At 52.9% G+C, this 70,161-nt stretch overlaps 1 long non-coding RNA gene across 3 annotated transcripts; it reads right to left on the reverse strand.

The window, feature by feature from the left end:
- Positions 1-22,492: 22,492 nt before the first annotated feature.
- On the reverse strand, positions 22,493-38,514 carry LOC135185492 (uncharacterized). 3 transcript variants are annotated; one of them, XR_010306505.1, is made up of 3 exons: positions 38,481-38,514; positions 24,653-24,764; positions 22,493-23,215 (listed from the first exon to the last, which is right to left on the reverse strand). It is a non-coding gene; the product is annotated as an uncharacterized LOC135185492 (long non-coding RNA). The 3 variants fall into 3 exon arrangements; XR_010306503.1 differs by lacking the exon at positions 38,481-38,514 and adding an exon at positions 25,376-25,520; XR_010306504.1 differs by lacking the exon at positions 38,481-38,514 and adding an exon at positions 25,376-25,520 and having other exon boundaries at positions 22,493-23,218.
- Between the last annotated feature and the right edge of the window lie 31,647 nt (positions 38,515-70,161).

Genomic DNA, 70,161 nt, shown 5'->3' on the forward strand with positions numbered 1-70,161 from the left:
AGGGCACATTGCTGTGCCATGGATGTTATCCACCAGGACCCCCAGGTCCCTCTCCACAGGGCTGCTCTCCAGCAGATCACCTCCCAGCCTGTCCTGGTGCAGTTTGTTATCCCTCCCCAGGTGCAGGACTCTGCACTTGTCCCTGTTGAACCTCATCTGGTTCCTCTGTGCCCAGCTCTGCCTGCCCAGGTCTCTCTGGATGCCAGCACAGCCTGCAGCTGTCTCAGCCAAGCCTCCCAGCTTGGTGTCAGCAGCAAACTTGCTGAGCAGACTCTGTCTGTGCCCTCACCAATGGCATTGATGAAGATGTTGAACAGGACTGGCCCCAGCACTGATCCCTGGGGGACACCACTGGTCACAGCTCTCCAGCTGGGCCTGGCACCATTGATCACCACCCTCTGAACTCTACCTCGCAACCAGTTCCTAACCCACCTCACAGCCTGCTCTTCCATCCCACACTGCCTCAGCTTGCTCACTAAATTGCCATGGAAGATGGTGCCAAAGGCCTTGCTGAGGTCAAGGTAGACTACATCCACTGCTCTCCCTGAATCTGTGCTCACAGCAGAGCTGCTGCAGCCTCTCAGCATCCTCCTGGCCCTGCTCTGGACTCTCTCCAGCATCTCCACAGCCCTCTTGGCCCAGGGGCTCCAGAGCTGGATGCAGGACTCCAGGTGGGGTCTCAGCAGAGCAGAGCAGAGGGGCAGAATCCCCTCCCTGGCCCTGCTGGCCACACTGCTGCTGCTGCAGCCCAGGCTCTGCTTGGCTCTCTGGGCTGCAAGTGCACACTGCTGGCTCCTGCTGAGCTTCTCCTCCAGCAGCACCCCCAAGTGCCTCTGCTCAGGGCTGCTCTCCAGCCTGGCACTGCCCAGCCTGGATTGGTGCTTGGCATTGCCTCCACCCAGCTGCAGAACCTTGCCCTTGCTCTTGTTGAACCTCCTGAGCTTGGCCTGTGCCCACCTCTGCAGCCTGCCCAGCTCCCTCTGGATGGATCCTGCCCTCCAGCCTGGCTGAGCACCACACAGCTTGGTGTGGGCAGCAAACTTGCTGAGGCTGCACTCAGTGCCTCTGCCCATGGCACCCACAGAGATGCTGACCAAGACTGGTCCCAGGACTGATCCCTGAGCTGGAAGATAGCCCCTTAGAAGCAGAGAGGAGCTCTATCATGGAGCTCAGCATCATGCACATACCCAGGGAGACAACCTGCTCAGCTTCTGCCCTCTGAGTGCAGATGTGCAGTGCAGCTGTGTCAGAACCCTCTTGCCCTCAGGCCAGGCCACATTGGTTACCTGGCAGGAGCTTGCCTGCTTTCCCTTTCCCACGTGCAAACAACTCTGCCAAGCCCAGAGGAGCAAAGAAGGATTCCACTTTTCTGGAAGGATGCTTTGGAGTAGCTGCTGTGAATCAGTGCCAAGCATGAAGACATTTGAAGTGGCTCTGGATGGCTGCTAGATTAGTGAGATGAATCACAGTCACCGTGACCTCTACGTGTGTCTGGCAAGTTGGTCTCTTGTTACCTAGTGAGCAATCTGTTTTTCATGAGCCCAAAATAACAATGGTTAGGAATAGTTCTGTGGGGTTTGGGTGTTTTTTTTCCTCTCCTGAAGCTTTCTCTGAGTCACAGAAGGAGCAGAAGGAGGAATCCTCTATATAGAGCTGCACGCAGGCACCTCTGAACCCGGAGCTGTCCAGCTTCTAGGTCAAGATTGGCATCCCAATGACTTCCCCTCCCTTCTCCTGATGTGACCAGCTTGGCAGGAGGTAAAAGTGGTAAGCCTGGAGTCCCTGCTGCCAACCCTATGTGGTGTTGCACCCTCTTCAGCCCCAGATTATCTCCTGTGCTTCCTCCTCTCAGCTCATTTGCCTCCCTGAGAAGAGCCTGGCTGGGATCCCACGGCAAACAAGCTGGCTGCTGCCAGCCCCCTGCCAAAGCTTCCCTCTCAAACCTGAAACAAGAGCAGGTTGTAGGCTTGACATTTTTCAAGCAGCTAAGCCAAGCTATAGGGGAAAGGATATTTTTACCTTTTTCCTCTGTGCCCCTTTCCTCTCCTCCTGCCTGTTGGCTCCTGCCTTTGTCTCACCACCCCCAAAAATCAAACTCCAGCGTCACCAGGTCAATAACTGCCCTGTCAATGTGTGCTGCTTCGAGCAACAGGGCTGCAGGCTCAAAGCCTTGCCCTCAGAGACCCTTTCAAGGAAAAGGAGGAAGCTGCAGTGAAGGTTTTAAGGCTGGATGTTGTTCTTCTCCTAGGCACTTCCTTGGCATTTACTGACAGCTCAGCTCTTCCCTGGCTGTTGGTTTGCAGGGGCTCTCTGCCAGCTGCAGCTTCCACATCGTTCAATACTCCATGCAAAAACCAGGATGGCTTCCCTGTTGTGGCCACCACACCACAGCCAGGGGCAGGGAGAAGGTCTTGATGAGATCCAGCTCTCCCAAGCTCCTGCAGAAGCTCCTCGGGCAGGATAGAGGGAGGAGACCACATTTCTGGGAAGGTTTACATCTTCATCTATCTATCTGTCTCTCTCTAGCTCTCTATTCATCTCTCTCTCACTCTATCTCTATCTATCTATCTATCCATCCATTCACCCATCTATCCATCCATTCACCCATCTATCCATCCATCCATCCACCCATCACAGGCTCACAGGATGCCAGGGGTTGGAAGGGACCCAAGGACATCATCAAGTCCAACTCCCCCTGCCAGAGCAGGACCACACAATCCAGCTCAGGTCACACAGGAACACATCCAGACAGGCCTGGGAAGGCTCCACACAAGGAGACTCCACAACCTCTCTGGGCAGCCTGTGCCAGGGCTCTGGGACCCTTCCAGTAAAGAAGTTCCCCCTTGTGCTGAGCTGGACCCTCCTGCACTGCAGCTTCCATCCACTGCTGCTTGTCCTGTCCCAGGGAGCAGTGAGCAGAGCCTGTCCCCCCCTCCTCACTCCCAGCCCTCAGAGAGTGATAGACATTGATTCAATCCCCTCTCAGTCTTCTCTTCTCCAGACTAAACAGCCCCAGATCCCCCAGCCTCTCCTCACAAGGCTCACTCATCCACCCATCCATTCACCCATCCATTCATCCATTTATCATCCATCCATCCATCCATCCATCCATCCATCCATCCATCCATCCATTCACTCATCCATTCATCCATCTATCCATCCATCCATTCACCCATTCATCCACCCATTCACCCATCCATTCATCCATCTATCCATCCAACCATGCATCCATCCATCCATTCTCCCATCCATCCACCCATTCACCCATCCATTTATCCATCTATCCATTCAACCATTCATCCACCTATTCACCCATCCATTCATTCATCCATCCATCCATTCTCCCATCCATCCACCCATTCACCCATCCATTCATCCATCCATCCATCCAACCATCCATCCACCCATTCACCCATCCATTCATCCCTCCACTCATTCATCCATCCATCCATCCATCCATCTATCCATCCATCCAATCATTCATCCACCCATTCACCCATCCATCCACCCATTCACCCATCCATTCATTCATCCATGCATCAATCCATCCATCCACCCACCCATTCACCTATCCATCCACCCATTCCCCCATCCATTCATCCATTCATCCATTCATCCATCCATCCATCCATCCTCCCATTCACCCATTCACCCATTCATCCATCCATCCACCCACCCATCCATCCACTCTTTCACCCATCCATCCATCCATCCATCCATCCATCCATCCATCCATCCACCCACCCATCCATCCATCCATCCACCCTTTCACCCATCCATCCACCCATTCCCCCATCCATTCATCCATTCACTCATTCATCCATTCATCCATCCACCCATTCACCCATCCATCCATCCACCTATCCACCCATTCACCCACCCATCCATCCACCCATTCACCCATTCATCCATCCATCCATCCACCCACCCATCCATCCACCCTTTCACCCATCCATCCACCCATTCACCCACCCATTCATCCACCCTTTCACCCATCCATCCATCCATCCACCCACCCATCCACTCATCATCTGTCTATCTATCTATCTATCTATCTATCTATCTATCTATCTATCTATCTATCTATCTATGTTTTCACTGCAAGAACCAAACCCAAGCTGCTGTTGCCAGAAACCTGAATCTCTCCATTTAAACCCCAGCTCTCCAGCACAGTGTGGTTGGAAGGAGCCCCTGGAGACCATCCAGTCCAACCCCCCTGCTAAAGCAGGGCACCCACAGCAGCTTGCTCAGCAGCACGATGCCCAGGAGGGGTTGGAAGCTCTCCAGAGAAGGAGGCTCCACAACCTCTCTGGGCAGCCTGCTCCAGCATCCTCATACCAAACAAGTTTCTCCTCCTGTTAAGACTCAACCTTCTGGGTGCCGGTTTGTGTCCCTTGTGCTGTCCCTGGGCACCTCTGACAAGAGTCTGGCCCCATCTTCTTGCCTCCCACCCTTTAGCTGTCAATAAGCATTGATTAAAGAAGGATTTGATGACAGCAGGTTTGCAAGAAGAGGGACCCAGAGCAAAGGAACCACATGAGGACCAGAACTACCCTGGGGCTCTCTGAATCCACATGGATGCTTGGATCTTTGGTGGTGCTTTGGGTCCCAGCCACTACCTCTGAAGGGCTCAAGCCAGCAACCCAGAGCCCAAAGGTGCTGCTCAGGGACTACAACCCCAGCCCAGTCCCATTGCACTGCTGAAGTACTCTGCACATACAGGCAGTGCACAGCACCCTGATAAACCCCCAAACTCCTACAGATCATAGAATCAAGCAGGTTGGAAGAGACCTCCAAGATCATCCAGTGGTCCTCTGTGCATTCCCAAGCAGAGCAGTCCTGGGCTATCAACCTTAAACCTTTTTGCCCACCCTCATGAGGCACAGGGCCAGATCCTGACCTACCACCAGGGCTGAGCTGTGCCTCTGCTCCCCATGGCAGGCAAAGGGGTGTTTTCATCAGGGCACCTCTGACAGGCACAGAGCCAGGGATGAGGCACCAAAGGAGCCCAACAGCATCACCTGAGGAGCCCTGTGCCAGTGGCAGAGCTGATGCTGTGAGAGGCAGACACAGAGAGCAATCATAGAATTAGGCAGGGCTGGAAGGGAGCACAAGGAGCAGCCAGTTCCAACCCCCTGCCATGCCCAGGGACACCCTACCCTAGAGCAGGCTGCACACAGCCTCAGCCAGCCTGGCCTCAAACACCTCCAGCCATGGGGCCTCAACCACCTCCCAGGGCAATCCATTCCAGCCTCTCACCACTCTCCTGCTCAACAACTCTCCAGCATCTCCACAGCCCTCTTGGCCCAGGGGCTCCAGAGCTGGATGCAGGACTCCAGGTGGGGTCTCAGCAGAGCAGAGCAGAGCAGAGCAGAGGGGCAGAATCCCCTCCCTGGCCCTGCTGGCCACACTGCTGCTGCTGCAGCCCAGGCTCTGCTTGGCTTTCTGGGCTCCAAGTGCACACTGCTGGCTCCTGCTGAGCTTCTCCTCCACCAGCACCCCCAAGTGCCTCTCCTCAGAGCTGCTCTCCAGCCTGGCACTGCCCAGCCTGGATTGGTGCTTGGCATTGCCTTGACCCAGCTGCAGGACCTTGCCCTTGGTCTTGTTGAACCTCCTGAGCTTGGCTCAGAGGTGTGCCCACCTCTGCAGCCTGCCCAGCTCCCTCTGGATGGATCCTGCCCTCCAGCCTGGCTGCTGCACCACACAGGACCAGGAATGCTCCTTATTAACACAGAAATTTATGCTGCCTATAAAACACCTTCACAGTGACATATTTAGTAACCCAATTAATACTCCCCAACAGACATCTCAGTGTAACTAATTCCAGTCTGCATGCTCCCTTTACAGGGAAATAAATGGCTTGATGCTGAGGTATTGATCTCTCTGGCCACAGGATTTCAGAGCATAACCTTCTATCCATCCCAGCCACCCCTCAGGAAGCTCCACAGGCTTCGATTCCACCTGCAAGTCATTTGTCCCTGCCTGGTGCATGGGGTGGGGGGAAAGGGAAGGTCCAGTAAATAAGAGCAAGGGAGGTGTGGGTTGTGGGTCTGGCAGATGGGGTGAGGTGGGGTGGGGTGGGATAGGATAGGATGGGATGGGGTGAGAAGAGATGGAATAGGATAAGATGGATGTGATAGGAGAAGATGGATGGGATGGGGTGTGATGGGATAATATTGGTGGGATGGGATGGGGTGGGATAGGATAGGAGGGATAGGATAAGATGGATGGGGTGGGATGGGATAAGATGGATGGGATTGGGTGGTCTAGGATAGAATAGGCGGGATGGGATGAGATGGGATAGGATCAGATGGATGGGATAGGAGAAGATGGATGGGATGGGATGGGATGGGATGGGATGGGATGGGATGGGATGGGATGGGATGGGATAAGATGGATGGGATGGGAAGGGATGGGATAAGATGGATGGGATGGGGTGGGATGGGATAGGATGGATAGGTTAAGATGGATGGGATGAGATGGAGTGGGATAGGATAGGAGGCATAGGATAGGATGGATGGAATGAGGTGAAATGGGATAAGATGGATGGGATGGGGTAGGATAGGATAGGAGGGATAGGATAGGGTGGATGGGATGAGGTGGGATGGGATAAGATGGATGGGATAGGACAGGATGGATGGGATGGGGCAGGGTAGGATAGGAGGCATAGGATAGGATGGATGGAATGAGGTGGGATGGGATAAGATGGATGGGATGGGATAGGATAGGATGGGATGGGTTGGGATGGGATAAGATGGATGGGATGGGTTGGGATAGGATAGAATGGATAGGATAAGATGGATGGGATGGGGTAAAATGGATGGGATGGGGTGGGGTGTGATAGGATGGGATGGGATGGGATGGGATGGGATAAGATGGATGGGATGGGATAACTGGCTGCAGCCCCACATCCTCTGCTCTGAAGAGCCAGCTCCATCCCACAGGTCCTCAGCCCAGACCTATGCCATGATGATAGAACTATTTGAGTTGGGAAAGCCTTCTGAGATCACTGAGGCCAAGCATCAACCCACCACCACCATGGCCACTAAGCCATGCCCCCAGGTGCCATGGCCACACATTTCCTGGGCACTTCCAGGAGCAGTGACTCCACCACCTCCCTGGGAAACCTATTCCAATGCCTGACAAAAAGCTGGGGAGAGGCAGGACCTTCCCAAATGTGTGCAGTGATGGAGAGCTTGGTGCTTGCTTCCAGCTCCATGGCAGCATTGCCATGGAAACCAATACTGCTGTTTTTAACCTTGATCTCTAAACCCAGCCCATGGCATCACTGCTCCCATTTACAGTGCCCAGGGAGAGATTTCCCCCAACAGCAGCTGATGGAGAGCAGGCAGTCTCCAGGCTCACCCTTACAACCCCTGCTCTGCCCACAGCAGAGCCTGCCTTAGCCCTGAGTGGGACCACAACCACTCTGCTCTCATGGGCTTGCAGCTTCCCAAGGCTTCCCAGCAATCCACTTCCAGTCCTCACCCTCAAAAAAGCTCCCTTGGCAAACACCACCTCCAGCAGCCTGCAAAGCAGTCCTCTTACCCCACTCAATGCCATGGCAGCTGCTCACCAGAGGAGACCAAATGTCCATGAGCACCTTTCTAGATCAGGAGCTGGTAGCAAGGGGTCTGGAGGCAGGAGAAGAATCATAGATTGGTTTAGATTGGAAGTGATCTCAAGGATCAGCCAGTTCCAACCCCCTGCCATAGGCAGGGACACCTCCCACTAGAACAGGTTGCTCAAGGACTCATCCAAGCTGGCCTGGAGCACCTCCAGGGAGGTTGTGGAGCACAGAAGCACAGAATGTGATCAAAGATCACATTCTGTGCTTCTGTGCTCCACAACCTCCCTGGGAAACCTGTGCCAATGTCTCACACCCTCGACCTGTGCCAGTCTCTCACCACCCTCACTGCAAAGAACCCTTTCCTAACATTCAGTTTCAATCTCCTCTCTGCCACTTCAAATCCATTCCTCCTCATCCTCTCATTACAAGCCCTTGTCAATAGTCCCTCTCCAGCCTTCCTGTAGCCCACTTCAGATCCTGGAAGGCCACTCCAAGGTCTCCTCCAAGCCTTCTCCTCTCCAGGCTGCACAGCCTCAACTCTCTCAGCCTGTCCTCACAGCAGAGCTGCTGCAGCCCTCTCAGCATCTTGGTGGCCTCCTCTGAACTGGCTCCAACACTTCCAGGTCCTTGTGTTGAGGGCTCCAGAACTGCACCCAGGAGTGCAGGTGGGGTCTGAGGAGAGTAGAGCCAAGGGGCAGAATCCCCTCCCTTGCCCTGCTGCTCTTGCTGCAGCCCAGCACAGGGTTGTGTCTGGGCTGCACTCACCCTGCAGGATCATAGAATCATAGAATCAACAAGGTTGGAAGAGACCTCCAAGCTCATCCTGTCCAACCTATCCAACCTATCCATTCAGTCTAACCTATTCAACCAAGCTCATCCACTCCAACCTATCCATCCAGTCCAACCTATCCAACCAAGCTCATCCACTCCAACCTATCCATCCAGTCCAACCTATCCAACCAAGCTCATCCACTCCAACCTATCCATTCAGTCCAACCTATCTAACCAAGCTCACCCAGTCCAACCTATCACCCAGCCCTATCCAACCAACTAGACCATGACACTAAGTGCCTCATCCAGGCTTTGCTTGAATGCCTCCATGTGGAGCTTTTCATCACTCCAGATCCCCAGGTCCTTTTCCTCTGGGCTGCTCTCAGTCATTCCCCCACCCAGAGAGTATCAGAGCTCATTGATGAACTCACTCTGCCCTGGTGAGACCCCATCTTGTGTTCAGGTTTGGACTCCCCAGTTGCAGAGGGACAGAGATCTGCTGGAGAGGGTCCAGGGGAGGGCTAGGAGGATGATGAGGGAACTGGAGGGCATGGCTGATGAGGAGAGGCTGAGGGACCTGGGGCTGCTTAGTCTGGAGAAGAGAAGGCTTAGAGGGGATTTGATAAATGTCTATAACTCTCTGAGGGCTGGGGGTGAGGAGGGGGGGACAGGCTCTGCTCACTGCTGCCTGGGACAGGACAAGCAGCAGTGGATGGAAGCTGCAGCACAGGAGGGTCCAGCTCAGTACAAGGGGGAACTTCTTGATTGTAAAGGCCACAGAGCCCTGGCACAGGCTGCCCAGAGAGGTTGTGGAGTCTCCTTGTGTGGAGCCTTCCCAGGCCTGTCTGGATGTGTTCCTCTGTGCTCTGTGTTAGATAGGATTGTCCTGCTCTGGCAGGGGGGTTGGACTGGATGATCTCCTTGGGTCCCTTCCAACCCCTAACATCCTGTGAGCCTTTGATCACTGGAGGGGTGGCAAGGGCCAGGCAGAGTGATATAGTTGGTGCTTGAGGGAGGGAAGGAGGGAGGGGAGGGTGGATGTGGTGCTCAGCTTCATGCAGGGAGGTGTCTGGAGGCAGCAGCGTGTGGGAAGAGGAGGTGGCAGCGCAGCGAGGTGGCTTTGCAGCAGAAGCAGTCACTCTCTCTGCCTCTCTGCTTTCTGACATCCAAAAGGCTGCATTTTCATTATTCATCCCCCTTCAGGGGAACTACCTCATCATCATAAAACCATCAGAAGGAATACACAGCTACATACATCCACCAAAAAGCAGCAGCTGCCACCGTGCTGCTGCCAGACACGCGCTGCTTTATGAGCCCCTGGGCTGCCCCTCCTTGGATGCTCCACCACGGGGTGAGATGCTGATCTCCTGCCCCCCCACACATGAGGGGCTCAGGGGACACTCATAGAACCACAGAATGGGTTGGAAGGGACATTAAAGCTCAGCTAGTTCTAACCCCCTCTGACAGCATCTAACCTCCTCCGACAGCATCTAACCTCCTCCCACCAGCCCAGGTTGCTCATCCAAGCTGGCCTTGAACACCTCCAGGGAGGTTGTGGAGCACAGAAGCACAGAATGTGATCTTTGATCTGTGCTTCTGTGCTCCACAACCTCCCTGAGCAACCTCAACCAGCCCAGGTTGCTCAAAGCCTCATCCAATCCTTGCCTTGAACACCTCCCTGGACAACCTGTGCCAGTGTCTTAACCAGCCCAGGTTGCTCAAAGCCTCATCCAAACTGGCCTTGAACACCTCCAGGGAGGTTGTGGAGCACAGAAGCACAGAATGTGATCAAAGATCACATTCTGTGCTTCTGTGCTCCACAACCTCCCTGGGCAACCTGTGCCAGTGTCTCACCACCCTCAACCTGTGCCAGGGTCTCAGCACCCTCAACCTGTGCCAGTCTCTCAGCATCCTCAACCTGTGCCAGTCTCTCAGCACCCTCACTGCAAAGCATTTCTTCCTCATCTCCTGTCTAGATCTGCTCTCCTCTATCTCCAATCCATTCCCTCTCATCCTGTCACTCCCAGCCCTTGTCACAAGTCCCTCCCCAGCCTTCCTCTAGCCCCCTTCAAGTACTGGAAGGCTGCTCTAAGGTCTCCCTGGAGCCTTCTCCAGGCTGAACAGCCCCAACTCACCCTGCCTGTCCCCATAGGGGAGGTTCTCCTGCTCTCTTCTCATCTTTGGGACCCTCAAGCCTTGAGATCTGCTTGGTGGTAACTGGTACCAGGCTACCACAGCTCCCTGCATCCATTATGCAAGCTGCTGCTGGGCTGCAGGCTCTGCTGTATGCCAACACCTCTGAGGTCCCTTTTTCCATCACCTGAGGTTGGATGAGCACAGGATAAGAAAGAAGATCCTCTAGAGAGGGACTGATGTGCAAATTAAATCTGGGCACTTCATATTCAGACCACAGTCAGTGGGAGTGGGTAGATTGGAGCATGGGTGGGAGACCAGGTGGAGCTTGAGCTGCAAAGCAGGGAGGGAAGGATGAGATTATGTAAGCTGCTTGGAGAAGTGGAGATAAAAAACATCATCTTCTCTTCCACATAGGATGGGTTGGGTTGGAAGGGTCATGCAGTCCAACCTTCCCCACAGTCAGCAGAAACATCCTCCACTAGATCAGGATGCTGAAGCATCCCTTGAATGTCTTCAGGGCTGGTGCCTGATGGTGACTGGTACCAGGCTACCTCAGCTCCCTGCATCCATTATCCAAGCTGCTGCTGGGCTGCAGGCTCTGCTGTATCCCAGCACCTCTGAAGTCCCTTTCTCCATCACCTCATGTTTCTGGTTGAAGTGTGGGCTGAGTATCCCAAACTGCCCACAGAATGGGGTGGGGTTGGAAGGGACCTCTGGAGAGCTGGAAGTGGCATTTGTGATGGGATTTAGCCTTCATGGAATCACAGAAGGGGTTGGGGTTGGAAGGGACCTCTGGAAATCTGGGGGTGGCATTTGTGATGGGATTTAGCTTTCATGGAATCACAGAATGGGTTGGAAGAGACCTCTAGAGATATGGAAGTGGCACTTGTGATGGGATTTAGCCTTCATGAAACCACAGAATGGTTTGGGGCTGGAAAGGACCTCTGGAGATATGGAAGTGGCATTTGTGATGGGATTTAGCCTTCATGGAATCACAGAATGGGTTGGGGTTGGAAGGGACCTCTGGAGAGCTGGAAGTGGCATTTGTGATGGGATTTAGCCTTCATGGAATCACAGGATCTTAGAATCAAGCAGGTTGGAAGAGACTTCCAAGCTCATCCAGTCCAACCTAGCACCCAGCCCTGTCCACTCAACCAGACCATGGCACTAAGTGCCCCATCCAGAATTTCCTTGAACACCTCCAGGGATGGCATTTGTGATGGGATTTAGCCTTCATGGAATCACAGAAGGGGTTGGGGTGGGAAGGGACCTCTGGAGATCTGGAGGTGGCATTTGTGATGGGATTTAGCCTTCATGGAATCACAGAAGGGGTTGGAAGGGATCTCTGGAGATCTGGAAGTGGCATTTGTGATGGGATTTAGCCTTCATGGAATCACAGAAGGGGTTGGGGTTGGAAGGGACCTCTGGAGAGCTGGAAGTGGCATTTGTGATGGGATTTAGCCTTCATGGAATCACAGAAGGGGTTGGGGTTGGAAGGGACCTCTGGAGAGCTGGAAGTGGCATTTATGATGGGATTTAGCTTTCATGGAATCACAGAATGGGTTGGAAGAGACCTCTGGAGATCTGGAGGTGGCATTTGTGATGGGATTTAGCCTTCATGAAACCACAGAATGGGTTGGGGTTGGAAGGGACCTCTGGAGATCTGGAAGTGGCACTTGTGATGGGATTTAGCTTTCATGGAATCACAGAAGGGGTTGGGGTTGGAAGGGACCTCTGGAGAGCTGGAAGTGGCATTTGTGGTGGGATTTAGCCTTCATGGAATCACAGAAGGGGTTGGGGTTGGAAGGGACCAACCCCCTCTGCAGACAGCAGGGATATCCTCAGCTAGATCAGGTTGCCCAGAGCTCTGTTGAGCCTCACCTTGAGTATCTCCAGAGATGATGCCTCAACCACCTCCCTGGGCAACCTGTTGCAGTGTTCCAGCAGCCTCCTGGTGCAGAACTCATCCCTTCCATCCAATCTGATTTTGGACTGGCCCGAGATGGATCCCATGGGTACCACAGCACTGCTTCTGCTTCAACCTAGAAGCTCTCAGCTCTGCTTATCAGCAGACAGTTGCAAAAGTCATCTTTTGCCAGCCTGGGAGGTGGAGGGAAGCTGCAAGACCTCTCCCTAATGCAGATTGCTTGTACTTGAGTGCATATTATGTCAAAATGAGAGGGAAGAAGTCTTTGCCAAGCAAACCCTCGAGTACAGCTGAGGTCCTTCCTGCTAAATCAACACTGGCAATGCCTTCTGCTCTCCACCTGGGATGGCAAGAGAGAGAGAGAGGGAGGGGGGAACAAACCCCAGCAGCAGCCAGCTTGATTTCCCTCTAATATTGCTTTGGATGTCACCTGCCCTTCAGAACAAATATGTCATCAGTTGAGGTTTCTGGGAGATCTTCAGTTACAGCATGAGCTAAACTCCTGCCAAAAAGGGCAGTTGCTGTTGCCTCTGCCAGGCCAACACTTATTGCTTGAGTAATAATTCACTGTCTTTTCAGGCCCTTCTAAAAGGAGCTTTGCTTTCTTCACTGCCTTCAGCTTGAGTTTCAGTGCCTCTCCACACTGAGGGCCCCTCTTGTGCCAGCTTGACCATGCATGTGCCTGCCAGGCACACACCTGCAGCTGCAAAAGAGCATTTCCTTGCTCTGAGCTGCTTTTGGCAGGCTTGGGAGAGTCCAGCACACAGCCACAAAGATGATGAAGGGAGTGAAACATCTCTGCTATGAGGAGGAACTGAGGCAGCTGAGGCTGGGAGAGGAGGAACCTGAGAGGTGACCTCAGTCATGGTGATAAAGAGGTAAAAGTGAGAGCCAGGAGGCTGGAGCCAGGCTCTGCTCAGTGATGCTCAGTGGCAGCATCAGTGGAAGCTGAGGAATAGGAAGTTCCATGGGAACATAAGGAGAAATTTTCCCCCTGTGAGGGTGCCAGAACCTTGGAACAGGCTGCCCAGGGTGGGTTGTGGAATTTCTCACTCTGGAGATACTCAAGACCTGCCTGGATGTGTTCCTGTGTGATTTGGTACAGGAGGTCCTCCTCCAGCAGGAGAGGATCTGGATGAGCTTTGAAGGTCTGGATGAGCTTTGGAGGTCTGGATGAGCTTTGAAGGTCCCTTCCAGACCCTGACATTCTATGATTCTGATTCTATGAAGATCCTTGGTAGCCTACTCAGCATCCCACTCCCAGCTCAGCACTTGTGCCTAAAGACTTGGCCAAAGAACCACTCTTGATCAAACAGAGAACCATGGAATGGTTAAGTCTGGAAGAGACCTTAAAGGTCATCCAGGTGTTGAGAGAAGGGCAGCAAGGCTGGGGAGGGGACTGGAGCACAGCTCTGTGAGGAGAGGCTGAGGGAGCTGGGGGGGTGCAGCCTGCAGCAGAGGAGGCTCAGGGCAGAGCTGATTGCTGCCTGCAGCTGCCTGCAGGGAGGCTGTAGCCAGGTGGGGTTGGGCTCTGCTGCCAGGCAGGTAGCAGCAGCAGCAGGGGCCCCAGGCTGCAGCTGTGTCAGGGCAGGTTGGGGCTGGCTGTGAGGAGGAAGCTGCTGGCAGAGAGAGTGATTGGCACTGGAATGGGCTGCCCAGGGAGGTGGTGGAGTGGCCATGGCTGGAGGGGTTGGAGCCAAGGCTGGCTGGGCACTGAGTGCCATGGGCTGGTTGGTTGGGCAGGGCCAGGTGCTAGGCTGGGCTGGGGGAGCTTGCAGCTCTCTGCCAACCTGCCTGATTCTATGAATGGGCTGCCCAGGGAGGTGATGGAGTCACCATGCCTGAAGGTGTTGCAGCCAAGCCTGGCTGGGGCACTTAGTGCCATGGTCTGATTGATTGGGCAGGGCTGGGTGCTAGGTTGGGCTGTTTGAGCTTGGAGCTCTCTTCCAACCTGCTTGATTCTATGATTCTATGTACACTGCCCATACCAAATCTGAGCCATCTGACAGCTGCTCCTTGCCTGCTCAGTGCTTTCCCAGCCAGCTGAGCTCTCAGCAGCCTGGTTGGATCCTGTGATCCCAGATGCTCCCAGCGCTGCCTGCCGACGCATCGAAGGACGTCTTTGCCCCTCCACTTCAGTCACTTGAGGTTGGCAAAAGCAAAAAGCTGCCTGGGTCTTGAAGCAATAACAATTTGGTATGCATTTGACTGTTTCTGCCCTGGATGAGCCCATATCAACTCTGTCTCATTTATCAATTAGCAGTTATAAAGTCCTTATCACCATGGAATCAAAACATGGTAAATGGATTAAGGAAGAAACCACCTCAGCAGGCTGCCCTGGAGGCTGGGGGTAGAGGGGGGAGTTGGAAACTTCATCTACTCTGAGGTCTGTGGAACGCCAGTGTGAGCTCATCAGGGCTGACAGGGGCAGGAACAGCTTCCAGACAACAGGGATGTGAGGAAGGAGTCATTGAAAGGAATTGGAGCAGTTAGTGCTGAGTGAAGTGGCTCTTTGTTCTGGGCCCCAATGGGCACAAGGGAGCTGCTCTGGAAGACCTATTTTGGATTACTTGCTCTGGAAGAGCTACTCTGGAACCAGCTGTTCTGGAGGGCCTGTTTTGGGGTAGCTGTTCTGGAAGAGCTCTTCTGGAAGCCTTAATCTGGAGTAGATGTTCTGGAATCACTGATCTGGAAAAGCTCTTCTGGAAGCCCTAATCTGGAGTAGCTGTTCTGGAATCACTGATCTGGAAAAACTCTTCTGGAAGCCCTAATCTGGAGTAGCTGTTCTGGAAGAGCTCTTCTGGAAGCCCTAATCTGGAGTATCTGTTCTGGAAGTGCTGTTCTGGAAGAGCTCTTCTGGAAGCCCTAATCTGGAGTAGCTGTTCTGGAAGAGCTCTTCTGGAAGCCCTAATCTGGAGTAGCTGTTCTGGAAGTGCTGTTCTGGAAGAGATGATCTGGAAGCCCTAATATGGAGTAGCTGTTCTGGAAGAGCTCTTCTGGAAGAGATAATCTGGAAGAGATGACCTGGAAGAGCTCCTCTGGAGTAGCTGTTTTGGAAACCCTAATCTGGAGTAGGTGTCCTGGGATTGCTGTTCTGGAAGAGATCATCTGGAAGCTCTAATCTGGAAGAGCTCTTCTGGAAGAGCTGTTCTGGGAGAGATCATCTGGAATCCATAATCTGAAGTAACTCTTCTGGAAGAGCTGTTCTGGGAGAGATCATCTGGAATCCATAATCTGAAGTAGCTCTTCTGGAAGAGCTGTTCTGGAAACCCTAATCTGGAGTAGCTGTTCTGGAATCGCTGTTCTGGAAGAGATCATCTGGAAGCCCTAATCTGGAAGAGCACTTCTGGAAGAGCTGTTCTGGAACCTCCAGAGTGGAACAGCTCTTCTGGTAGAGCTGCTGCTTCAACACCTCCAGGCACAGCAACTCCACCCCCTCCCTGGGCAGCCCATTCCAGTGCCAATCACTCTCTCTGCCAGCAGCTTCCTCCTCACAGCCAGCCCCAACCTGCCCTGCCACAGCTGCAGCCTGGGGCCCCTTCTGCTGCTGCTGCTGCCTGCCTGGCACCAGAGCCCAACCCCACCTGGCTACAGCCTCCCTGCAGGCAGCTGCAAGCAGCAATCATCTCTGCCCTCAGCCTCCTCTGCTGCAGGCTGCACCCCCCCAGCTCCCTCAGCCTCTCCTCACAGGGCTGTGCTCCAGGCCCCTCCCCAGCTTCATCACCCTGTTTTGGGAGCAATTCAGCTGCTAATCACCTGCAGCATCTGGGCTGGGGCCACCATTCTGATCAGGCATTAGATTAATGATCCAGCAGTCAGAGCAAACAGTTCAGAGAATGGTTTAGATTGAAAAGGACCTCAAAGCTCAGCCAGTTCCAACTCCCCTGCCATAGGCAGGGACACCTCCCACTAGAACAGGTCACTCAAGGCTTCATCCAAGCTGGCCTTGAACACCTCCAGGGAGGTTGTGGAGCACAGAAGCACAGAATGTGATCAAAGATCCAGCCTCAACCTGCCCTGGCACAACTTGTGACTGTCTTAACCAGCCCAGGTTGCTCAAAGCCTCATCCAAACTGGCCTTGAACACCTCCAGGGAGGTTGTGGAGCACAGAAGCACAGAATGTGATCTTTGATCTGTGCTCCACAACCTCCCTGGGCAACCTGTGCCAGTGCCTCACCACCCTCAACCTGTTTCAGTGTCTCACCACCCTCAACCTGTGCCAGGGTCTCACCACCCTCAACCTGTGCCAGGGTCTCAGCACTCTCAACCTGTGCCAGTGTCTCACCATCCTCAACCTCTGCCAGTCTACAACCACCCTCACTGCAAACAACCCTTTCCTAACATCCACTTTCAATCTCCACCTCTGCCACTTTAAACCCATCCCTCCTCATCCTCTCATTCCAAGCCCTTGTCAATAGTCCCTCCCCAGCTTTCCTATAGGCCCCCTTCAGATCCATGAGCAAGACTGTGCTGGATCCTCATCCCCCTCCTTCACACCAGAGTAATAATCCCAGATTTTAGGGGTTTGGGGTGGGTTTATGTCTTTCCTTGCTGCTCAGGGTCAAGCAGAGCTTAAGAGTTGTACAACTGACCTGTGCCCTGGAGCAGTGATCCTCCACCACTGCAGGACACAGTTTGTTGCTGGGTTTTTTTTTTCCCCCCTCCTGTGCTAATGATGCCTCAGACAATGTCACCTCAAACTGTCAACAGAAGAAGAAAGGAGAAAGCATCCTGAGGATATGCAAAGGACCTTTTGTTATTCCAGGGGGTGCCTTAAAACAGGAATATTCATGAGATAGCATTTGTGTATCCAAGCAGCCTTGAGAGCTCAGCAGTGAAGGAAACAGCCTCCTGGTAGCCACCAGTCAATATTTGCCCGAGGGCAGAAGGGCAGGAGTGGTCATTTTGGGGGGCATGGAAGGTGCCACCATGCTTTGAGTTGTCATAGAACCAGGCAGGGTTGGAAGGGAGCACAAGGAGCAGCCAGTGCCAACCCCCTGCCATGCCCAGGGACACCCTACCCTAGAGCAGGCTGCACACAGCCTCAGCCAGCCTGGCCTCAAACACCTCCAGCCATGGGGCCTCAACCACCTCCCTGGGCAACCCATTCCAGCCTCTCACCACTCTCCTGCTCAACAACTTCCTCCTCACCTCCAGCCTCACTCTCCCCACCTCCAGCTCTGCTCCATTCCTCCCACTCCTGCCACTCCCTCACAGCCTCAAAAGTCCTTCCACAGCTTTTTTGGAGCCCACTTCAGGTACTTCAGGTCACCTCAGAGCCTGCCTGCAGGGAGGATGTAGCCAGGTGGAGTTGGGCTCTGGTGCCAGGCAGGCAGCAGCAGCAGAAGGGGCCCCAGGCTGCAGCTGTGGCAGGGCAGGTTGGGGCTGGCTGTGAGGAGGAAGCTGCTGGCACAGAGAGTGATTGGCACTGGAATGGGCTGCCCAGGGAGGGGGTGGAGTGGCCGTGGCTGGAGGGGTTGGAGCCAAGGCTGGCTGGGCACTGAGTGCCATGGGCTGGTTGGTTGGGCAGGGCTGGGGGCTAGGTTGGGCTGGATGAGCTTGGAGCTCTCTGCCAACCTGCTTGATTCTATGACTGGACAGGGCTGGGTGCTAGGTTGGACTGGGTGAGCTTGGAGGTCTCTTCTAACCTGCTTGATCCTATGATTGTTTCAAGGAGCAGCTGGGGGAGTTGGGGTGGTTTAGCCTCCAGAAGAGGAGGCTGAGGAGAGACCTCATCACTCTCTACAACTTCCTTAAAGGAGGTTTGGAGGCAGGTGGGAGTTGGCCTCTTCTCACATACAAGAAGTGACAAGACAAGAGGAAATTACCTCTGATTATGTGGCAGGGGAGGTTCAGATTTGGCATTAGGAGAGATTTCTTCCCATCAAGTATTCCCAGGCACTGGCACAGGCTGCTCAGGGAGGTGGTAGAGTCTCCATCACTGCAGGGGTTTAAAAGCCCTGTGGATGTGCTGCTGAGGGACCTGATTGAGTGGCAGTGGCTTAGCAGCAGTGGAGGGGTTGTGAGCTCTGGGTGAGGGATGGGACCTGGAGAGCTCTGGGTGAGGGACTGGACCTGGAGAGCTCTGGGTGAGGGAGTGAACCTGGACAATTCTGGGTGAGGGATTGGACCTGGAGTGCTCTGGGTGAGGGGCTGGACCTGGAGAGCTCAGGGTGAGGGACTGGACCTGGAGAGCTCTGGGTGAAGGACTGGACCTAGAGAGCTCTGGGTGAGGGATTGGACCTAGAGAGCTCTGGGTGAGGGATTGGACCTAGAGAGCTCTGGGTGAGGGATTGGACCTGGAGAGCTCTGGGTGAGGGGATGGACCTGGAGAGCTCTGGGTGAGGGATTGGACCTGGAGAGCTCTGGGTGAGGGAGTGAACCTGGAGAGCTCTGGGTGAGGGACTGGACCTGGAGAGCTCTGGGTGAGGGACTGGACCTAGAGAGCCCTGGGTGAGGGGCTGGACCTGGAGAGCTCTGGGTGAGGGGCTGGACCTAGAGAGCTCTGGGTGAGGGATTGGACCTGGAGAGCTCTGGGTGAGGGACTGGACCTGGAGAGCTCTGGGTGAGGGATTGGACCTGGAGACCTCAACAGTTCTGTAGTTCAATGATTCTGTGACCAGCAGAGCTACATCAGAAGCCACAGCAATGAACCTACAGCAGAGCCAGGCTTCCTTGGAGCACTTTTTCTTGCCTGGAAAGCATCAGCAGCTCTGATCACATCCCCAGAGCTGAGGAGATGGGCACACATCACCACTGAGAGCTGCTCACGGTGGCAGGGGCAGGCAGTTAGGAGCACGGCAGCGATGAGCAGGTCTCTAGCAAACAGCTGTAAAGGGGCTGCAGCACAGCTGCTGTGCCAGGTGGTGAGAGCACAGAAGGGCACTGGGAAATAGCTGAGAGCAAGCTGTGAAGCCAGTGAGTGCTCCTGTCCAGCTGCCAGCACTGCTGCCTCTGCCCTGCATCCACACCACATCCCCCCACCCCTCGCACCCACTTCCCCTCCCCGCAGGCACCTGGGCAGGCTGCTGACAGTGCATCCTCCCTTCCCAGCTGATGAGATCACCAGGATGGCAGCATGGTGCTTCATTCCAGCTGCCTCCATCCTTTTTCCTGCTGCCTCAGGCTTGCAGTTCACCCTTTTTGGGTTTGCATTTCATGGCCAAGCAGAAATTGGCTCTCAGGGAACCTTTGTGTTAGTAACACCAGAGAAGGAGCTGCAAGTCAACCTTCTCAGGTGATAGAATGAGAGGAACTGGCCTGAAGTTGTGCCAAGAGGAGGTTTAGGGTGGAGGTTAAGGGCAATTTCTTTGCTGCAAGAGCAGTCATGGATTGGCAGGGAGGTGATGGAGTCCCCATCCGTGGAGGTGCTCAAGAAACTTGGGGCTGAGGCACTTTGGGACATGGTTTAATGGCCATGGTGGGGTTGGGTTGTTGGTTGGACTGGATGATCTTTGAGGGCTTTTCCAACCCAGGCAACTCTGTGCTTTTGAGGAGGAAACACACAGAACACCTTCCCTGCACCCCTCAATGGTTTTAGGTTGGAAGGGACCTCAAGGATCAATTCAGCTCCAACCCCCTGCCATGGAACAGTAGAACAGGTTGCTCAAAGCCTCACCCAACCCTGGGGACAGTTTGTACCTGGGTAAGAGATGAAGCAAAACAGTGGCAGAGCTTCCCTGCTGCTTGCTTTGAGCAGCTGTGTCATCTCTGCTTCAGCCTCAGGTCACCCAGCTCCTCTTTGGGGTACCTTACACCCCCCTCCCACTTCTCTTAGCCCACAGAATGGAGAGGGTAATGCTAAGATCAGGTCCTGCTGCACAGCACCTCCACCCATGCTGGGAAACATCCCTCCCCCCACCTGCCTCTTGTGTGGCAGCAGCTGCAGCACTGCCCCTTGGGTGCACAGCATTGCACCCGAGGGTGCTTGCTGGCTGCAAATGGTTGCAGGAGCCAGAGCAGTTGGGCAGGGCTGCCTGGTGAGGAGCAGCCCTGGGCTGCTTCCAGCCTTGCTGTCCTAATGCCAGCCAGAGCTGAAGGCATAGGCACAAAGGCACAGCATGAAGCACAAAGAGTCACATCTAGGAGGGGAAGGGTAGGGGATGGGGTGCAAAGCTTTGCTCCCTGCTGAGGAGGGTCTGCAAGCAGAGCCTCTGCTCCCTGATGAAGAGGGTCTGCAAGCAGAGCCTCTGCTCCCTGCTGGCAGCCACCCAGGGGGCAATTTCAAGGTGAATCCTCATAAGCTGTGTGAAGGGAGGATCAGGTTGGGCATTAGGAGAAAATCCTTGCCAGCAAAGGGTTGTTCTCAGACACTGGAACAGGTTGCCCATGGAGGTGATGGAGTTACCAGCCCTGGAGGTGTTTCAAAGAGACTTGGGTCTGGTGCTGAGGGAAGTGGTTTAGTGGCAGCAGCTGAAGAGCACTGGTGAGATTGTGAGCTCCAGGTGAGGGGTTGGACTGGATGATCTCAAAGGTCTGTTCCAATCTCATCAGTTCTGATTCCAAGTTCCCAATTAGCAGCAATGGGCTGCTGTGCCAGGCTGGAAACAGCAAAGAAAGTGCTTGTCTGAGCCCAAAAGCTGGCACAGCTCTTGCCTGGTGCTCAGCTGGATGCCTCCTGCACCATGCAAGAGGCAAGAGCAGTACATCCCTCACCTTAGCCTGGACAAAGAGCAGCAGATCCAGGCAGTTAGGAGGTTTAACCTTGACAACTGCCCTAAGAGACAGCACAGGGGCAGTGATGACACAGCAGCCTGCACCTGGCATGAACCCTGGGGGAAAGAAAACCCCCAGCAGCAGGCTGCTGCTTTCTGCTCTTCAACACTGTGACCCCCACAACCACAAATCCTCTGCAAGAAGGTGACCCAGCAGCAGCAGCCACCTGGCTGAGGTGGCTCTGTGCAGCGAGGCAGAGCTGCAGCAGGCTGATGGAGAGGCTCTGAGAAGCAGAAAGCCCAGCTGGGTCACAGGGGGAGCTGGAGATGTGTTTTCCTCCCCTCCCAGGTGTTTTTCGTGCCGTTCCCGAGCTCTCAGTATGAAATCCGTGTTCCAGCCAGCTCTCATTTGCTTCCCCTGTCCTGTCATTGGAAAGCAAGTGCTGTCAGCAGAGGTGTGTGCATGGCTGGCATGTGGAAAGAGCCTCTCTGACTCAGGCTGGCTCTTGCTCTGCAGGCTGGCTGCACGCCACAGCTGGCAGCACTGTGAGCTGGGCTCCCTGTCCTCGGCAGGCTTTTCTCTCTGGGCTGCAGGCTTCCATGCTCTCTCCTCTGCCACAGTTATCCCTGCAGGCTTGGTTCATCTCCAGTGCCTGCAGTTCTGCTTCCTCTGAGAGCAGCAGCAGGGCAGTGTGAGTGCAGCCCAGACAGCAACCCTCTGCTGGGCTGCAGCAAGAGCAGCAGGGCAAGGGAGGGGATTCTGCCCCTTGGCTCTGCTCTCCTCAGACCCTACCTGCAGTCCTGGGGGCAGTTCTGGAGCCCCCAGCACAAGCAGGACATGGAAGTGTTGGAGCCAGTCCAGAGGAGGCCACCAAGATGCTGAGAGGGCTGCAGCAGCTCTGCTATGAGGACAGGCTGAGAGAGTTGGGGCTGTGCAGCCTGGAGAGGAGAAAGCCCAGGACTGATCCCTGAGAACTCCCTGCCCAGTACAGATTAGGTTGGAGGAGATCTTGGAGTGGCCTTCCAGGATCTGAAGGAGGCTGAAGCTGTGGCAGGGCAGGTTGAGGCTGGCTGTGAGGAGGAAGCTGCTGGCAGAGAGAGTGATTGGCACTGGAATGGGATGCCCAGGGAGGGGGTGGAGTGGCTGTAGGGGTTGGAGCCAAGGCTGGCTGGGCACTGAGTGCCATGGGCTGGTTGGTTAGGCAGGGCTGGGTGCTAGGTTGGGCTGGCTGAGCCTGGAGCTCTCTGCCAGCCTGCCTGATTCTCTGATTCATAAGGTCAGCATTGGCCTCATTCCCTTTGCTGGAGTTTCACCTTGCAGCACCTCTGAGTCCCTGTCCCCTCTGCTACCTCCCTGCTTCTCTAACACTAAAGCTGAGGTGGAGAAGATCTCAGGGCCCAGTGGAAAGAGAACAACTGAATAATCTGCAGCATTCCCATCTGAGCTTTCATTCATTCTCACACTTGCAGGAGCTGTAGCACCTACAGCCAGGAGGCTTCAACTCCAAACTGTCACCTCGCCCGGCGACAACAAATCCAGGCACGCACCAAAGCAAATCAAAGGGGGATGAGGGTGGGGAGGGAGAGGAAAAATATATCAAATCAAAAGCTGTGAATTCACCCCAAAACCATCATCCACGAGGCTTTCACTCAGATTCCAGGAGCTGCAGTGGATGAGGGAGGAAGGCAGAAGCCCTGCAAGGTTTGCAGCGGGTCGATGCGGCAGCATTTTTCATTTCAATTAGGGAGAACACAGCAATTAGATTCCTCTGCCCAGCCTGGAAAGGCAACACATTCTCATGCCTCAGGGTGATGATCCTACCAGCATTCATCAGCTCTCACATCTTCAGGATCTGCTGCCAGGTTAGCCCTTTAAGCAGAGTGGTTGCCAGGGGAAAAGTTGCTGGATTTATTAATCTATTCTCCCAGCTAATCCTCCCTGCCCCAGAAGGGAGGGGAGGGAAATCAGATCTGTCTCAGCAATGCTGTTCTGCTTTTCTCAGCTTGCTGAGGTTTGGGCCAGGCCTTGAGTAAGGTCTGAGTAGAGAGGATGCAGCTGCAGGTACTTGGTGGTGCTTGCTGAATGAATGCGTGCACACATCCCTGCTCCTCAGCATCCTCCCAGGTCCAGGGGCTGTGAGGAGGTCCTGCCTGTGCTGCTGGGGGTGAAGCATGGAACAGAGTCAGAGAATGGTTTAGGTTGTGCTGCAGGGGTGAAGCATAGAACAGAGTCATAGAAGGGTTTAGGTTGTGCTGCAGGGGATGGAGCATAGAACAGAGTCAGAGAATGGTTTAGGTTGTGCTGCAGGGGATGGAGCATAGAACAGAGTCAAAGAATGGTTTAGGTTGTGCTGCAGGGGATGGAGCATAGAACAGAGTCATAGAATGGTTTAGGTTGTGCTGCAGGGGGTGAAGCATAGAACAGAGCCATAGAATGGTTTAGGTTGTGCTGCAGGGGATGAAGCATAGAACAGAGCCATAGAATGGTTTAGGTTGTGCTGCAGGGGATGAAGCATAGAACAGAGCCATAGAATGGTTTAGGTTGTGCTGCAGGGAGTGAAGCATAGAATAGAGCCATAGAATGGTTTAGGTTGTGCTGCTGGGGGTGAAGCATAGAACAGAGCCATAGAATGGTTTAGGTTGTGCTGCAGGGGGTGAAGCATAGAACAGAGCCATAGAATGGTTTAGGTTGTGCTGCAGGGGGTGAAGCATAGAACAGAGCCATAGAATGGTTTAGGTTGTGCTGCAAGGGTGAAGCATAGAATAGAGTCAGAGAATGGTTTAGGTTGTGCTGCAGGGGATGAAGCATAGAACAGAGACATAGAATGGTTCAGGTTGTGCTGCAGGGGGTGAAGCATAGAACAGAGTCATAGAATGGAAGGGACCTCAAGGATCAGCCAATTCCAACCCCCCCTGCCATAGGCAGGGACACCTCCCACTAGAACAGGTCATTCAAGGCCTCACCCAAGCTGGACTTGAACACCTCCAGGGAGGTTGTGGAGCACAGCCACAGACTGTGAATGAGCTGCCTGGGTTGGAGGCAGGGCTAAGACTTGAGTTCTCCTGGGTAGGCTCAAAGCAGCTCACTGTCAGCTTGAGGCAGAAAGAACAGGCAGGAGAGCCAGGAGGCAACCAGCAACAGAAGAAGGGGACACAGTCTCAAGCTGTGGCAGGGCAGGTTGGGGCTGGCTGTGAGGAGGAAGCTGCTGGCAGAGAGAGTGATTGGCATTGGAATGGGCTGCCCAGGGAGATGGTGGAGTGGCTGTGCCTGGAGGGGTTGGAGCCAAGGCAGGCTGGGCACTGAGTGCTATGGTCTAGGGCTGGGTGCTAGGTTGGGCTGTTTGAGCTTGGAGCTCTCTGCCAACCTGCTTGATTCTGCAAAGAACAAGAATAAAGCCACAGTACCTGAGCTTCATCCCCTAGAGGACAGGATGGAAAGTGACAGTAGTTATATGGAAAGGGCAAATCTTTAGACTGGAGCTTGCTCTTGGAATAGGATGCAGAGAAGAGAAAGGCAAAGCCTCTGCACCAGCAGTCTAAGAAATGCATCCAAGGGAAGGCAAAGCATGCAGGGAGCTGAACTTCCCACCTACCAGTGGTCCATAAGGTGAGCATCACTGCTGAGGAGCATCACTGGCTTGGGGTTGTGAGGGAAGCTCTTGGGAAAGATCAGTTTGGTGCACAGTGAAGGCAAAACTCAAACAGCTGAAAGGTTGAGAAGTTACCAGCTGAGGAACTGAGAATAGAATCATGGAATGGATTGGAAGGGACCTCCAAAGCTCATCCAGTCCAACCCTGCCCCTGCACTCAGCAGGGACATTCTCAGCTAGATGAAGCTGCCCAGAGCCCTGTTGAGCCCCACTTTGAATATCCTCAGGGCTGGGGCCTCAACCACCTCCCTGGCAACCTGTTGTAGTGTTCCACTACCCTCCTGGTGCAGAACTTGTTCCTAACATCCAATTTAAATCTACTCTGCTCTAGTTTGAAGCCATTGCCCCTTGTCCTGTCACTGTAAACAGTCCCTCTCCATCCTTCTTATGGACCCCTTCAGGTACTGGCAGGCTGCTATTAAGTCTCCCCAGAGCCTTCTCTTCTCCAGGCTGAGCAACCCCAGCTGCCTCAGCCTGTCCTCATAGCAGAAGACACAGCAGCATCACACTGCCCTGTAAGCTCTGCCTCTGCAGCTCTGGTTGCCCTCAGCCCTATGCTGGGGAACTTGGCAGTGACCCACATAGACTAGGGACTAGCCCAACTAAGGCTGTCACCCTAGGAGAGAGGGAAAGGGGGCTGTGATGAGCAGGGACATCACCTCATACCTGGAGACACCTCATACCTGGAGACACCTCACATGGCTTCAGTTCTGCAGCATCCAACTTGTCCTTCTGCCCTATGCCAGGCAAGTGTCTGCTTGGGGGAAGCAGAAGGCACACAGCATCTCAACCAGCATGGTACAGCTTGGCATTAGAAGAGGCAAGCAGCTGATGTGCTGGGTCTCCTATTTCAAGGCTGCTTGGAGGAGACAGAGGTGATGATTCAGCCAACCCTCAGCTGAGGCTTTGGCTCATTTGCTGCCCTGATCTAAACAGAATTGCTTGGACCCAGAGGTGAAGCTGCCAGAATGAGCACCTGGACTTGTTTTAGACCAGGCAATAATGTAAGGTGTAAGGTCACAGAATCTCACATGGTGTGGGTTGGAAGGGACTTCTGGAGATCATAGAATGGTTAGGGACCATAGAAATGGAATGGAAAGGACCTCCAAAAGTCATCCAGTCCAACTGTCCCTCCAGCCAGCAGAGACATCTTCCACTAGATCAGGCTGCTTAGAGCCTCCTTGAGCCTGACCTTGAATAGCCTCAAGGATGGGGCCTCAACCACCTCCCTGGGCAACCTGTTCCAGTGTTCTCCCACCCTCCACCACCATCCACTAGATGATGGTAAAAATCATCTAGCCCAACCTCCCTGTTAAAGCAGCTTTGCTTAGATCATGTTATAGAATCACAGCATCACAGAGCTGCTGAGGTTGGAAGAGACCTTTGAGGTCATCACAGAATCATAGAATCAACCAGGTTGGAAGAGACCTCCAAGATCATCCAGTCCAACCTAGCACCCAGCCCTGTCCTGTCATCTAGGCCATGCCTCATCAGTTCCAGCTGCTTGCCTAAAGCTCACCTTTCCAGTTGAAGAGGGACAGGGATCTGCTGGAGAGGGTCCAGGAGAGAGCTACGAGGATGATGAGGGGACTGCAGCACTGCCTGGTGAGGAGAGGCTGAGGGCCCTGGGGCTGCTTAGTCTGGAGAAGAGAAGCCTGAGAGGGGATTGAATCAATGTTAATAAACATCTGAGGGCTGGGGGTCAGGAGGGGGGGACAGGCTCTGCTCACTGCTCCCTGGGATAGGACAAGCAGCAGTGGATGGAAGCTGCAGCACAGGAGGTTCAGCTCAGCACAAGGGAGAACTTCTTGCCTGGAAGGGTCCCAGAGCCCTGGCACAGGCTGCCTAGAGAGGTTGTGGAATCTCCTTCTCTGGAGCCTTTCCAGGCCTGTCTGGATGTGTTCTGTGTGCCCTGAGCTGGATTGTGTGGTCCTGCTCTGACAGGGGAGGTTGGACTCAATCTCTTTGAGTCCCTTCCAACTCCTGACCTCCTTTGATCCTATCACATCCACTAAGCCACTGTTACTAAGCCATATCCCTTAGCACCAAGTCCATGCCTGCAGGGAACCACCTCCACACCTCCCACAGCAATACATCCACAAGCTCCCAAAACTGAAGTCTTGACCTTGCCAAGCTCAGAATGTCCTAAGCAAAAATACATTTTCACATGGCCAAAGCTCCTGGATTCCAACTGCTGCATCCTTGCAGGCCAGTTTTGGGGCTGTTCAGTTGGCTGAGTAGTCTCTCAGGCACCGGGACAGGGCAATTGGGTCACAAAAGACCACAGAGAAGGGAGGGAAATGAGCTGAGTCTGCTCCTCCCATAACTAGAGGGCAGACAGTGAGGACCTCACTCTGTTATCCACGAAGGCAGATAGGTTAGGAAGTCCAAAGTGAGCCATTTTGCAGTCCATTTTGATTCAATCAGGCAAGCCAACCCATTAAAACTGGTTCTTGGGCAAAAAAGAACCCATGCCAGCCATAATTCCTGCCTCAGAAGGCAACCATTGGGAACACAAAGAACACTCTGGTTTGCAAATAGCCTCTCCCCTCTCTCTCTCTCTCTCTCTCTTTCCAAGCAGCTCCAGGTCCAGATGCAGCTTCCATTTTTCCCTGTGCCTAAATAATGCTCTGGCAAGCTTCGCAGGAGCAGCTCAGCAGTGCAAGTTTAAAGCTTTCTCCATAACATCAAAGCTGGGGAAAAAAAAGGGGGGGGGAACAGTAAAACCCATCAAAATTTCCCTAATCAAAAGCAGATGTAATTGTCAAGCAACTGCAGCTAAGAGGAGCAGGGCAGCCTCTGTGAACCCCTAGCTTCACTCAGACTTAGCAATTAAGCATCAGCCGCCGCTGCCAGAGCGGCTGTGAAGCTGTGGGGTAAAAGTCACAGCTCGCCAGTACCAATTAGCTGCTAATGAACATCAGCAATTCCTTCCCCACCCCGGTTGAAAGGAGCTTGAGACAAAATTGAGACCCAAAATAACCACCCACGCCTTACGCCGCCATCGGGCCATGGGCACTGCTGGAGGATGCTCTGCCTGCCTCTCTGCCCTGCTGAGTGCTCAGGGGATAGGCAGTGACCAAAACCCAGGGGGTTAAACCCAGATGGAGGAGAAAAGGTTGGGTCTGAAGCAGTTGTTTCTCCCAGGTCACTGTGCAGTGAAAGGGGAGAAGGAGCCGGGCCAGGTTGGACAGGGCTTTAGCATAGAATCAGTCAGGGATGGAAGGGACCACAAGGATCATCCCATGGGCAGGGACACATCTTGCATCAGTTTAGCATCTCTCCCCAAAATTTGGCATCCCACCTCAATTTACATCTTATCTCCATTTGATACCTCACCCCAAAATTTAGCATCCCACCCCAACATTTAGCATCTTATCTCCATTTGATATCTTACCCCAACATTCAGCATCCCACCTCAAAATTCAGCAGCTTATCTCCATTTGATATCTCACCCCAAAATTTAGCATCCCACCCCAACATTTAGCATCTTATCTCCATTTGATATCTTACCCCAACATTCAGCATCCCACCTCAAAATTCAGCAGCTTATCTCCATTTGATATCTCACCCCAAAATTTAGCATCCTGCTTCAATTTACATCTCCACTTTATATCTCACCCCAATATTTAGCATCCTACCCCAACATTTAGCATCTTATCTCTATTTGATATCTCACCCCAATATCTAGCATCCCACCCCAACATTTAGCATCTTATCTCCATTTGATATCTCACCCCAAAATTTAGCATCCTACCCCAAAATTTAGCATCTTATCTCCATTTGATATCTCACCCCAAAATTTAACATCCCACCCCAACATTTAGCATCTTATCTCTATTTGATATCTCACCCCAAAATTTAACATCCCACCCCAACATTTAGCATCTTATCTCTATTTGATATCTCACCCCAAAATTTAGCATCCAACCCCAACATTTAGCATCTTATCTCCATTTGATATCTCACCCCAAAATTTAGCATCCTGCTTCAATTTACATCTCCATTTTATGTCTCACCCCAAAATTTAACATCTTATCTCCATTTTGTACCTTACCACCCCAACATTCAGCATCCCATCCCAAAATTCAGCATCTTATCTCCATCTGATATCTCACCCCAAAATTTAACATCCAACCCCAACATGTAGCATCTTATCTCCATTTGATATCTCACCCCAACATTTAGCATCCTACTTCAATTTACATCTCCACTTTATATCTCACCCCAATATTTAGCATCCCACCCCAACATTTAGCATCTTATCTCTATTTGATATCTCACCCCAATATTTAGCATCCCACCCCAACATTTAGCATCTTATCTCCATTTGATATCTCACCCCAAAATTTAGCATCCTAATTCAATTTACATCTCCACTTTATATCTCACCCCAATATTTAGCATCCCACCCCAACATTTAGCATCTTATCTCTATTTGATATCTCACCCCAATATTTAGCATCCCACCCCAACATTTAGCATCTTATCTCTATTTGATATCTCACCCCAAAATTTAGCATCCTAATTCAATTTACATCTCCACTTTATATCTCACCCCAATATTTAGCATCCCACCCCAACATTTAGCATCTTATCTCTATTTGATATCTCACCCCAAAATTTAACATCCCACCCCAACATTTAGCATCTTATCTCTATTTGATATCTCACCCCAAAATTTAACATCCCACCCCAACATTTAGCATCTTATCTCTATTTGATATCTCACCCCAAAATTTAACATCCCACCCCAACATTTAGCATCTTATCTCTATTTGATATCTCACCCCAAAATTTAACATCCCACCCCAACATTTAGCATCTTATCTCTATTTGATATCTCACCCCAAAATTTAGCATCCAACCCCAACATTTAGCATCTTATCTCCATTTGATATCTCACCCCAAAATTTAGCATCCTGCTTCAATTTACATCTCCATTTTATGTCTCACCCCAAAATTTAACATCTTATCTCCATTTTGTACCTTACCACCCCAACATTCAGCATCCCATCCCAAAATTCAGCATCTTATCTCCATCTGATATCTCACCCCAAAATTTAACATCCAACCCCAACATGTAGCATCTTATCTCCATTTGATATCTCACCCCAACATTTAGCATCTTATCTCCATTTGATATCTCACCCCAACATTTAGCATCCTACTTCAATTTACATCTCCACTTTATATCTCACCCCAATATTTAGCATCCTACCCCAAAATTTAGCATCTTATCTCTATTTGATACCTCACCCCAATATTTAGCATCCCACCCCAACATTTAGCCTCTTGTCTCCATTTGATATCTCACCTCAAAGTTTAACATCTTATCTCCAATTGGTATCTTACCCCAAAATTTAGCATCCCACCCCAACATTTAGCATCTTACATCCATTTGTTATCTTACCCCAACATTTAGCAACCCACCCCAAAATTCAGCATCTTATCTCCATTTGATATCTTACCCTGATTTGATGGAAAGTGGAAGTGGAACTAGATGAGGGTCACAGAATCACAGGGACATTCCAGTTGGGAAAGCCCCTCAGGATCACCAAGTCCAACCTATAACCCTGCTCTACAGGGTGCACCTCAAACCATAGCCCCAAGCAGCACAGCCAAATGACTTTTAAACACATCCAGGGTTGGGGACTCCAAAGCCTCCCTGGGCAGCTCATTCCAATGCCTGACCACTCCTGCTGGGATAAAATGTTTCCTAATATCCAGTCTAAACCCAGCCAGTGGCAGCTTGAGGCCATTTCCTCTTGTTCTATCACTGTTTACCTGTGAGCAGAGACCAGCACCAACCTCTCCACAGCCTCCTTTCAGGTGGCTGTAGGCAGCAATGAGGTCTGCCCTCAGCCTCCTCTTTTTCACACTACCCATCCCCAGCTCCCTCAGTTGCTCCTCACCAGATTTATTCTCCAGGCCCTTCCCCAGCTTTGCTGCCCTCCTCTGCACTGGCCCCAGCACCTCCACATCCCTCTTGTACTGAGATGTCCAAAACTGAGTGCAACACATTTATAGAATGGTTGAGGAAGGGACGTAAAAGCTCATCCAGATCCAATCCAATTGGAGGAGAAAATGTTGGGTTTAAAGCAGTCCATCATCAGTAAGTTTACAGATGATAGCAAGCTAGGAGCAGTGTGGAGCTGCTGGAGGGGAGCAGAGCCCTGCAGAGGGACCTGGCCAGGCTGCATGGGTGGGCAGAGGCCAAGGGCAGGAGACTGAAGCAGGCCAAGGGCAGGTTGTGCACTTTGGCCACAAGAAGCCCAAGCAGCACTGCAGGCTGGGGCCAGAGGGGCTGAGAGCAGGCAGGCAGAGAGGGCCCTGGGGGTGGTGGCAGAGAGGAGCTGCAGAGGAGGCAGCAGTGCCCAGGTGGGCAGCAGAGGCACTGGCATCCTGGGCTGGCTGAGGAGCAGTGTGGGCAGCAGGAGCAGGGAGGTTCTTGTGCCCCTGTGCTCAGCACTGCTCAGGCCAGCCCTGGAGTGCTGTGTCCAGCTCTGGGCTCCTCCCTTGCAGAGAGCTGCTGAGGTGCTGGAAGGTGTTGAGAGAAGGGCAGCAAGGCTGGGGAGGGGCCTGGAGCACAGCCCTGTGAGGAGAGGCTGGGGGAGCTGGGGGGGTGCAGCCTGCAGCAGAGGAGGCTCAGGGCAGAGCTGATTGCTGCCTGCAGCTGCCTGCAGGGAGGCTGTAGCCAGCTGGGGTTGGGCTCTGGTGCCAGGCAGGCAGCAACAGCAGAAGGGGCCCCAGGCTGCAGCTGTGGCAGGGCAGGTTGGGGCTGGCTGTGAGGAGGAAGCTGCTGGCAGAGAGAGTGATTGGCACTGGAATGGGCTGCCCAGGGAGGGGGTGGAGTGGCTGTGGCTGGAGGGGTTGGAGCCAAGGCTGGCTGGGCACTGAGTGCCATGGGCTGGTTGGTTGGGCAGGGCTGGGTGCTAGGCTGGACTGGATGAGCTTGGAGGTCTCTTCCAACCTGCCTGATTCCATGATTCAGTTGCTTCTCCCAGGTCACTCTGCACCAAAGGGGGAGAAGGAGCCAGGCTGTAATAATTCAAGCAGCGCTGCCGCGCCGTGTGAAAAATCAGCAAGCCTTAAAGGAAGTCAGTCAATTTCAGCTCGTTCCTGAAGGGGAATAATTAAACACTCGAAAGATGTGGGAGAATTTTAAGCAGTCAGCAAGGAATTTAAGACAACATATCATTCCCACCCCCACTGAAATTAAAAGGAATGATAAAACGGAGGCAGGCGAAGCAAGACTGATCGCGGCGGGATGAAAAGAGCTACGTCAAGAGAAGCCTCAGTCAATCACAAGCTGCTCACCTCTCCAGACTGAAAAGAGATTGAAAGGGTTGAAGAAAAGCCTCCTGGTTGTATGGTTTTAGCTTGACAAGTGTGGAGTATCACTCAAAAAAAAACAAACCACCAACCCCCACCCCACCAACCCCAAGATGAAAAGGTCTCAGGAATAGGAACGTTGAAGCGTGGCTCCAGAAAGAGGTGGATTGATGCTTAGGGAAGGGAAAAGGCTTCTGAAGGATTTGAAGCATCAGTGGTGTGTGGTGGTAGTCTTGTACACACATGAGACCCAATCATAGAATGGGTTAGGTTGGAGGGGAGCTCAAGGAGCAGCCAGTTCCAACCTCATGCCATAGGCAGGGACACCTCCTGCTGGAACAGGTCTCTCAAGGTCTCATCCAAGCTGGCCTTGAGCACCTCCAGGGAGGTTGTGGAGCATAGAATCACTAATGATCTGTGAGCAGACACCAGCACCAACCTCTTCACAACCTCCTTTCAGGTAGCTGTAGGCAGCAATGAGGTCTGCCCTCAGCCTCCTCTTTTTCACACTACCCATCCCCAGCTCCCTCAGTTGCTCCTCACCAGATTTATTCTCCAGACCCTTCCTCAGCTTTGTCGCCCTCCTCTGCACTGGCTCCAGCACCTCCACATCCCTCTTGTATTGAGGTGTCCAAAATTGGGTGCAACACATTCAGAGAATGGTTTAGGTTGGAAAGGATCTCAAGGATCAGCCAGTTCCAACCCCCTGCCAGAGGCAGGGACACCTCTCACTAGAACAGGTTGCTCAAGGACTCATCCAACCTGGTCCTCAACACCTCCAGGGAGGTTGTGGAGCACAGAAGCACCAAATGTGATCAAAGATCCACAGTCTCCCTTGGCAACCTGTGCCAGTGTCTCACCACCCTCAACCTGTGCCAGTGTCTCACCACCCTCACTGCAAACAACCTCTTCCTAATATCCAGTTTCAATCTCCCCTCTGCCATTTTAAACCCATTCCTCCTTGTCCTGTCATTCCAAGACCTCATCAATACTCCCTTCCCATCCTTCCTGTAGATCCTCTTCAGGGGGGACCAAGGTCTCCTCAAAGGCTTTCTTTTCAAGCCAAACCATTCTATGTCCAACTTGAAAATAAGTCTCCAGAACCACTCCTGCCATCTGCCAGGCATCTCCAAAGCACTCCACCTTCCACTCTTCTCATTAGGCACTTCCAGAAGACTAAGTTTGAGTTTAAGCTGAGGAGAACAAGTTAACCATGGCACAGCAACGTGCCCCTGTGGCCAAGGAAGCCAATGGGATCCTGGGCTGTGTTAGGAGGAGTGTGTCCAGCAGATCAAGGGAGGTTCTCCTCCCCTTCTGCTCTGCCCTGCTGAGACCTCATCTTGAGCACTGCCTTCAGTTTTGGGCTCCCCAGGTGAAGAGGGACAGGGATCTGCTGGAGAGGGTCCAGCAGAGGGCTATGAGGATGATGAGGGGGCAGGAGGGCATGGCAGATGAGGAGAGGCTGAGGCCCCTGGGGCTGCTTAGTCTGGAGAGGAGAAGACTGAGAGGGGATTTGGTAAATGTCTGTAAGTGTCTGAGGGCTGCCAGGATGGGGGGGACAGGTTCTGCTCACTGCTCCCTGGGATGCAATGGGTGGAAGTTGCAGCAAAAGAGCTTCCAGCTCAGCACAAGGGGCAACTCCTTGACTGGAAGGGTCCCAGAGCCCTGGCACAGGCTCCCCAGAGAGGTTGTGGAGTCTTTCCAGGCCTGTCTGGATGTGTTCCTCTGTGATCTGTGTTAGATAGCATTGTCCTGCTCTGGCAGGGGGTTGGACTCGATCTCCTTGGGTTCCTTCCAACCCCTAATATCCTGTGAGCCTGTGATGGAGTTGCCATCCCTGGAGGTGTTGAATCAAAGCCTGGTTGGGGCACTTAGTGCCATGGTCTGCCAGGGCTGGGTGCTAGGTTGGACTGGGTGAGCTTGGAGCTCTCTTCCAACCTGCTTGATTCTATGTTAGGTAGCATTGCCCTGCTGTGGCAGGTGGGGGGTGGACTCGATGATCTCTTTGGGTCCCTTCCAACCCCTAACATCCTGTGAGCAGCTCATATCCAGGGAAGAGGCAATGAGCCTGCTGGAAAGGCAAACAGAAAGCAGAGCAAAACGAGTCAGCATCTTCTGGTGTTCCAAACGCTACCTGCGTGCAATATGGATTATGGAAAGGTGCCTCTGTGAGCATTATTCAGTGGCAATAGTTCAATCTTCATACCACTGTGAAGGACAAGATCCCAGGCTCCAAAGAGAACTCAGAAAGAGTCTTCTTACTTATCTTTGGAGCCTGGGATCTTATCCTTCCTATCTTAGAAAGCCTGGAATTTTATCCTTCCTATCTTAGGCACTGTAAACCACTATGACATTAAGAGTGGGGGAAAGAAATCAGAGAAAACAAGCAAATCCCTGCCTTTATGAAATCAAATCTCTCCTGTGAAGCCCTTTGGAAGGTAATTAAGGTGGTTTTGGCACCTTGGTCACATCTGACACAGCAGATAATAGCAACGCTGGAGCCCAGGCGAGGCGAAACGCTGACCCCAGGAAGGCAGCTGAACAGGCACTGAGCATCCTTCCCCCTCCCACCCAAACACAGGTGTTGGCCTAGATAGAGAGGAGGAAATGGCTGGAAATACCAAAGGGTTTGTGCTGAGGGAACTTTTGCTCTTTGTCAATCTCCTGAAGTTAGCAGAGAGCTGCTAAAATAGGTGAGGAGTCTCAGGGAAGGAATTACAGATGGCCACGGAAGAGAGGAGCAAAAGAGCTGGCAGGAGGATGGGAGGAAGGAGCATGAACTCCTCGGGAAGTCGATGATTTCTCCTTCAGAGGGCTAAAAGCAACCTATTAGGAGATCACACACACCAAATAAACACATCAGAACGTTTCCCATCGAGGGAGGGGGAAAGGGAACATCGAGCAACAGCTAGAGAAAACACCTCCAGGCATCACCCGCTGCAGAACTGCCTGGAGGAAGAGCATGAAGATGAGGAGGTTAAAAAAAACCCACTCAGCACACACCCAAAAAAAGCAGGTTTCTTTTGCCAGGCAGGCTAAGGACACAGCCACAAGAGCCATCAGTATTTACAGATGCTCCAAGAGCTTTGAAGGCTTCTGTCACATTGCAGCATCTTGACCTCGCTGATCTGCAGCTCGCATTCAAAGGTAGTCACATCAAAGGCAAATGACAGCACTCAAGGAGACTGTGACATGACTAGCAGCAATTATTTGCATCAGAGGGTTCAGGGAGTCTGCCCAAAGCTGCCTTCAGCCCACCCTGGGAAGCCATGAGCCATGGACTTACTGTCCCACTCTACTCTGGAGAGGCTGCATTTGGAGTGCTGCATCCAGGTCTGGCCCTGGTGAGGCTGCAGCTGCAGTGCTGCATCCAGGTCTGGCCCTGGGGCCCCTTCTGCTGCTGCTGTCTGCCTGGCACCAGAGCCCAACCCCACCTGGCTACAGCCTCCCTGCAGGCAGCTGCAGGCAGCAACCAGCTCTGCCCTGAGGCTCCTCTGCTGCAGGCTGCACCCCCCCAGCTCCCTCAGCCTCTCCTCACAGGGCTGTGCTCCAGGCCCCTCCCTAGCCTTGCTGCCCTTCTCTCAACACCTTCCAGCACCTCAGCAGCTCTCTGCAAGGGAGGAGCCCAGAGCTGGACACAGCACTCCAGGGCTGGCCTGAGCAGTGCTGAGCACATTCTGTGATACTCTGGAGAGGGCTGAAAAATTCTCCTTCATGCCTACCCCAGCCCAGCATGAATCTTTCCTGTGAGGGGCAGTGGATGCATGGCTGCCCTCCATTTGCTGAGCCACCCTCTGCAGGTCCTTCCCCAGTAGAAGCCTGCATCATTTGCAGCTGCCCATGCATCACCAAGAGCTTGGCAAGGTCACCACTGGCAGTAGAACTGTTCTGATTTCAGCTGGGAGGAATTTAATTCCCTCCCTAGTGGCTAAGTCAGTGCTGTGGTTAGGATGTGGGATGAGGATGGTGCTGGAGGGGGTTGGACTTGAGGATCATGGAAGGCTTTTCCAACCCAAATAGGCCTGATAGGTTTGGACTTGATGATCTTACAAGCTCTTCTCCAACCCAAACCAGTCTGTGATGGTTTGATTCAATGATCTTAGAGGTCTTCTCCAACCCAAACCAATCTGTGATGGTTTGATTCAATCATCTTAGAGGTCTTCTCCAACACAAACCAATCTGTGATGGTTTGATTCATTCATCCTAGAGGTCTTCTTCAACCCAAACCAGTCTGTGATGGTTTGATTCAATGATCTTAGAGGTCTTCTCCAACACAAACCAATCTGTGATGGTTTGATTCATTCATCCTAGAGGTCTTCTCCAACCCAAACCAGTCTGTGATGGTTTGATTCAATGATCTTAGAGGTCTTCTCCAACCCAAACCAGTCTGTGATGGTTTGATTCAATCATCCTAGAGGTCTTCTCCAACCCAAACCAGTCTGTGATGGTTTGATTCAATCATCCTAGAGGTCTTCTCCAACCCAAACCAGTCTGTGATGGTTTGATTCAATGATCTTAGAGGTCTTCTCCAACACAAACCAATCTGTGATGGTTTGATTCATTCATCCTAGAGGTCTTCTCCAACCCAAACCAGTCTGTGATGGTTTGATTCAATCATCCTAGAGGTCTTCTCCAACCCAAACCAGTCTGTGATGGTTTGATTCAATGATCTTAGAGGTCTTCTCCAACCCAAACCAGTCTGTGATGGTTTGATTCAATCATCTTAGACGTCTTCTCCAACCCAAACCAGTCTGTGATGGTTTCATTCATTCATCTTGGAGGCCTTTTCCAACCCAAACCAGTCTGTGATGGGTGGACTCAATGACCTTAGAGGCCTTTTCCAGCCCAAATCAGTCTATGAGGGTTGCACTCAAAGACCTTAAAGACCTTTTCCAACCCAAATCAGTCTATAAGGGTTGCACTCAATGACCTTTCCCAACCCAAATCAGTCTATGAGGGTTGCACTCAATGACCTTAGAGGCGTTTTCCAACCCAAACCAGTCTGTGATGGGTGGACTCTAGCCTGGTTCCTGAACAAAATAATGTCTTTTGGTCAACACAGGAAGATCATGGAGTTCCTTGAGCTGGTCCAGAGGTGGGCCACAAAGATGATCTGAAGGCTGGAGCACATCTCCTACAGAGCCAGGCTGAGAGAGCTGGGGCTGGTCAGCCTGGAGAAGGCTCTGGGGACAGCTTGCAGTGACATTTCAACACCTGAAGGGAATCTACAGGAAGGCTGAGGACTGTTTAAAAGGGCTTGAAACTAGAGCAGGGCAAATTTAGGTTGAACATAAGGAGGGAGCCCTTCACAAGGAGGGTAGGGAAGCACTGGAAAAGGTAGTCCAGAGATGCAGAGGAGGTCCCATCCTTGGAGGCATTCAAGATTAAACTTGATGGTCCCTTCCATCCCATAATGTTCTGTGATTCTGAGAGTGGAGTTTTATTTCATGGCTCCTTGTTAGGGATTCTCAGACATTTCCTCCAGGCTAATTCAATGCTTCTCAACACCTTCACAGAGCCAGGCCTGTCAGTTTTACAGTGAGCAGAAAGCAGCAGCTAAACACAGAGGAGCTCAGCCTCAATAAGGAAGCCCAAGCAGCACCCATGGGTGGTGCTAGAGTGACCATCAAACCTCTATCCTACCTAACCAGGGGGTCTGCTACCCCCCCAGCCTGTGATCTCCATCACCATTCACACAGCATGGACCATGAGGACTCCAGTGAGGATGGGAGGAGGATTCCTCTGCCCAGTTGGGCAAGCTTGGGGCTTGCCCAGCTGGGGCTGATTATAAAGGGGAGCAGGCAGGGAGGGCAAAGTCTTTTCCAGCCCCTATGACCTGGCCACAGGTTGCCCAGAAAGGTGATGGAAACCTCATCCCTGGATGTTTTTAAGGCCAGGCTGAATGTGGCTCTGGGAAACTTGACCTAGTGTAAGGTGTCCCTGCCCATGGCAGGGAGATTGAGACTGGATGATCGTTAGGGTCCCTTCCAGCCTTGCTAACTCTGTGGCTTTATGGTCTTCCCATCTCTAAACCCATTTTCACTTAGAGATTTGCCAGCTTTGGATAAGCTTTCCCACAAGTTAGGAGTCACCTTTGTTATTCCCACCATGGATCAGCTCAAGTAGAAGTCAAAAGCTACCAGGAGAGAAGACCAAAAAGGCATCTGAAGAGCAACCAGCACCTAGATTTGAGGAGGCCTAACAGAGCCATCACAAAGAAAGTCTGAGTGCTCATCCCAGAGCCTGGGCTGAGACCCTCAAACCATCTAAAACCCCCCACAGAGGAGCTCAGCCCCACTAAGGAGACACAACCACCACCTGTGAGATGATCTGGCAGTGGTTATCAAGCCTCATCCTAACTAACTGGGGGGCCACCAGGCCCCCCAGCCTTTGAGTCCCCACCACCATTCACCCAGTGTGCACCACGGGGGCTCACCAGCCAGGATGGGAGGAGGATCCCTCTGCCCAGTTGGGCAAGCTTAGGGCTTGCCTCTCCTGGGGCTGATTATAAAGGGGAGTGGGCAGGGAGGGCAAAGTGGCCACAGCTGGGGTGGGAGGAGACTACAATAGAGCTCAGGTGCTCAGGGTTTGGGAGGAGAAAGGAGTTGAGTAGGGTGGGAAAGAGGCAGACATTGTGGTCCAGCATGATCTGGTGTGAGTGAGCCTGCTCTGGCAGGGGGGTTGGACTTGATCTTTCAAGGTCTATTCCAGCCCTTAACATTCTCCCCCATCTCCTTCCTTTCCTCTCCATCTCCCTCTTTCCTCCCATTCTGCTCCTTTCTTCTCTACCTCCTCCCTTTCCTCTCATCTTCTGTTCATTTCCATCTTCATCCTTTTCTTCCCTTTCCTTTTCCTCTCGTTTTTTTCCTCCCCATCTCCCTTCTTCCAGCACCACCTCCCCTTTCCCACCCTACCCACCCCATTTCTCCCCCCAAACCCTGAGCACCTGAGCTCTACTGCAGTCTCCTCCCACCCCAGCTGTGGCCACTTTGCCCTCCCTGCCCACTCCCCTTTATAATCAGCCCCAGGAGAGGCAAGCCCTAAGCTTGCCCACCTGGGCAGAGGGATCCTCCTCCCATCCTGGCTGGTGAGCCCCCGTGGTGCACACTGGGTGAATGGTGGTGGGGACTCAAAGGCTGGGGGGCCTGGTGGCCCCCCAGTTAGTTAGGATGAGGCTTGATAACCACTGCCAGATCATCTCACAGGTGGTGGTTGTGTCTCCTTAGTGGGGCTGAGCTCCTCTGTGGGGGGTTTTAGATGGTTTGAGGGTCTCAGCCCAGGCTCTGGGATGAGCACTCAGACTTTCTTTGTGATGGCTCTGTTAGGCCTCCTCAAATCTAGGTGCTGGTTGCTCTTCAGATGCCTTTTTGGTCTTCTCTCCTGGTAGCTTTTCACTTCTGCTTGAGCTGATCCATGATGGGAATAACAAAGGTGACTCCTAACTTGTGGGAAAGCTTATCCAAAGCTGGCAAACCTCTAAGTGAAAATGGGTTTAGAGATGGGAAGACCACAAAGTCATAGAGATTGGAAAAGACTTCCAGGATCAAACCTTCTACCCAACACCATCTTGACCATCTCCTGAAGTGCCACACCTGCTTGTTTTCTGAGCCTCTCCAGAGATGGAGTCTCCATCACCTCCACAGAGATGTTGGAGCTTCTCCCCTGTGACCATTGGTAGTGAAGGGAGACAAAAACAAAGAGTCAAAGATGACTCCACTGGTAAAAAGAGAAGGGACCCTGCTATGGCAGGGGACTTGGACTGGAGGATTTTGCCAGGTCATTTCCAGGCCCTAACATTCTGTAACTCAGTGATATTAGAGACCTTTTCCAGCCCAAGTGAGTCTATGATGGTTGAACTCAAGGATCTTAGAGGCCTTTTCCAACCCAAACCAGTCTGTGATGGTAGAACTCAATCATCCTCCACGCCTCTTTCACCCCAAACCATTCTATGATGGTTGGACTTGATGATCTTTGAGACCTTTTCCAACCCAAACCAGCCTATGAGGTTTGAACTCGAGGATCTTAGAGATCTTTCCAGCCCAAATCAGTCTGTGATGGTTGAACTCACCACCCTCACTCTCTGTGCTCCACAACCTCCCTTGGCAACCTGTGCCAGTGTCTCACCAGCCTCACTCTCTGTGCTCCACAACCTCCCTGGGCAACCTGTGCCAGTGTCTCACCAGCCTCACTCTCTGTGCTCCACAACCTCCCTGGGCAACCTGTGCCAGTGTCTCACCAGCCTCACTCTCTGTGCTCCACAACCTCCCTTGGCAACCTGTGCCAGTGTCTCACCACCCTCACTGCAAAGAACCTTTTCCTAACATCTAGTTTCAATCTCCCCTCTGCCAGTTCAAACCCATTCCTCCTCATCCTGCCATTACAAGACCTTGTCAGTAGTCCCTCACCAGTCTTTCTGTAGCCCACTTCAGATCCTGGAAGGCCACTCCAAGGTCTCCTCCAAGCCTTCTCCTCTCCAGGCTGCACAGCCCCAGCTCTCTCAGCCTGTCCTCACAGCAGAGCTGCTGCAGCCCTCTCAGCATCTTGGTGGCCTCCTCTGCACTGGCTCAAACACTTCCAGGTCCTGCTTGTGTTGAGGGCTCCAGAACTGCACACAGTGCTCCAGGTAGGGTCTGAGGAGAGCAGAGCCAAGGGGCAGAATCCCCTCCCTTGCCCTGCTGCCCACCCTGCTCCTGATGCAGCCTGGCACAGGATTGCTGTCTGGGCTGCACTCACACTGCAGACTCATAGAATCAACAAGGTTGGAAGAGACCTCCAAGCTCATCCTGTCCAACCTATCCATTCAGTCCAACCTATCCAACCAAGCTCATCCAGTCCAACCTATCCATCCAGTCCAACCTATCCAGCCAAGCTCATCCAGCCCAACCTATCCATCCAGTCCAACCTAATCTGTACTGGGGCAGGGAGTTCTCATGGATCAGTCCTGGGCCTTCTCCTCTCCAGGCTGCACAGCCCCAACTCTCTCAGCCTGTTCTCATAGCAGAGCTGCTGCAGCCCTCTCAGCATCTTGATAGCCTCCTCTGGACTGGCTCCAACACTTCCATGTCTTTCACTTGTGCCTCTACTGGAGCTGACTACTGACTGATTTTCCCCTTAGCCTGTTCTTTGGGCACTCTTTCCTCAGTCCTTGTCCATCTCCTGCCTTTCCTAGGCTTTGCTTCTCTCTCTTTTTGCTGCACTGATTTTCATTGTCATTATCATTTTATTTTAGTTACTAAATTGGTCTTCTCTCAACCCCTAAGTTTTGCTCCTTCTTTTTTGTTGTAATTCTTTCATAGGTTCTGCTCTGCATCCCAGTGAAGAGGCAGGAGGGAATGAGGCTCTGCATGGTCCCAGCTGCTAGCTGGGGTTAAACCACAACAGGAACCTCAGCAATAGGGTTCTTGGTGCTGGCTCAAAACCACTGCAGCTTGACAACTCAGACAACCCATCTGACAAGAACTCACTCTGCCAACTCAAATTCACTTCAAGAGTTGTTGATGGCTCAATAGAGGAATGCTGAGAGGGTACAGCCTGGTCAGGTCTCCTCTGTCTGTGGCACTTCATGCTGAGCACAGATGCCATAAAACCAGCATCAAATCCTGCTGCTGCTGTAAAGCCTGAGCTATGTCTGTTGGCTCCATCAGCTGAATCTGCACATTGAGGCGTTCCAGCAAGGCAGAGATTCAGTCTGACTGGTGGCAGGAGGTGTACAGACACTGATGAAAAGGGAGTTGGTTTAAGCTCAGTGCTAACAGAAGGCAAAACCTCTGAACAAGAGCATCATGATAGTGCTGCAGCACATAACTGCCAGGGTTGGAAGGGACCACAAGGATCACCCAATTCCAACCCACCCCTGCCATGAGCAGGGTCACCTCACATTAGATCAGGTTGCTCAGAGTCATATCCAGCCTGGCCTTAAAGACTTCCAGGGAGCTCTTGCCAGAGAGAGATTGGCATTGGAATGGGCTGTCCAGGGAGGTGGTGGAGTGGCCGTGGCTGGAGGTGTTGCAGCCAAGCCTGGCTGGGGCACTTAGTGCCATGGTCTGGTTGGTTGGCCAGGGCTGGGTGCTAGGTTGGGCTGGCTGAGCTTGGAGGTCTCTTCCAACCTGCTTGATTCTATGATTCAGGGCTGGAGTTTCTGCCACCTCCCTGGACAACCTATTCCAGTGTTTCACCACCCTCATGGAGAAGAACTTCTTCCTAACATCCAGTCTGAATCTACCTCCTTCTAGTTGTCAGTTGGAAAAGACCTTTAAGCCCATGCTTAGTCCGACCTTAAGTAGGTTGGATGAGACCTCCAAGCTCATGCAATCCAACCTCTCACCCAGCCCTATCCAACCAACCAGACCATGGCACTAAGTGCCTCATCCAGGCTTTCCTTTTCAAACCATTACCCAACTCTCCAAGCCTGACATTAAAGCACAACCCTCAGCACCACATCTCTGCCTTTTGGGGGCTGTCCCTTCTCTTACAAAGGCCACACCTGGCAATCTAGGGAGCCTCATATCTGCAAGCAGCAGGGCACAGAAATCATAAGCACTCCTGGCAGAGCCCACGATTGCTGTTACCGTGGACTCCAGTCCCATTTCTCTTCCTGTCTCCCGCTCCTGCTGCAATCCAAATGCTTGTGGAAGGGGGTTAATTTCTTAATTTAGGAATCATTAGTGAGAGAAATTGCACCACACAGCTGTCTTGGGTCCTCACTGCAATGCCTTTCCCAGGTGTGATTTGGGCTGCCCAGCTTTGTTCTGCTGCCTTTGACACCAATAGCTACGGTCGGCTTGGGTCAATTAAATGCTTTCTTCTTTGTTTATCGCCATAAGTCTTGATAATAAAGCTGGCAGCACTCCAGCAGGACACAGCATCCATAATGGATGGGGGCTTGCAAATCAAGACCAAGTGGATAAACACCAAAAAAGGGCCTTCCTTTTCCCAGCTGCACTTCTTCATCTCCCCTTGGTTAATTGCTCGCCCGCCCGAAGGGCTCCGCCGCAGCGTTAGGCGCGAGCTTTGCCTCCGCCTAATCATTTCAAACCCAGCTTCTAATTGCTCCTCCGTGCCCCTGAGAAGGCAGCTCTGTCAGCACAAAGTTAGGAGCAGTGATTAGGCAGCAAAAAGGCAACGTGTGCTGGCCTGGTCCAGCCCCTGCTCCACCAAAGCAGCAAGGGGAGATGCGGGAGCGTGGACTTCGGCTTCTGCAGCGCGGCTCCTCGGGAGCTCTTCCTCTGCTTGTTAGCAGGAGCTAATACCCATGTTAATGCTGTTGTTACTGTGCCCTAGAGCCAGCCTGGTTACAGCAGCAGACACTGCAATCACTCCTTCATTTGGTTGTGTAGGCATGTCTGCTGCTTCAGTTAATAACCTCAGACTTGGCCTTAATTCAACACAGCCAGGTTGATCAAGCTTTAGACGCCGTCTCCTCTCAGCTTTCCCTCATTTGGAAGCTGAAGAAGTAGGGGCTGGCTGAAAGGACTATTAGATGGCTTGAAAATTGGCTGGGCTGCTAGGCTCCAAAGCATGGCAATCAATGGCTCAACATCTGGTTGGCAGCCAGTAATAAGCAGAATGCCTCGGGGGTCAATACCGGAGCTGATATTGTTCAATATCTTCATCAGCTACCTGGGTGATGAGACAGAGAGCACCCTCAGCAAGTCTGTGGACAGGACTAAATTAGAGAGGATGATTGGCACAGCAAAGAGTGGAGCTCCAATCCAGGGGGACCTTGAGAAACTTGAGCGTGGAGGCCAACAGCAACTCGGTGGAGTTCAACCGAGAAGTGCGAAATGATGCATCGTGGCCTGGCACCAGCCCAGGCTGGCAGCTGATGGACTGCCAGGGTGAGCCAACCTCCAGCACAATCTCAATCTGAGGAGTGCAAAGCTCAGCTTGGGCTGCAGTGCTGTGAGCAAGGCCAGGAGAGCTCCAGCAGCTCTGCCCAGCTGCCTCTGCCCAGCGCTGAGAATCGCAGAAACACCCAGGTTGGCAAAGCCCCTCAAGATCACCAAGGCTCACCTATAACTCTGTCCTACAGGATTCAGAGCCTATCACAGGATCAAGCAGGTTGGAAGAGAGCTATGAGCTCAGCCAGCCCAACTCAGCACCCAGCCCTGTCCAATCAACCAGACCATGGCACTAAGTGCCCCAGCCAGGCTTGGCTTCAACACCTCCAGGCACAGCCACTCCACCACCTCCCTGGGCAGCCCATTCCAATGCCAGTCACTCTCTCTGAGAAGAAATGGATGTCAGGAGTTGGAAGGGAGCCAAAGGTATCATCCAGTTCAATGCCCTTGCCAGAGCAGGACCATTCAATCTAGCTCAGGTCACACAGGAACACATCCAGACAGGCCTGGAAAGGTTGGAAAGGACCCAAAGAGATCATCCAGCTCAACACCCTTGCCAGAGCAGGATTGTACAATCTAGCTCAGGTCACACAGGAACACATCCAGACAGACTTTGAAAGGTTTCAGAGAAGAAGACTCCACAACCTCTCTGGAGAGCCTATTCCAGTGCTCTGGGACCCTTCCAGTCAAGAAGTTCCCCTTTGTGCTGTGGTGGAACCTCCTGTGCTGCAGGGATTCACCTTAAACCATATCCTTATGCACCACATCCAAATGACCCTTAAATGCATCCAGGGTGGGTGACTCCTAGACTTGTGTTGGCTCCCCATGCCACCAGAGAAATATGACATCATTTCTCACAGTGAGGAAAGTCTTCTTCCAGTACTGACCTGGGAGCAAGCTGGAGCAGAAGAGGTGCTCTGGGAATGGAAGGGAAAAGCAATGAGGTTGCTGGAGCCTTGGAGCAGGCTGCCCAGAGAGGCTGTGGAGCCTCCTTCCTGGGGACACTGGGAGCAAGCTGGAGCAGAGGAGGTGCTCTGGGAATGGAAGGGAAAACTTTTTCACTGTGAGGTTGCTGGAGCCCTGGAGCAGGCTGCCCAGAGAGGCTGTGGAGCCTCCTTCCCTGGAGAGCTTCCACACCTGCCTGGATGCATTCCTGTGTCACCTATTCTCGGTGATCCTGCTCTGGCAGGGGGGTTGGAGTCTTTTGTGGTCCTTTCCAACCCTTAATCATCTGTGATTCTGTGGGTAATGGCTTCAGATTGGAAGAAGCTCCCTTTAGATGAGACATTAGGAAGAAATTCTTCCCCATGAGGGTGAGGAGGCACTGGAACAGGTTGCCCAGAGAAGCTGTGGAGGCTCCAAGCCTGGGAAGAGCTCAAGGGCAGGGCAGATGGAGACCTTGAGCAAGGTGACCTATGGGAGCTGGCCCTGCCCATGGCAGTGGGGTTGGAATTAGCTGATCTTTAAGGTCCCTTCCAAGCCAAAGCAATCTCTGATTCTATGACAACCCATACCAAGCCTGAGCACTTCCCAAACTCCTCTTGCCAGTGACGTTTGGACCTCTGGGAGCAAGCACTGCAAATCAGCGGTGCCCATTCGCTCCTCCACACTCATTCTGCTGAGGCAGTAGAAGATATTCCAAGGCTAAGCCACCTCTCCCAACTCCTCCTTCCACAACAAACGGCTAGCAGGATCTCCTGGTGTGCTTTTGAAAGAGGAGAGATCAAATTATAGGTTTGCAAGTAATCGTTTAAGAGAAAAGAATCCTATCTCAGGAAGATCTGCAGCATTGTTACAGAACAATGCCTTTAATTATTGAGAGATGAGCTATTTGCAAGCAATTTCACTCCTCACTTGTGCTGCTCCTGGGGCCTGGGAAGCTCTGAAGGATAAAGAGATTGAGGAAAAGCTCTTGGAGGGTAATTTGAGTCCCCTGCATGCAAAGAAGGCTGCAAGAAGAGCTTCATCCTGGCCTGCATCAGGAACAGTGTGGCCAGTAGGACACTGCATGGGGAACCCAAGGAGAGGAGGAACACTGGTGAGGACCCCCTTGCTGCAACACACCATGCTCAAGGACCATCTTAATCTTTCACAAGTGCAGTCAGCATCCCAATCATCATCATCCCCCCCCAAGCTAAGTGTCCTCCAGCTTGCCTTCCTGCCAGAAATTGGGATAGTAATGTGCTCTAATGGCATCATTCCTGTCAGCAAAAGCAAACAAGGATGGCTGAGTGATTTCCCAACAACACACTAATGGCCAAAGCTGGGAAGAAAAAGCCCAAATCAAAACCTCCTGCTCCACTTCATCTGCAAATCTTCAGCTGCTCTTTATTTTTTTTTTCCTGCTGTTGCTATTTATTGGAAGTTTCCTCCTCATTTTTAGGTTTATTTACCCAGGGCTAATGAATAATGCTGGGAGCATATCCCATAAACCACCATTAAGATGAACTCTGGAGAAAAGAAAATGACTTTGGGGTGGAAGGGAGAGTTGAGAGGATGTAGAACTAACAAATGGTCAGGACAGATCTCTGAATGCTGCCCTGTAGAGAATGCTTATTAAAGTGGCTGGTAAAAAGGCCATGGAGGAGCTGCTCATGTATTGGAGGAGAGGATTGGGGCACAGAATGCATCTGGAAAACAAAAAGAAACAAAAATGGGGGTTTAAAATTATTATTATTACAATTACATAATCCAAAGGGATAAGTGAAAGGTTCTCTACAATTCAAGAGAGATGTTGAGGTACTGGAAGGTACCACTGGCATCCTGGGCTGGCTCAGGAGCAGTGTGGGCAGCAGGCCAAGGGCAGGTTGTGCACTTTGGCCACAAGAAGCCCAAGCAGCACTGCAGGCTGGGGCCAGAGGGGCTGAGAGCAGGCAGGCAGAGAGGGCCCTGGGGGTGGTGTGAGAGAGGAGCTGCAGAGGAGGCAGCAGTGTGCCCAGGTGGGCAGCAGAGGCACTGGCATCCTGGGCTGGCTGAGGAGCAGTGTGGGCAGCAGGAGCAGGGAGGTTCTTGTGCCCCTGTGCTCAGCACTGCTCAGGCCAGCCCTGGAGTGCTGTGTCCAGCTCTGGGCTCCTGCCTTGCAGAGAGCTGCTGAGGTGCTGGAAGGTGTTGAGAGAAGGGCAGCAAGGCTGGGGAGGGGCCTGGAGCACAGCCCTGTGAGGAGAGGCTGAGGGAGCTGGGGGGGTGCAGCCTGCAGCAGAGGAGGCTCAGGGCAGAACTCATTGCTGTCTACAACTACCTGCAGGGAGGCTGTAGCCAGGTGGGGTTGGGCTCTTCTCCCAGACAACCAGCAACAGAACAAGGGGACACAGCCTCAAGTTGTGCCAGGGGAGGTCTAGGTTGGCTGTTAGGAGGAAGTTGTTGTCAGAGAGAGTGATTGGCATTGGAATGGGCTGCCCAGGGAGGTGGTGGAGGCACCATCCCTGGAGGTGTTGAAGCAAAGCCTGGATGAGGCACTTGGTGCCATGGTCTGGTTGACTGGATAGGGCTGGGTGCTAGGTTGGGCTGGATGAGCTTGGAGCTCTCTTCCAACCTGCTTGATTCTATGATCAGGGCAGGTCTTTGTGTGCTGTGCCTCTGAGGAGAGGCAAAGGAGTTGTCTGCAGGGCTCCCTTGAGGTCTTTTATCAAAATGTTCCATGTACATAAAACTGATCCCTGCCCCAAAAGGCCCTCAGATGTCCTCTAGAAGCTGTGCCTGCCAGGATGATTGACTTCTCAGGGCAAGCACTCCATCCTCCTGTCCTGCTGCTTGGCTCCGCAGTGTGCTGCAGCAGTCGCTTGGCTGCTTCCTCCTGCTGCTTTCCAAGGGTTTATGGCAGCTTCACCTTTGAACCCAGAGTTAATGTGCATGGCTCTGCAGCTCCAGCTTCTTCTTGGCATGCTGAGTCCTCCTGTCTCAAATGGTCTTTTGTGTTCTTTCAGATGCCTGCTCCAGGATTAGAGCATTTACCACTGGCTGCACCTCAGGAGCTGGCAAAGCTCAGGAGCTGCCTCAAGCTGATTTAGCTTGCCCTGCCTGTTTGGTTTGCATGTTCCTTTGCCTTGATGGCCACCAGGTTCTTAAGTTGTGCCAGAAGAGGTATAGGCTGGATGTTAGGAGGAAGCTCCTGGCAGAGAGAGTGATTGGCACTGGAATGGGCTGCCCAGAGAGGGGGTGGAGTGGCCGTGGCTGGAGGGGTTGGAGCCAAGGCTGGCTGGGGCACTTAGTGCCATGGGCTGGTTGGTTGGACAGGGCTGGGTGCTAGGTTGGGCTGGGGCAGCTTGGAGCTCTCTTCCAACCTGCTTGATGCTATGACAGAGTGGCTGAGAGCAGCCAGGAAGAAAGGGACCCAGGGGTGCTGGTAGACAGTAGGCTGAAGATAAGGCAGCAGTGTGGCCAGGTGGGCAGCAGAGCCACTGGCATCCTGGGCTGGCTGAGGAGCAGTGTGGGCAGCAGGAGCAGGGAGGTTCTTGTGCCCCTGTGCCCAGCACTGCTCAGGCCAGCCCTGCAGTGCTGTGTCCAGCTCTGGGCTCCTCCCTTGCAGAGAGCTGCTGAGGTGCTGGAAGGTGTTGAGAGAAGGGCAGCAAGGCTGGGGAGGGGCCTGGGGCACAGCCCTGTGAGGAGAGGCTGAGGGAGCTGGGGGGGTGCAGCCTGCAGCAGAGGAGGCTCAGGGCAGAGCTCATTGCTGCCTGCAGCTGGCTGCAGGGTGGCTGTAGCCAGGTGGGGTTGGGCTCTGGTGCCAGGCAGGCAGCAGCAGCAGAAGAGGCCCCAGGCTGCAGCTGTGGCAGGGCAGGTTGGGGCTGGCTGTGAGGAGGAAGCTGCTGGCAGAGAGAGTGATTGGCACTGGAATGGGCTGCCCAGGGAGGGGGTGGAGTGGCCGTGGCTGGAGGGGTTGGAGCCAAGGCTGGCTGGGCACTGAGTGCCATGGGCTGGTTGGTTGGGCAGGGCTGGGGGCTAGGCTGGGCTGGGGCAGCTTGCAGCTCTCTTCCAACCTGCTGGAGTCTGTGATTCTATGATTCTATGATTCTTTGGACTGAACATCCTCAGTTGCTCCTCAGCTACTCCTTCCCCAGCCCTGTTCCCCAAACCCTTCACCAGCTTTGGTGTCCTTCTCTGGACCTGCTCCAGCCTCTCAATGTCCCAAAACTGAACCCAGTTCTCAAAGTGTGGCCCCAGCAGCGCTGAGTACAGACCTGCTTTGTAAGCATTCTCCTTCTCCCCAGCTAGCAGACAGTGCATTTCCAAGTCACCCCCTACTGCCTGGAGTACATGCAGCAGCCTGGCCTCAGTGACCCAGGGCCTTTACTCCATGCCTGGACATCTCTGGACTTCTCTTTCCAGAGCCTTTTCCCATCCTAGCTGTGGCTTCGCTTCTTGCGCTTAGAGCGGCGCCCACTGAGCAGACCAAGCGAGTGTGAACCCTTCTGTGTTTGCACAGCCACCAGAGCCTTCAGAGAGAAAAAGCCAACTGCAAACATCACTGCAGCCTCATTTGCTTTATGTCCAGCCATGATGACTGAAGCAGCAGCTGGTGGTGTTTCAAGGCTGTGTCTGCCAGCGGAGCTTCCATGTCCTCTTTCATTCAGGCAACACCAAGCAAAGCTCTGGTTTCATTTTCTCCCTTTCATCCTTGCATTAGCTCTGCAAACAGCCTCCTGGCTTCCTACTCGAGTAAAGCTTTTGTCTAGAAGCCTCATCTGGCTGGGACCAGTGTTTTGTTTTCTCTGGTCCTAGGCACTGCTCTGTTTGTTCATTAATGACACTCTGCTCTTCCCTGTCATCCTGCATCGCTTTCTTCTTTGCTTGCAGGGTCCTGAACTTAATGGCTTGGGAGTTTTTTCTTCAGCCTGAGCAGCAGACTCAGGAAAAAGCATCCAGCTCAAGAGGTGCTTGTACCTGGAGAGGCATTCAGGAGAGCAGAGCTGGTTGCTCAGGCAGCACTAAACAGCCAAGTGAGGAATCGTTTCTTTTCCCAGCCTCGGTGGGGGCCAACTCAGTGCTCTCCAAGAGCCACTGTCCCACTTTGCACTGCTTGGACCACTTCTCTTGGCTCTGCTTGAGGAAATGAATCAATTTAACAGTGGTCTTGTGTATTCCATGGTCTGAGCCTCTTGGCATCTGGGCTCAAGGGACACCAAAAGGTTCTGCTGGAGGCAAAGAGCATCCACAGCACTCAGAGGGTCAGCAGGACCCTCACTGTTCCCTCCAGTCTGTCTGCTGATCTTCACTTTAATCTTCAAGGGCCCCAAGGGGCCCCTAACCCCACTTGAGTACCTGCTCTCTGATCTGTGAGCTCTGTGGACCCTGCCTTTCTCTCCTTAAGCTCTGAAAGTTGATCTGATCTGCTACAGGAGGTTCTTCATGGGGGAAAGGTAGTTGAGAAGTTGATGTAGGTGATAGGTTGGACTCAGTGACCTCGAAGGTCTTCTCCAACCTGGTTAATTCTGTGATTCTGAGTCAGCACAGGGACCTGGCCAGGCTGCATGGGTGGGCAGAGGCCAAGGGCAGGAGACTGAAGCAGGCCAAGAGCAGGTTCTGCACTTTGGCCACAACAAGCCCAAGCAGCACTGCAGGCTGGGGCCAGAGGGGCTGAGAGCAGGCAGGCAGAGAGGGCCCTGGGGGTGGTGTGAGAGAGGAGCTGCAGAGGAGGCAGTAGTGTGCCCAGGTGGGCAGCAGAGGCACTGGCATCCTGGGCTGGCTGAGGAGCAGTGTGGGCAGCAGGAGCAGGGAGGTTCTTGTGCCCCTGTGCTCAGCACTGCTCAGGCCAGCCCTGGAGTGCTGTGTCCAGCTCTGGGCTCCTGCCTTGCAGAGAGCTGCTGAGGTGCTGGAAGGTGTTGAGAGAAGGGCAGCAAGGCTGGGGAGGGGCCTGGAGCACAGCCCTGTGAGGAGAGGCTGAGGGAGCTGGGGGGGTGCAGCCTGCAGCAGAGGAGGCTGAGGGCAGAGCTGATTGCTGCCTGCAGCTGCCTGCAGGGAGGCTGTAGCCAGGTGGGGTTGGGCTCTGCTGCCAGGCAGGCAGCAAAGCTGGAGATGAGTAGGTCCAGGCTGGAGGTGAGGAGGAAGTTGTTGAGCAGGAGAGTGGTGAGAGGCTGGAATGGGTTGCCCAGGGAGGTGGTTGTGGCCCCATGGCTGGAGGTGTTTGAGGCCAGGCTGGCTGAGGCTGTGTGCAGCCTGCTCTAGGGTAGGGTGTCCCTGGGCATGGCAGAGGAGTTGGAATTGGATGAACCTTGTGGTCCCGTCCAACCCTGACTGATTCTTTGATTCTATGATTCTCCTCTCAAGCCTGCACAGCCCCAACTCTCTAAGCAACCTCCTGCTGTCCTAAAAAAGGAAGATGAACATCTGCTAGGTCATTACCAAGGCTCCATCTGGAAAGAAGAAGAGATGGACTCAACATCCCATGTTGAACACCTCTGGAGACTGTTAATGAGGTCTGCAGCAGAGCCTAATGACCACAGCAGCCTCTCTTACAGGAAGACTCATTGCAGTCCTTCTGCTAGAAGTCTCATCCCTCCAGGTCTTGCCTCACCTCAGAAAGGCTGCTCCACTCCCTGGAGAGCTCTGTGGTCACCTTCCATTCACACAATGTCCTCTGAACCTCAGTGCAGCTTCTGAGTGGGACCTGGAGCTGGTTGGGTGTCATTCACAGCTGCCTTTGCCTAGGCATGAGGTGTCCTGTGCTTAACCAGCACCTAGATGGGAGCTTGACTCCATCAGAAGCTGCATGCAACCCCTCAGCACTTATTTACTGGGTGGAGCTCACTGTGTAGTCTTGCTGCAGCCCTCTCTGTCACCTGCTTGCCCCTGTGCAAAGCCATCAGATCCATGGTTTGCAGCCAGCTAGTGGGAGGTGCCCTTCATGGCCCTTACACTTGGAAAGGCCTGGATGCTCTGTGGCCTCTGAGCCTCTCACTACAGAATCACAGAAGGTTAGGGGCTGGAAGGGATCTCCAAACCTCATCCAGCCCAACCCCTGCTGCCAGAGCAGCATCACCTAGAGCAGACCACACAGGAACACATCCAGGTGGGTTTGGAGTATGTCCAGAAAGAGAGAGACTCCACAACCCACCCTGGGCAGCCTGTGCCAGCCTTCTGTCACCCTGACAGTGAGAAAATTCCTCCTCATGTTTCCATGGGGCTTCATGTGCCTCACATCCCACCTATGGCCTCTTGACTTGGCATTGGGTAGCACTAAGCAGAGCCTGGCTCCAGCCTGCTTGCACTCACCCTGCACATCTTTATCAGCAAGCTCTTAGCAGAGGAGCACTGCCCTGGAACTCCCAAGCCAGGGTAATATTATGAGGATGTAACAGCAGCAGTTGAAATGCCCCTTGGCACTTTGCTTTCCAGTGCCAGCCTAGAGATCAGGCCTTTGTGCTCCTGAGGTCAGTGCAGTCCAGCACAGCAGTGTCCTTCAAGCTCAAATAGACACAAGTTCATCCTTTTTGATGCTCCTAGCAGCACTCCTATAAAAAGGTTTCACAGCTCCCAGAAAGGTCAAAAAGCTTCCTCACTTATTAACTTGCCACATGCTCTACTCTCCAGACCTCTGCAAACACTTCTCTCCAGCCCCATGCTTCCAGACCCACTGCCAGGCATCCCCTCCCTTCTGCAGGAAGCTGCAGCTGGTTTCCTACAGTGGCCTTACTGAAGGGACCTTGGATCCCACCCCTCTGTATCAGAGAATCACAGACCCCAGCAGGTTGGCAGAGAGCTGCAAGCTGCCCCAGCCCAACCTAGCCCCCAGCCCTGCCCAACCAACCAGCCCATGGCACTCAGTGCCCAGCCAGCCTTGGCTCCAACCCCTCCAGCCACGGCCACTCCACCCCCTCCCTGGGCAGCCCATGCCAGTGCCAATCACTCTCTCTGCCAGCAGCTTCCTCCTCACAGCCAGCCCCAACCTGCCCTGCCACAGCTGCAGCCTGGGGCCCCTTCTGCTGCTGCTGCCTGCCTGGCAGCAGAGCCCAACCCCACCTGGCTACAGCCTCCCTGCAGGCAGCTGCAGGCAGCAATCAGCTCTGCCCTGAGCCTCCTCTGCTGCAGGCTGCACCCCCCCAGCTCCCTCAGCCTCTCCTCACAGGGCTGTGCTCCAGGCCCCTCCCCAGCCTTGCTGCCCTTCTCTCAACACCTTCCAGCACCTCAGCAGCTCTCTGCAAGGGAGGAGCCCAGAGCTGGACACAGCACTCCAGGGCTGGCCTGAGCAGTGCTGAGCACAGGGGCACAAGAACCTCCCTGCTCCTGCTGCCCACACTGCTCCTCAGCCAGTTTCCCTGCTGACTTACCTGAAGGGGATCTGCCTCATCTCTGCAAGGCTTCAACTGCATTGTTTTGTCCCCAGCATGCTTCTGGGCAGCAGGTTGAGAGCCTTTACTAGTCCCCCACTGCTCCTAGACTGCTGTGTCCTCCCACAGCTTGCCACATGGAAGCCTGATGATATTATCCCCCTTCCCCTTTGCATCCCCTTTAAAGCACTCCTCCTTCACATCTCAACCCCCTGGGGGTATCTAAAAGCTGTGTGGATGTGGTGCTAAGGGACATGGTTCAGTGGCAGTAGCTCAGCAGGACTGGGGGCAAGCAGTTGGCTTTAATGCTCTCATTAGAAGGGCCTGACCATTAGGAGCTTCTCCTCTCCACCTCCAACTTCTGGCTCAGTTATGCTTCACAACAGCGAGGTTGTTGCCTACAAATGCTTTCCTACCATGCCTAAGTGTGCTAGGAGTGGGTGAAGTAGTAGTGGAGCCTCCCATCCAGCCTGCAGAACAAGTGGGAGTTGGTGGCTGCTCTCCTTCTCCTCTTCCCTGAATATGTGCTGCTGGAATTTTAAACAGCTTATGTAAGTGGCCCTCGTTTAATCCATCTGAACCATCCTCTTTTAATCACCCATGAGATCAAAGCTGCTGCCTGGGAAACAGGGAGGGAGCAGCCCAGGCTCTCCCCCAGTGTGAGCTGGCCTGCAAGTGGGTGAGGAGGGGACAGGTTGTATGGGCACGTGGCAGGATGGGAAGCTTTCCTGGATGGGGTTGGTTTGCCTCTGTCTTAGGTGAGATCCTTTCTTGGTTGGTCTCCTGTTTGCTTCTTTTAGGTGAGATCCTTTCTTGGTTGGGTTTTGTTTGCTTCTTTTAAGTGAGATCCTTTCTTGGTTGGGTTTTTGTTGGTGATTTAGGCAAGATCCTTTCTTGGTTGGGTTTTTGTTGGTGATTTAGGCAAGATCCTTTCTTGGTTGGGTTTTTGTTGGTGTTTTAGGCAAGATCCTTTCTTGGTTGGGTTTTTGTTGGTGTTTTAGGCAAGATCCTTTCTTGGTTGGTCTCCTGTTTGCTTCTTTTAGGTGAGATCCTTTCTTGGTTGGGTTTTGTTTGCTTCTTTTAAGTGAGATCCTTTCTTGGTTGGGTTTTTGGTGGTGATTTAGGCAAGATCCTTTCTTGGTTGGGTTTTTGTTGGTGATTTAGGCAAGATCCTTTCTTGGTTGGGTTTTTGTTGGTGATTTAGGCAAGATCCTTTCTTGGTTGGGTTTTTGTTGGTGTTTTAGGCAAGATCCTTTCTTGGTTGGTCTCCTGCTTGCTTCTTTTAGGTGAGATCCTTTCTTGGTTGGGTTTTGTTTGCTTCTTTTAAGTGAGATCCTTTCTTGGTTGGGTTTTTGGTGGTGATTTAGGCAAGATCCTTTCTTGGTTGGGTTTTTGTTGGTGATTTAGGCAAGATCCTTTCTTGGTTGGGTTTTTGTTGGTGATTTAGGCAAGATCCTTTCTTGGTTGGGTTTTTGTTGGTGTTTTAGGCAAGATCCTTTCTTGGTTGGTCTCCTGTTTGCTTCTTTTAGGTGAGATCCTTTCTTGGTTGGGTTTTGTTTGCTTCTTTTAAGTGAGATCCTTTCTTGGTTGGGTTTTTGGTGGTGATTTAGGCAAGATCCTTTCTTGGTTGGGTTTTTGTTGGTGATTTAGGCAAGATCCTTTCTTGGTTGGGTTTTTGTTGGTGATTTAGGCAAGATCCTTTCTTGGTTGGGTTTTTGTTGGTGTTTTAGGCAAGATCCTTTCTTGGTTGGTCTCCTGCTTGCTTCTTTTAGGTGAGATCCTTTCTTGGTTGGGTTTTGTTGGTGATTTAGGTGAGATCCTTTCTTGGTTGGTCTCCTGCTTGCTTCTTTTAGATGAGATCCTTTTTTGGTTGGATTTTTGGTGGTGTTTTAGGCAAGATCCTTTCTTGGTTGGGTTTTGTTTGTTTCTTTTAGGTGAGATCCTTTCTTGGTTGGTCTCCTGCTTGCTTCTTTTAAGTGAGATCCTTTCTTGGTTGGGTTTTGTTTGCTTCTTTTAGGTGAGTTCCTTTCTTGATTGGGTTTTGTTTGTGTTTTAGATGAGAACCTTTCTTGGTTGGTCTGCTGCTTGCTTCTTTTAGGTGAGATCCTTTCCTGGTTGGGTTTTGTTTGCTTCTTTTAAGTGAGATCCTGTCATGGTTGGGCTTTGTTTGTGTTTTAGGTGAGATCCTTTCTTGGTTGGTCTCCTGTTGGCTTCTTTTAGGTGAGATCCTTTCTTGGTCCTTTCTTGGTTGGGTTTCGTTTGCTTCTTTTAAGTGAGATCCTTTCTTGGTTGGGTTTTGTTTGCTTCTTTTAGGTGAGTTCCTTTCTTGGTTGGGTTTTTATTGGTGTTTTAGGCAAGATCCTTTCTTGGTTGGTCTCCTGTTTGCTTCTTTTAAGTGAGATCCTTTCTTAGTTGAGTTTTGTTTGTGTTTTAGGAGAGATCCTTTCTTCACTGGGGTTCATTTGGTTGGTTTAGGTGATATAATCTCGTGGTTGGTTTCCTGTTTGCTTGGTTTAGGTGAGATTCTTGGCTGCTTTCTTCTTTCTTTTAGGTGAGGTCCTCTCTTTGTTGTCTTCTTGTTAGATTGTTTTAGCTGGGAAGCTTTCTTGGTCAGGATTGGTTTGTTTGCTTTGCTTGGTTTCCTGTTTGTTTATTTTAGCTGAGATCCTTTCTCCTTTGGTTTCCTTTTTGTTTATTTTAGCTGAGATCCTTTCTTGTTTGGTTTCCTGCTTGTTTGTTTTCTGTGGGAAGCTTTCTTGTGTTAGGTTTTTGTTTGCTTGTTTTAGTGTCAACGTGGAAAACACAACTGCTGCTGTTGAAGAAGGTTGCCCAGGGAGGTAGTTGAGCCCTGATCACTGGAGATATTCAAGATGAGACTGGACAAGGCTCTGGGCAATGTGATCTAGTGGAGGATGTCCCTGTTGACTGCAGAGGAGGTTGGGCTTAGGTGACTTTTGGAGGTCTCTTCCAACCCAGCCCATCTCACAATTCAGAATGAAAGAAACACTCAGGTTGGCAGAGCCCCTCAGGATCACCAAGTCCAACCTCTAACCCTACTCTACAAGATTCACCTTAAACCACATCCAAATGGCCCTTAAACACATCCAGGGCTGGTGACTGGGCAGCTCCTTCCAGTGCCAATGTTACCTTCAACGTGGCCTCTCCTTTGTGTGCCTCTGCATCCTGGAGGTGCCGGGACACAGCTGTGCCATGGGTGTGTGCGGTGAGAACAGAGCAGCTTGACTGGGAAGCTGTCCTTCAAAGAGCAGCTCTCTCTAGCTCTGTCTCTCTGACACAGTGCAGAAGAGTTGGGCTGGATGACTTCTGGAGATCTCTTCCAACCTATCCCATCTCACAGCTCTGTTACCTTCAGTGTGGCCTCTCCTTTGTGTGCCTCTGCGTGGAGTCGCCGTCCTTGGGGCAGTTCAAGGCAAGGTTGGACGTGGCACTTGGTGCCATGGTCTAGCCTTGAGCTCTGTGGTGAAGGGTTGGACTTGATGATCTGTGAGGTCTCTTCCAACCTTGGTGATGCTGTGATACTGTGATCCTGGAGGCACCGGGATGCAGCTGTGCCATGGGTGTGTGTGATGGGGGCAGAGCAGCTTGGCTGGGAAGCTGTCCTTCAAAGAGCAGCTCTCTCTGGCTCTGTCTCTCTGACACAGTGCAGAAGGGTTGGGCTGGATGACTTCTGGAGATCTCTTCCAACCTATCCCATCTCACAGTTCTGTTACCTTCAGTGTGGCCTCTCCTTTGTGTGCCTCTGCATCCTGGAGGCGCCGGGATGCAGCTGTGCCATGGGTGTGTGCGATGGGGGCAGAGCAGCTTGGCTGGGAAGCTGTCCTTCAAAGAGCAGCTCTCTCTAGCTCTGCCTCTGCAAAGATTTATACAGTTTACCTTTTTCATTTCTTCTCCTGAAAGGCTGACATTTAAAAACTGTGTAATTGTGTTTATCCCTGGCAAGCCGTGAATGGCTCCCTGGGCTGCCCGCGCCTCCCGCGCCGCTGGATAAATTACACTGACAACCCCTTATTACAAAGGGAAAAATAAGTTAATGGGGAGGGGGGAGGGGAGAAAGGAAGGAGGGAAGAAGAAAAAAAAAAAAAAGGCAGAGAGATGCATTAAAAAAAAATCCCAAAGTGCCTGAGTCAGCAGAATTGGCCCCCACGTTGCCAGTGTTTAATTAAAGAGAGATCGATGGAGCCGTGTGGCTGTGAGCCTTGGTGCCCCTACATGCCAGGCAGCAGCTGCTGCTTTGACACTGCCTGGAAAGCTGGAGAGGAAAGAGGGAGTACCCCCAAAGGGTGGTGAGCAGCATGGCCTGAGGGAGGGAGGGGTATGCATTGCATCATAGAATTGGAGGATCATAGAATCAACCAGTTTGGAAGAGACCTCCAAGATCATCCAGTCCAACCTAGCACCCAGCCCTGTCCAACCAACTAGACCATGGCACTAAGTGCCTCATCCAGGCTTTTCCTGAACACCTCCAGGGTGATTGGCATTGGAATGGGCTGCCCAGGGAGGGGGTGGAGTGGCCGTGGCTGGAGGGGTTGGAGCCAAGGCTGTCTGGGCACTGAGTGCCATGGGCTGGTTGGTTGGGCAGGGCTGGGGGCTAGGCTGGGTTGGGGGAGCTTGGAGCTCTCTTCCAACCCACTTGATTCTATGATTCTATGATTGAGCAACACAAGCTGAAGCCTGGGACCAGTGGGCTGGGATTTAAGAAGCTTCAGAGGGCTCAGATATCCTGAGGCTGCTGTGAAGAAGTGGACAATGCAGCAGCGAAGCTGGGAGGTTGTGCAACCCATCACTGCTAATTGCCCTGTGATGGTTTGGGTGTTTCCTGCCCCCCACACACTTTAGAAATCACCCAGGCTAGACTCAGGGGCTCTGGAAATTGAGTGAAGCTTCTATTTACAGCTTAGCTCAGTATACAAGCAGATAGTTTCAGTATATACAGCTATAGACAGAAATAGACAAGGTAAAAGGCAATAGAGACACACAACAGCCCTCCCAGAAACCTGAGTCCCCAGGAGGGGCTCCCAACCACCCTTCCACCTTCTCCCACCCCTCTCTACCTTACCCAGACGTTGCCTTGTGCCCAAGGAAGACTGGAGGGTCAGGCAGGGGGGTTAGGAAGCAGGTGGATTAGTCACACAGACAGCAGGTTAGGTTAGAGAGAACTAAGTTCAGCCCAAAGCCCAGACAGTGACTCTGTTATCTGTCCTTGTTCATATACATCTCAGCAAGCCCATGAGTGCAGTAGACATCACCATTGCTTCCTTTTCACAGCCTGGCATCTAGTTCTTGTCACCAAAACATTCTAACTAGCTTCAAACTGGCACAAGCCCCCATGGCATGGCACAGAGTCACAGAATATCAAGGGCTGGAAGGGACCTCCAAAGCTCATCCAGTTCAATCCCCCTACCAGAGCAGGATCTCCTGTACCAGATTACACAGGAACACATAAGGTAAGTCTTGAATATCTCCAGAGAGGAAGACTCCACAACCCCCCTGGGCAGCCTGTCCCAGTGTTCTATCACCCTCACAGGGAAGAAATTCCTCCTCATGTTTCCATGGAGCTTCCTATGCCTCAGCTTCCATCTTTCCTCCTTGTCCTGTCCTTGGGCATCACCCAGCAGAGCCTGGCTCCAGCCTGCTGGCACTCACCCTGCACATCTTTACCAACATGAATGAGGTCAGCTCTCAGTCTCCTCCTCTCTAAGCTCCCAGCCACAGCTCCCTCAGGCTCTCTCCATAACAGAGATGTTCCATTCCCTTCATCATCTTTGTGCTTCTGAGCTGGACTCTCTCAAGCATTTCCCTAAGATCCTTCTTGAAAGGAAGGGCCCAGAACTGGACACAGTACTCCAGGTATGGTCTGACCAGGGCAAAGTAGAGCTGACAGAGCTGGATCAGAGCTAGGTTAGAGCTGAGGAACCCTGAAAGAACCCAGGAACCCTGAAAGGACCCAGAAACCCTGCAGGGAGCTGGAGTTTGGAGGCAGGAGAAAAGTGTCTGGTGCTGCCCAAGCTGCTTAACTCAGATGATAAGGAAATCACAGGATGTTAGGGATTGGAAAGGACCTCCAGAGATCATCCAGTCCAACCCCCACCCTGCCTTGCCAAAACAGGATCCCCTAGGGCAGACCACACAAGAGCACATCCAAGTGGGTTTTGAAAGCCTCCAGAGAAGGATCCTGCTGGGAACTCAGATGCTGCTGTCTCTGGGAGTGGAAATTTCCTCTGCCTCATGGCTGCTTCGAGTCTTCTCCTGAAGATCTGAAACCTCTGACACTGCTCTGTGTGCCTCTGCTGCCCTGCTTAGTCACAGGAGGCAGGACCTGCAGGGTGAAATGCCAACCACCAGTCAATATGTGAGCAGGCTGCTGGCAGAAATCACAGAGAGCTTTTGCAAAAGCTCTGTCTCAAGCCAAAGGACCGAGCAGAGGTGGAAATGCTTGGGTGGAAACGTTCACCGCTGCCAAAAGGAGCTGGAAAGGTTTCCTCCTGGGACATCAGTCCAAGAATTGCCACTGCTGAGTCTCCAACTCCTTCCTCTGACTCTGCCAGTCCCACCTCTCCATCACTCTCAAGGGGAGTGGTGCTTGGGTCTCTGGGCTCTGACCACAATGCTGTGTGATGCGTTAAGGGAAGATGCTTGGACTCCGCTGCCGGATCCATCTGAGCTCAAGCATCCTGGCAGCAGAGCGAGGAAGTTAACAGCAGCTGGAAGCTGCACACAGCTCCTTTCATTCCCACACACCTTATTTTTCTTTGCCTGGGTGGTTGGGTAAGGAGCTGTGAGAGGTGGAGGAGCTGGACCCGAGCTGGCCGTGACTCATGCCTGCGGAAGGGAGGAAGGGAAGCATCTCTTGCCCCCTCCCAGGGTGGGGTACCAGCTGTACCAGTCTGCCCTTACTGGCTGTGGAGTCAGAAGAACCACCTCCTTATTGCACCCACACACAGCCTTTGGAGGACATGAATGAGGTCACCTCTCAGTCTCCTCCTCTCTAAGCTCCCAGCCACAGCTCCCTCAGGCTCTCTTCATAACAGAGATGTTCCATTCCCTTCATCGTCTTTGTGCTTCTGAGCTGGACTCTCTCAAGCAGTTCCCTGAGATCCTTCTTGAAAGGAAGGGCCCAGAACTGGACACAGTACTCCAGGTATGGTCTGACCAGGGCACAGTAGAGCTGACAGAGCTGGATCAGAGCTAGGTAAGAGCTGAGGAACCCTGAAAGAACCCAGGAACCCTGTGAAAGGACCCAGAAACCCTGCAGGGAGCTGGAGTTTGGAGGCAGGAGAAAAGTGTCTGGTGCTGCCCAAGCTTCCTAACTCAGATGATAAGGAAATCACAGGATGTTAGGGATTGGAAAGGACCTCCAGAGATCATCCAGTCCAACCCCCACCCTGCCTTGCCACTCTGAAAGAGGGACTGCAGAACGAGCACAGGGCTTTGTGCTCTGGCCCTGTGCTTTCACTGTGGTGCTGCTGCTTGGCTTTTTCACAGCTCCCCCCTCTGCAGCAGCAGTAACAGCAGCAGGGAAGCAGGCAGGTTCCACCCCTGTACAGGTTAAGCAGGAATTCAACACAGGGGAAAGAATAACAACTAAATAAATACATACATCCATACCAAAACCCCCCAAACCCAAACGAATCAGGAGGAATCATTTCTCTTCTTGCTCAGTTTGAAGCTGAGTCTCAGAATCCTGACACATCTCCCAGGTAATGACTGCAAACCCTTTCTGCCTGCAGCCTGGACACCAATCAATACCCAGAAGCAATTCCTAGTGCTCAGCTGGCTTGTTAAAGACCTAACATTCCCTTTCCTCCAGAAGTGGGTGGCACAGTGAGTCACAGAGAGCTCAGCAGGATGCAGCTTCTACCTGATGTAATGCTGAAGCCAGGCTCAACAGCAGAAATCATCCAGAAAAGCTTTCTGGCTTGCTTTATTTTTGCCTTTCCCACTCAGCCTAGGGCTGAATCTCAGTGGCAGACAGGAGAAGCCTGAGGAATCTTGCTGGGCAGCAGATCTCCCAGGTCCTGGGGGTGCCACCCTTGCTGGTCTAGCAGCAGGAGCAGGATCACAAGGCATTAGCCAGCTCATCTCTGGGGCTTTGGAAATGTGGTTGTGACACAACACAAGTGGCCACTCCTACCCCTGCCAGCAGAGCAGTGCTGCTCGTAGCCTTTTGCTGCATGCAGGCACACAGCACACAACAATCACAGCATCGTTTGGGTGGGCAAAGACCTTTAAGGTCGTCCAGTCCAATCAATCTGTAGCTCTACCAAGGCTTGGTGCTAAGCTATGGACCTCAGCACCACATCTCTGCATCTCTTAGCCTGCAGCAGAGGAGGCTCAGGGCAGAGCTCATTGCTGTCTTCAGGTACCTGAAGGGAGGCTGCAGTCAGGTGGGGCTGGGCTCTGGTGCCAGGCAGGCAAGGACAGAACCAGGGGCCACAGGCTGAAGCTGTGGCAGGGCAGGTTGAGGCTGGCTGTGAGGAGAAAGTTGTTGGCAGAGAGAGTGATTGGCACTGGAATGGGCTGCCCAGGGAGGTGGTGGAGTCACCACCCCTAAAGGTGTTAAAGAGGAGGCTGGATGGGGCACTTAGTGCCATGGTGTGGTTGGTTGGGCAGGGCTGGGTGCTAGGCTGGGCTGGGGGAGCTTGGAGTTCTCTGCCAACCTGCTTGATTCTATAATTCTCACACATCTCACAGGATTAGGTGGTAGGTCAGACTCAAGGATCTTAGAGGTCTTTTTCAACCTGGTTAATGCTATGGTTCTGTGAGGTTGGGCTCTGGTGCCAGGCAGCCAGCAACAGAAGAAGGGGACACAGCCTCAAGCTGTGCCAGGGAAGGTCTAGGCTGGCTGTGAGGAGGAAGTTCCTGGCAGAGAGAGTGATTGGCACTGGAATGGGCTGCCCAGGGAGGTGGTGGAGTGGCCGTGGCTGGAGGGGTTGGAGCCAAGGCTGGCTGGGCACTGAGTGCCATGGGCTGGTTGGTTGGGCAGGGCTGGGGGCTAGGCTGGGCTGGGGGAGCTTGGAGCTCTCTGCCAGCCTGCTTGATTCCATGATCCTTACACATCTCCAGAGATAGGGATTCAACCACTTCCCTGGGCAGCCTGCTCCAGGCCTTGATGACCCTTTCAGTGAAGAATTTTCTTCTCATCTCCAGTCCCAACCTGCCCTGGTGCAACCTGAGGCCATTTTCTCTCACCCTGTCACTTGTTTCTTGAGAGAAGAGCCCAACCACCACCTGGCTTCAACCTCCTTTTAGGGAGCTGTAGAGGGAAATGAGGTCTCCCTACAGCCTCCTCTTCTCCACACCAAACAACCTCAGTTGCTTCTCAGCTGCTCCTCCCCAGACCTCTTCTCCAGACCCTTTGCCAGCTTTGGTGCTCTTCTCTGGACATGCTCCAGCCCCTCAATGTCCCAAAACTGAACCTAGTTCTCCAAGTCTGGCCTCAGCAGTGCTGAGTACAGACCTGCTTTGTGAGCACCCACCAGGCTCCAACCTCCTTTCAGGAAGCCATTGGAATGGGCTGCCCATGGGGGTGGTGGAGTCACCATCCCTGGAGGTGGTCAAGAAATGCCTGGATGAGGCTCTTGGTGCCATGGTCTGGTTGACTGGCCAGGGCTGGGTGCTGGGTTGGGCTGGGTGAGCTTGGAGCTCTCTGCCAACCTGCTTGGTTCTATGATTCTAATTCACAGAGAGCTGGAAGATCTCCTTTACTCCAGGCCAAAAGATTCCAATTCTCTCTCAGCTGCTCCTCACCAGACCCATGGATGTCTGCAAGACTTAGCAGGGCTCCAGCAGCATCCAAAGAGGTCCATCAGCCTGACAGCCCTGCATGAATCCAGGCTCCCTTTCCTCACCCCCATGCTGCCACGATGGGAGGAGAGCTGTGATAAAGCTGTGATGCAGGAGGAAGCACCAAGCTGCTGCAGGAACCTAAGCCCCCTATCAAGGACAGTTCCTCAACCCCTGAAGGAGCTTTTCCAGCACTCAGAGCCTGACCCTGGCAGACAGTGGTGTCCCAGCCAGGAGCTGACTGTGGCAAGGAGCTTGTGAAGCTCCTGCCTTGCTGCCATAATCAGGCTAACCTTCTCCACAGCAAGGAGGCTCCCAGGGGAGCTCCTCAGCCTGACAAAATGCCTTTTCTTTTCAAGTTGCTTTGCTTAATTATGCTGGGAGCTGTTGAAAAATATGATGTGCCACGAGCCTTTGAAGTTCAGAGAGACTTTAGCAGGTGCAGTAATCCCCTTACTCTAATCCTGATGACCAAGATACGTTGGCTGCCCTTTCTCAGGGGTCTAGTGGGACCCAGATAGCTTAAAGACTGGGAGCTTTGTCTGCTTTCCTAGGGTGGGACTTAGAGAATCCTGCTGGCCTGTCCTCACCTCGAGGGGCCCAACCATGCTGCACCAATGTGGCTTGTTCCTCTCTTGTTAGAAGCTCAGGTGAGCACTCAGGAGGGCAGTGGTTGTGCACTTCAGCCTTGAGCTGTGCTCATATCAGGCTGATTCTGCTGATGCAGACCCAGCCCTGTGAGGAGCTGCAGCTAGGAGTGGGTTGGAGGCTGCAGATCAGAGCATGCAGAGGCAGGAATCATCGAGTTGTTGTGGTTGGAAAAGGTCCCTGGCATCATCCAGTCCAACTAACAAGCCAGCATCACTGTGGCCACTAAACCCTAGCCCCAAGGGCCATGGTTACAGGTATCAGGAACACCTGAGGGGATGAGGACTTCACCACCTCCCTGGGCAGCCTGTGCCAATGCCTGGCCACTCTAACAGGAGTGAAATCATTCCTCATGTCCAACCTAAACCTTCCCTGGCACAATTTCAGGCCATTGCCTCTCATTCTGTCACCTGATACTAGGGAGCAGAGCCCAACCCCACCTCACTGCAGATTCCTTTCAGAGAGCTGGAAGAGAGCAATGAGGTCTCCCCTCAGCCTCCTTTTTTCTCCACAATAACCTCCCCCCCCCAGCTCCCTCAGCTGCTCCTCCCCAGCCCTGCTCTCCAAACCCTTCCCCAGCTTCATTGCCCTTCTCTGGACCTGCTCCAGCCCCTCAATGTCCTTCTTGGAACGAGGGACCTGAAACTGAACCCGATACTCAAGATATGGTCTCCCCACTGGTGAATCCAGCTCCTGCTGGCCAAAACAAGGAGGACCTTCTAGCTCTGTGAGTGTGGGGGAGAGCTCTGCAAAAAGCTGGGTGTTGCTGCCATCCTTCAGTCAGAGTGAGCAGGGAGAGAATTCATTTCTCTTATGCAACCAACGGGAGCTGTTGCCCGAAGCGCAGGCTGCTGTGCAAGACTAATTAGGAGCTGAGCTATGTGCATGAAAGAGCTAAATGGATGTTGCTTTGTTAGAGAGGGCTATGGGCCTGTCTGTCTGAGGGAGAGGAGGCACCACAGAAGGAATCTGAAGCAAGAGTAGAAAGCCAAGGGGTGGCCAAAGCAACAGCAGAAAGCCAAAGGGTGGCCAAAGCAACAGCACAAAGCCAAAGGGTGGCCAAAGCAAGAGCAGAAAGCCAAAGGGTGGCCAAAGCAAGAGCAGAAAGCCAAGGAGTGGTCAAAGCAACAGCAAAAAGCCAAGGGGTGGCCAAAGGAAGAGCAGAAAGCCAAGGGGTAGCCAAAGCAACAGCAGAAAGCCAAAGGGTGGCCCAAGCAACAGCAGAAAGCCAAAGGGTGGCCATAGCAAGAGCAGAAAGCCAAAGGGTGGCCCAAGCAAGAGCACAAAGCCAAAGGGTGGCCAAAGCAAGACCACAAAGCCAAGGGGTGGCCAAAGCAAGAGCAGAAATCCAAAGGGTGGCCCAAACAAGAGCAGAAAGCTGAGGGGTGGCCAAAGCAACAGCAGAAAGCCAAGGGGTGGCCAAAGCAAGAGTAGAAAGCCAAGGGGTGGCCAAAGCAACAGCAGAAAGCCAAGGGGTGGCCAAAGCAAGAGCAGAAATCCAAAGGGTGGCCAAAGCAAGAGCAGAAAGCCAAGGGGTGGCCAAAGCACCAGAAGCTTTGCAACCTTCAAAGACAGGCAGGATCAAGGTTTTGGGCAGTGTGTTGGCTGGAAAAAGGCTTGGGAAGTCTGGTGGCATGACAGAATGTTAGGGGTTGGGAGGGACCTCAAACCCCCCCTAGCAGAGCAGGGTCACCCAGGGCAGGTCACCCAGGAATGCATCCAGATGGGGCTTGGAATTCTCCAGAGAAGGAGACTCCACAACCTCTCTGGGCAGGTTCCTCCAGGACTCCAGCACCTTCACAGTGAACAAATGTTTTCCTTCTGTTCCCATGGAGCCTTCTCTGCTCCAGCTTGCTCCCAGTGCCCCTTGTCCTGGCACTGGATATCACCAAGCAGAGCCTGGCTCTGCCCTTCCAGCCCTGCCCTTCTTTATCAACAGGAATGAGGTCACATCTCAGGCTCCACTGCCCAGCTCCCTCAGCCTATCCTCAGCAGGGAGATGTTGCACTGCCTTCAGCAGCTTTGTGGCTCAGTGCTGGACTCTTCCACCAATACCTCCTGCTGCACCAGTGCATGCTTGATGGTTTCTAGACAAGCCCCCATCATCTTGCCAGCCATTGGCACAGGCTGCCCAGGCAGGTGGTGGAGCCCTCACCCCTGGAGGTGTTCAGGAAACATGTGGAGAGAGCACCTGGGGAGATGCTTCTGTGGCTGGTTGGTTTGGATGACCTCAGAGGGCTTTTCCAGTCACAACAGCTCTGTGTTTCTGTGTCTTCTCCAGCCATGGCTGTGCACATGAAGTGAATTCCACCAGCAATACCTGGCTGCAGTGCAAGCTCCTTCTGTGCTGGCAGGAGCTGCCAGGAGCCAGGTCTGAATAGGAGCTAACAGCTTCAATCAAATCACCTAACTTGCATGGTGCTGAATGAGCTGAGAAATAAAGTCAATTGTGGAGCACCAAGTGATGTATTTACTGCACCAGAGAGGCTGCAGCTTCCCAGGCTTGCAAAAGATCTCCTCCTCTTTATTTGCTTCCTTTCTTTTTATTCCCCCCCCTCCCCCCAGGTAAATTGCCTTTAAATCAATGCATTCCCATGGAATGGCCAATAGCTTTATTGGTGATCAATATCTTTATTGATGATCAGTATCTTTATTGATGATCTGGAGCAGGGGATTGAGTCCAGCAGCAGGGAGTGTGCAGCTGGCACCAAGCTAGGAGCAGTGTGGAGCTGCTGGAGGGGAGCAGAGCCCTGCAGAGGGACCTGGGCAGGCTGCATGGGTGGGCAGAGGCCAAGGGCAGGAGACTGAAGCAGGCCAAGGGCAGGTTGTGCACTTTGGCCACAACAGCCCAAGCAGCACTGCAGGCTGGGGCCAGAGGGGCTGAAAGCAGGCAGGCAGAGAGGGCCCTGGGGGTGGTGTGAGAGAGGAGCTGCAGAGGAGGCAGCAGTGTGCCCAGGTGGGCAGCAGAGGCACTGGCATCCTGGGCTGGCTGAGGAGCAGTGTGAGCAGCAGGAGCAGGGAGGTTCTTGTGCCCCTGTGCTCAGCACTGCTCAGGCCAGCCCTGGAGTGCTGTGTCCAGCTCTGGGCTCCTTCCTTGCAGAGAGATGTTGAGGTGCTGGAAGGTGTTTGGAGAAGGGCAGCAAGGCTGGGGAGGGGCCTGGAGCACAGCTCTGTGAGGAGAGGCTGAGGGAGCTGGGGGGTGCAGCCTGCAGCAGAGGAGGCTCAGGGCAGAGCTGATTGCTGCCTGCAGCTGCCTGCAGGGAGGCTGTAGCCAGGTGGGGTTGGGCTCTGGTGCCAGGTAACCAACAACAGAACAAGGGGACATGAGCTCAAGCCACTTCCAGGGGAAGGGTGTTTGTGCCTTCCACATTGCAAGAGAGCTCCAAGCTCATCCAGCCCAACCTAGCCCCCAGCCCTGCCCAGCCAACCAGCCCATGGCACTCAGTGCCCAGCCAGGCTTGGCTCCAACCCCTCCAGCCACAGCCACTCCACCCCCTCCCTGGGCAGCCCATTCCAGTGCCAATCACTCTCTCTGCCAGGAGCTTCCTCCTCACAGCCAGCCCCAACCTGTCCTGGCACAACTTGAGGCTGTGTCCTCTTGAGCAGTAGGGTTGGGCTGGATGCTCTCCAGAGATCCCTTCCCACCACACCATGCTGGGCTTCTGGGCTGTTTAACATCCATCTCCATGTGTATGGGTGTTGTGAGGAGAGACTGAACAGGTTGCAAAGGTGTTTGGACCTTTTGCTCCAGATGCAGCTGTTACAGCATGGGAACACACAGATTATAACCATTTGCACAGATGGGGCATTCAAAGAGATGAAACTGAGCTTCCAACCCCACCTTGGCCATGGTGCTCCTGGGCAAGCTGCTGTGAGTGCCTTTCTTTAGCAGAGGGTTGGACTGGCTGATCTCCAGAGGTCCCTTCCAAACCCCATCATGTTGGCATGCTGGGATCCTGCAACTGGGTCTGCCCCAAGAAGGGGCAGAGAGAAAGGAAGACTCAACCAGTTTTATCTGCTGAGCTTTCCTTAGAGGAGAGGTCCCCAGACCTGTTGAGTCCTTCCTTCAGGCATGGGAATCATTCCTTTGACTCCCATCTCATGCTCCTCTGGCAAGGGATTTGCATCTTCTGCCTTTGCATGTTAGCCTTGTGATTTCTCACTCTCTGGGGATCCCACAGGCCCAGCAGGGTTGTCACCAGACTGGTTCCCTACCCAACCTGTCTGGTTATGTCCCCAAATCCCCTGGACCTGTTGGAATCACAGCCTTTGTCCGTGCCAGGCTGTGCACACAAGGCTCAGCAGCTTCAGGCTCAGAGACAGCTGCTCCTTGCATCCTTTAATGTAGCAAACCTGGACAAACATCAAACCTGCTTTGAAAGGGACCACACCAGCTTCTACCCCTCCAGGCAACCTCCTTTTGAAGCCATGCCACCATCAGGAAGGCAGAAACAAAATGTCCACTATGGTCACTGTCTCCTCAGTATGGGAATAGTTGAGCAGTGAACAGCAGCTGTCTGGTCTCCATCTGCAGTGTATGCTCTGAGGAGATGAGACAACAACTCTCATGGCTGGGAAGCCTTTAGAATCATAGAATCCAGCAGCTCCAAGCTCCCCCAGCCCAGCCTAGCACCCAGCCTTGCCCAACCAACCAGCCCATGGCACTCAGTGCCCAGCCAGCCTTGGCTCCAACCCCTCCAGCCACAGCCACTCCACCCCCTCCCTGGGCAGCCCATTCCAGTGTCAATCACTCTCTCTGCCAGCAGCTTCCTCCTCACAGCCAGCCTCAACTTGCCCTGGCACAACTTGAGGCTGTGTCCCCTTGTTGTCCAAGCTAAATCTTACCTGCTGCAGTTTCAAGTCATTGTCCTTCATCCTGCCATTCCCAGCCCTTGTCCAAAGTCCCTCCCCAGCTCTCCTGCAGCCCCTTCAAATACTGGCAGACTGCTCTAAGGTCTCTCTGGAGCCTTCTCTTCTCCAGGCTGAGCAGCCCCAACTCACTCAGCTTGTCCCCACCTCTTCTGGAGCCCCCTTCAGGTACTGCAAGGCTGCTCTAAGGTCTGCCTGGAGCCTTCTCTTCTCCAGGCTGAGCAGCCCCATCTCACTCAGCTTGTCCCCACCTCTTCTGGAGCCCCCTTCAGGTGCTGCAAGGATGCTCTAAGGTCTCCCTGGAGCCTTCTCTTCCCCAGGATGAGTAGCCCCAATTCACTCAGCTTGTCCCCAGCTCTCCTGTAGCCCCCTTCAGGTACTGCAAGGCTACTCTAAGGTCTCCCTGGAACCTTCTCTTCCCCAGGATGAGTAGCCCCAACTCATTCAGCTTGTCCCCAGCTCTCCTGTAGCTCCCTTCAGGTACTGCAAGGCTGCCCTAAGGTCTCCCTGAAGCCTTCTCTTCCCCAGGATGAGCAGCCCCAACTCACTCAGCTTGTCCCCAGCTCTCCTGTAGCCCCCTTCAGGTACTGCAGGGCTGCTCTAAGGTCTGCCTGGAGCCTTCTCTCCCCCAGGCTGAGCAGCCCCAACTCACTCAGCTTGTCCCCAGCTCTTCTGTAGCTCCCTTCAAGCACTATAAGGCTGCTCTGTGGTCCCCTGGAGCCTTCCCTTCCCCAGGCTGAGCAGCCCCAACTCTCCCAGCCTATCTTTTAGGAGAGATGCTCCAAGTTTTGCTGGTTTAGAGAATGCCAATACCAACCCTTCATTTGCTGCACTAAATGCTCACCTTGTCCCCAGGTTCTGCTTGCTTTTCTGCAAGCCTTGCCCCCACCATACCATCTTTTGGTGGCCTGCTCCTCTCCTTCCTTGCAGAGGAGTCTGCAACGGTCTGGAGCTGTTCCTTGCAGGACCAAAACAATGAAAGCAGGAGAAGGGCAAGATTCCAGCAGGGAGATTCCAGTGTGGACTGATTCTTATTTAACACATTAACCAATCTACTCTTTTCAAACAGAGGCTCAAGCCTACTTAAGGCAAAGTTCAAGTTAATATTGATATTTGAAGGGGGGGGAAAGCACTTTCATATTAATCACCTCACTCTTAAATGACTGCTATGAGGCAGAGCTCATGGGCTGTGTCTCCAGACACGTTTTCAAATGGTCCAGGCTAACTTTGATCCTTCCTAATGATGGAGAGCAATTACATAATGGCTCCAGAAACACTTTCAGCACACAGCTTGCATGAGAGAGCTGTTTGGGGTTGGGTTTGTTGGTTGTTTTCTTTCTCCCCCCCCCCCCCCTCCCCTCCCCTGCAGTGTTGTCAGATAATATCTCAGTAATGCTGCTGGAGGAAGGCAAAGCAACCATCCTTGGCTCAGCCTGAGTTTTGCTTTGCAAGCTCAGCTTTGCAGCAGGCCAGAGGCTGAGCAGCAAGGAGGAAAAGCACCAGATGCTGTTGCCCTGCTGCAGAACCTTGTGGGCTTCTCCTTCAGCCAGGGATGCTCAGAGATTTCTAATGCAGGTAGAGAAGGAGCTGGGAGTGTCATCCTCTGCAGGGCTGCTGCCAGGCAGTCCAGACCCTCAGCTCACTCATTGCCATGGCAACTGCATCCTGGGGCAGCAGAGATAGTGAGAAAGCCCAG

Source organism: Pogoniulus pusillus, chromosome 22 (genome assembly GCF_015220805.1).
Source record: "Pogoniulus pusillus isolate bPogPus1 chromosome 22, bPogPus1.pri, whole genome shotgun sequence".
In the NCBI taxonomy this organism is placed as follows: domain Eukaryota; kingdom Metazoa; phylum Chordata; class Aves; order Piciformes; family Lybiidae; genus Pogoniulus; species Pogoniulus pusillus.